The sequence below is a fragment of the Microtus oregoni genome, unplaced genomic scaffold (genome assembly GCF_018167655.1).
Source record: "Microtus oregoni isolate MIOR12 unplaced genomic scaffold, Mior012 000052F_ref0000163, whole genome shotgun sequence".
NCBI classification, from domain to species: domain Eukaryota; kingdom Metazoa; phylum Chordata; class Mammalia; order Rodentia; family Cricetidae; genus Microtus; species Microtus oregoni.
The window spans coordinates 9018641-9090729 of NW_024543828.1; positions in this window are offsets into that span (position 1 = coordinate 9018641).

Genomic DNA, 72089 nt, shown 5'->3' on the forward strand with positions numbered 1-72089 from the left:
CCTACCCATGTAGAAGCCTGCGGTAGTTCTCCATGCACCATCCACTCACCCTTAGTACCTCTCCAGTTTTGCCCCTCATTATCAATCCTCAACAGCACCCTACACACACACACACACACCACACTACACAACACACACATACACAAGACACATCACACATACATACCACACACACTACACACCACAACGCACACATATCACACACCACACACATACACACACCACACACACATACAACACACACACACACACACAAGACTCTCAGGTTATTTTTGTTTTTAGACAGGATTATCCAGGACAAAAGCCCCCTCCTTACTTTGTCTGCATACTTGAAAGGTTAATTGACATGTTCATCTTTGAAATTTCAATCCTTCTCTTCTCTCTGGTAGTTTCATAGTATTTTCTCCAATATGTATGGTTTAATATATACATATGAGTGACCTGAGCCAGAGCAGGCCTGAGGCAGTGAACTCCATAGGGGAAAGACTGAACCGGTGACCTGGGCCAGAGTAAGTCTGAGTCAGTGATTTCCAAAAGAGCAAGACTGAGCCAGTGACCTGGGCCAGAGCAGGCCTGAGGCAGTGAACTCCATAGGGGAAAGACTGAACCAGTGACCTGGGCCAGAGCAGGCCTCAGACAGTGAACTAACTCTATGAGAACAGGAGCAAATCCCGACCAGGGTCATTTGCCGAAGCAGGACTGGGAAAGCAACCTAGGCCAGAGTAGGCCTGAGGCAATGAACTACATGGGAGCAAGACTGAACAAGCTACCTAAGCCTGAACGGGCCTGAGAAAGCTAGCTCCATGGGAGCAGAAGTGGATCCAGACCAGGGACATTTGCCGAGGCAGGACTGAGCCATCAACCTTGGACACAACAGACCTGAGATGGCGAAATCCACAGAAGCAGGTACAGGGGAGCTGAGCAAGTGGGCCAGAGACAGAGACTGCTGCGGGTTCAGATGTGAATCTGGGACCTTCAAGGGAGTAGACCTAAGCCAGGACCCCTGTAGGTCTGGGTGTGAGTCTGGGACCTCCGATGAACTAGGTTTGAGCCAGGACCTCTTCGGGTCTGGACAGGAATCTGGGACCTCTGAGGGAGTAAGAAGGAATCAGAGATCTCTGTGAGTCCAGGTGAAAAGTAGGCCTGCACCAGGACCACTTTGGTTCTCGGCACACCCAAGCCTGGGAACTCTGAGGGAATAGATTGGAGCCAGAGTCCTTTATAGGAACAACCTCAAGACAGGGACCTCTGCAGAAACAGGTCGAGACCAGGAACATTGACAGAAACAGGTCTGAGCCGACAACCTAAGCTAGATCATGCCTGAGACAGCAAACTCCAACAGAGCAGAGCAAAGCCCAGGAGTGCTGAGCGACTTCCAGGAATATGGAGTGACCAAAGGGGTAACTAGAACCATAGCACTTGAATCACTGGCACCCAGAAAATTAATCAACACAATCACAGACAGCCTCAACCACACCTATTAAAGGAAAAGATGAGTAAAAATGCTAAGAACACATGCAACACCACAAAGCAACATGGCATCAGTAAAACCTAAAGACTCAACAACAGTAAGACTGGAACAATCAAATATAGATGAAGCAGGAAAAAAAAGAACTAAAAATAAATTCAGGAGAATGTTTGAAACTCTTAAAGAGGAAATGAGAAATACCCTCAAAGAAATGGAGGAAAAGACAAACAAAAAATTGTAAGACATCAGCAAATCTCTTAGAGAAAATCTACAAGTTGACAGAATACAGACAATTCTCCTGCACCACTTCCCCCTCTTTAAAAAAAAATGAAGGAAAATATCCATAGTTGATTCTTTGGGAATGTGGGCGTAGTACCACCACACCCAACAAATGCAAAAAAGATGAAATAACTCCACGTATCTTATCAGATCATCATGGTTTAAAACTAGAATTCAATAGCAATACTAATTCCAGAAAGCCCATGAACACGTGGAAATTAAACAATGCTCACCTGAATCATCAATGGGTCAAAGAAAAATAAAGGGAGAAATTAAAGACTTCCTAAAATTCAATGAAAATTACCACACAACATACCCAAATTTATGGGACACAATGAAAGCAGTGTTAAGAAGAAAGTTAATAGCACTAAATGCCTACATAAAGAAGCTGGAAAAATCCCACACTAGGGAATTAACAGAATATTTGAAAACTTTAGAACCAAAAGAAGGAAACTCACCCAAGAGAACCACATGGCAGGAAATAATCAAATTGAGAGCTGAAATGAAGAAAAAAGAAACAAAGAAAACAATGCAAAGAATCAATGAGACAAAGAGTTGGTTCTTCGAGAAAATCAACAAAATAGACAAACCTTTATCCAAACTAATACATACATACATACATACATACATACATACATACATACATTCTCACATCCATTCATGTGCATTCCAAGAAAGGGCAGAGTTAGGCCTTTTCCATGATGTCACAAATTCCTCCAAAATATCTTTACCATGACACCTGTCAAACTTCCTTTGACAGCGTGTTTACTTGTCTACTTTCTTTGTTGCTCTAGAAGTTCTTTGAGCATCACAACTCTTTCCTACCCACATCTGACCCTCAAAGTTCAACACAAAGTTTGTCACAGGACTAAATGCATATTTATTTAAAACCACCCGAAACATGCCATTGATCAGAAAATTTCAAGACACTTGGGATAAGAAGTTGTTGGACTTCACATAATTTCTGGAAATACAGAAGTTGTAGACAAATGCCAGAACCTTGATCATTACTCTCAGAGGTAAATTACACCATATTAGTGTGGAGTTGAATAAATATAGATACAACATAAAACCAAGGATCTAAAACATGGACTGGATCTCAGTTTTCACTCAGCACCATGGCTTGGAACACTTGCGCTGTGGACAACCTATGAAAATATGTGTACATACCTTGCTTGTCGCTACTTATGAATGAATCAAAACAAATAATTAATTGGTCTAGAATTCACATGTCATCTTAATTTCTACCACTTCTTCTCAATGGTGGATCACAAGTGAAGCTGATATCAGAAAAACATGGGATGTTTCAGTTTATACATATAGGCTCTAATACACAGTTCTTGCTACCATAATTCTGAGACACTTTCCTGAAAGTGCTTTTAACCTGAAAGGAATAGAGTATGTCCTCAACAGATAGAACATATTCAGATGTGCGTATGATTTACAATATTCTACGGATGATTTTGATGACGAACTCATTATCCCATCTCTGTCCCCACATACCCTCATTTGCTTTGGAATCACTTAACCATTGCCTCAAGCAAAGATACTATTGTGAGCCATGTCCCAAGTATCTGTAGTTATATACAATCAGTTTGCACTCTTCTTTCTAAAAGACATTAGTAATGGGTAGCTTAAATATCCAAGCCAGGCCGAACACATGAATTCAAATCCAAGTAGTTACTTTGACTCAATGCTCACCCCAGATTCTAATATGAGGTGTTTAAGCAAGAACTTTTCACCCTCTGGTACCAACCTAGACTCAGGTGACTGATCTGACCCAGGGCATACTCCTGGTCCTTGGTGGCAACAGGAACTACATATGCCAACCTAAACCCTGGCCACACTACAGGACCAGGGACTCAGACATGGTCCTCAGCAGCAGCCTGCAGTGATGGTGTACCAGAAGCCAGAGGCCCTGAAACAGACCAATGACTCAATACAATGAACATTTGCTGGTAAAGCTGATAGGACAAGAGAGTTTGCTGTATGACACACTGAGGCTTTCCATGCCACCAGGATGAACAAGGAGGTGTTGGAGAGGTAGGAGAGATAAAGGAGCTAAGAGGTTTCTTGTTTTTGTTTTGTTCTTGTTTTTGTTCGCTTGCTTACTTTGTTTTGTTTTCTTTTCTGTGGGGTACTTCAGGGGTGAGGGGAGGATATGGGGGAGACTGGGAGGTGAGCAGAATTGGGGTACTGATGTGAAATTCCCAAAGAATCAATAAAGAAGCTAAATTCAAAAAAAATTAAAGAGAACTTCTCAGTGTAAATATGTTGTGAATTTTTATATCACCTTACCATATTCCATGCAATTAAAAACATAAGGGAGGCTATTACAATTCATAAATAAACCATCAATCAATATGTTCTCTTTATTGCTGAAAATCCCATAATAAAGTACCACAAACTAGGTGGCTTAGATAACAAAAATTTATTGTTTTGTGGTTTGAAAGTTGAATTGTATCTATTTAGAAATAAATACAATTAAGATTTTTTTTCAAGATTTTAGATGCTTTGAGGAGAAACTCTTTCCACTTAATCCAAGCAACATTTGTTATATATAAGGTCCTATTCATGGAAGCCAATGAGAAATAACTATTTTAGTACTTACTACATTATTTAATATTTAGGATCATTCTTCCAAGTAGCTTCAAGATGGGCAATACACAAATCAAGTAGGCAAATAAATAAAAGTATAGATGGCTTTTCACCTTCGGGGAAGACATTCTCCTTACCGAGTCCAGAGTTTCTTTTTGATATTGATGTTAAAAGCTACTCTAAAGTGGTAGGTTAGAGAAGGTTCTCTTTCCTTCTGATGAGTCTTATTATGCAGGATGACGTTTCGGCTGAATTCCTTCCCCAACCCGAGATACACATATCACAGACTTGCCCGCAGTACCTTAGAGTATGATCCTATTTGGAGAAGGAGTCTTACAGAAGTGACTGAGTCAAAGTATACAGGGTCCTAATTCAATAACACTGATATTCTTATACAAAGGAGACATTTGTCCCCAGAGACAGATTGTCATATAGGGATGGCAATGTGAAGGGACAGAGGAAGAATGAATGGACAACAGCCAAGGAGAATGATCTAGAAGAGCTTTCTCTTACTGCTCTAAGAAGGAAACCATTCTACACATACTTTGCTCTCAGACTTCTAGATTCTCAAACCACAAGACAATAATTTTTTGTTATCTAAGCCACCTAGTTTGTGGTTCTTTTTTATGGGATTTCCAGAAAACAAGTATTCCAATAAAGTGAGCATATTAATAGGTAGTTTATATAAGAATTGTAGTGACTAACACCTGAAACCAATTAAGAGCTTGGAGCGGCGTTTAGCACAGACGTGTGTGTTACTAATACTGTGGATGCTATTTTTTTTTCTGCGAAACCATTTATCCTCTTTTGTAGAGTAACCTCCTAACGGCTATCTCTGTTGGGAAGACTTGGACTCTAAAGGAGCCCCTCTCAGCTGGCAGTGGCTGTCACATTTCATTGTTCCCTGTGTAAGTTTCCATACTCTCCCTTCCAAACAGACTACTTCTCAAAGCCAGCTGAGGTTTTTCTTTAAACTTGCTATTTCTTTCATTCCTGATGTGTGAACTCCTGTAACCCTATCAAATAAGCTTCCCACAAATTCCTTACCCCAGTAGGTATTTCTTTTAAGGATGTACTCTCAAGAACACACATGCTTTCCCTTTCTACCTGCAAATAGCAAAACAATATCAGCTGGCAGAGATAATTACCCACTTGTGAAAGAGAGCGTTAGTTCCTTCTGTGGCGATGCAGTGCCATGGAAATGTCACTCTGCGGCTGCTTATGTTAAGTAGCTGTATGTCACATGATCCAGTGTGAACCAACACATGCTGTGCTTCTGGATTTCATCTGGGGTCATAAGTCAAAAGAAACACTTTTATACAGAAGTAAGTGCTAGTGACTGTACACAACAAACCTGCTATTCCCATTTTGTTCCTTTTATGTTCGTTGTTTTTGCTGTCTTAGGGTAATATGCAGGTTAAGGTTAATCGTGTAATTTAAAGCACATCTCTAAGTGTTACCTCTTCGCTGTACCAAGCACTTATGCCCCCTCTATTTCTTTGCAGCATAGGACAAGGTCCCTCTATCCCTACAGAGAGAAATTAGTATCTGGGAGTTTTGTGCTTTCATTGCCATTGACTAATATACAACTCAAGGTGAATTCCCTTCTCATTGTGGGCCTCAATTTTCCTGTGTACAGAACTGAATCGTTAAAGTAGATAATCTCTAAAGGTCATCCAGATCTAAAATGCTATGATACTCTCAAGCTCTGCCATTAAATAAAAAGAAAAAATACAGAGCTCTAAAAGGACACAAAGGAGTTCCGGGTCATAGTTTAGAAGTAGCTCACCAAAGGGCTCCTGTGTTGTAGGCTTGGTCTCAAGCTTAGTGCTGTTCAGAAGTGACTGCATCATGGGGATTGTTATTTTACTAATCCATATCCATTGATGAATTTAGAATGAACTATAGGGAGAGGGGCCGAGTTAGAGGAGGTGGGTCACTGCAGCATGCTTTTGAAGGGAATATCTTACTTTCGGTTTTTTATCTGTCTGTCTCTGTATGTCCTGTGTGCCATGGGGTGAGCTGGTTTGCTCATCCTATGTTCCTGCCATGGCATGCTGCCTCACCACGCATGGACTCAGAAGCAACGGCGTCAACTGACTACGGACTAGAATCTCGGAAAACAGAAGCCAAAGTTCCTTAAATTCTTTGCTCAGGTGTTTTCTCACAGTGACCAAAAGTGACTAATACTGTCAACTAATCTTACGTTTGTTTGGGACTCCACTCCTCACATATTACATTTTGCTTCAGCTCCCCATGAGGTTTTCCTGAAAGCATCAGAATTAGCATGTTAAAGAGCTGACGCTGGTCCAATGATTACATAATTAAACAAAACATCACCAGAATAAAGACAAGGTAAATAATGTTCACATTTTATACAGGGCTCCAGCAAGGTGCTGGTGTGAGGTCCAAAGACAAATTACAAGCAACTGATTGAGGTTTGCAGATGTGTAATGAACAATCCAGTTTTCAATTACATGTGATATAATTGCATTCCTTTTACCAGTAGGCAAAGGTACTCTCATGGATGCTGTGGGTGAATGTGAGGACTTGAAAATATTCATCTGTAAAAGACAGAAATTCCTGATGGAAGAGAGAACAAAGGAGAAGAAGAGCTTGGGGCCTTGAAAGATACTTCTGGGGTAGAAGCACGAATACTCCTTCCTGTGGCCTGTTGTCCTCACCCCACCGTCCTAAGAGGACTGGACAGATGTGTTTCCAGCACAATGAGGAGAACTTTCTAAGTCTATATTTTAAAAATAAAATACATGGAAGAATTAAACTCATCCTGGATATTCATAATAAGAGATGTAGTGTTCAAGGAACCTATCCCAATCTGTGCACAGGCCCGAGGTGTGGGATTTAGGAGAGTAACTAGTATGGCTTAGGGGGAAGGCAAGATGACTTCCCACAGTCATCAGAATAATGCCCTTTTTCTTTCTAGTAGTAAGTGATGACAGCGGGATCTCAGAAACAGGATTTATTTTTTTCAAATCTAATATTCTTATTGATTACTGAGGAATTTCACAAAATGTACCCTGATCACACTCACTTCCCAGTCTCCCCAAATCCACCTTCCACCCTTGTGATATCCCCCAAAAGAGGGAAGAGGTGGAGGAAAAGAGGAAGAGGAAGAAGAAGAGGAAAAATACATTGAGTCTAGTTCGTGATGTCCATATACACGCTGGTCCATCTTCAAACCTCCAGTGGCCAGCCACTAAAAGAAAACTGAGCCCTTCCCTCCCCCGCCCCTGCCTAATTCACAATAGATGGTACTGCAATGTCTCAAGGATCCAAATTACAAATGCAGTCATCTACATGTTAGTTGGGGCTGAGAACTGTCTGTCACCTTGCCCTGAACTCCAGTTCATTCTGTAAGTGGCTGGAGAGGCAGGATGCATAGGAACTACTAGTGAAGTGTGGCATTTAGCACAAAAGCTAGGAAACTCTCCAGAAATGCCAGTAAAGTGGAAAACCTTTGAAGTTCCTGGTTTCCAAGGAGTATGAAAAAAAACTCATTTGCATTTTATTAAGGCAGTATACCTTGCAAATCTCAAAGATTTATACACCACTATTTTCTGCTTTGCATTTTTCAAATTAATGCTGATCCTTTTGAAATCATAAAACAAAAATGCAGCTACACGAATTCGCCACATGTTTATTCATTTTATACATTTTCAGTGATCAGAGTGTGTGTCACTACCTGATGCAGCTGCACAATCCTCGTTGATCCAGCTGCACAGACCTCATTCTGGTAGTGTTTGCAGACAGTCTTTATTTATGGCTGTGGTAGCAGCGATGAAAGGGTTTGGCAGACAATGTCCTATAAGTAATTCATATCGGTTACAAGGTCCTCGACAGACTCAGAGAAGTTTAGGAATTCTAGTATAGAGAATTTCTTGAGGAACTTGTTTTTTTCTTCCAGGCTGATCAGTGTGATGATCTTACAAGACCCTGCTGTCTCCAAAGTCAGGCAGAGAAGAAAAGAAGTGAGACACAGGGTACCTTCCTGCATTGATATGCACAGCAGACCACAAACTGTAAAAAATCAAGTACCAAATAAAGGAAATCTACCCCTCTTGAGGGCAGTGAGGTACAAAGCATTAAGGTCCTGGTATTTATTCAGGCAATTGGGACACTGTGGCACAAATAATAAAAACCTAGAGAAGATATTGGGGTTCAACCTGAAGGTGAGCAAAGCAAAACAGACAGCCACTGGCAGTAACTGTCCAGGCAGCCAGCAGTTTCTGTCATTTCTCACATTTTTTGGAAGTCACTTGCTCGCACTTCCTGCTTACTCAGTTAATGTTATTTCCTTCTTGAGTCTCTGAGGGAGTTGAAGACTAAATAGTTATAGCTATAGTTTTCCTTGTTTACAAGACACAGAAAGCAAGTTATTATAGAAAGTAAAATAGGTATAAGACTTTGGACTCACCAAGATAGGATAGATATAGAATATTTTCTCTAAATTTGTCAAATGCAAATGGACTGGACTATGTTGTATTTATTATCCATATATATTGTACATAGTTATTGTATATAGTTTTTCTTAGTTATAGCCTTTTTTATGTTAGACAAAAAGAGGAAATATAGTGATATTTCATTTGCATTTTAATAAATAAAACTTGCCTAAAGATCAGAGACTAAAATAGCTGTCCTGGTCAGCCTTACAGACCAGGTAGTAGTGACACACACCTTTAATTCCAGTAGCCACACTAGCTTTCCATAGAAACTGTACAATAGTGGTATGCACCCTCATCCCCAGCACTACAGAGTAACATAAGATGAAAGGAGACAACTCTTAGTCTCATTCTGAGATTCCTGGAGGCAGGACTGCCATTTTTGACTGAGGTGGAGGTAAGAGTCAGTGGCTGACTGACTTTCTGACCCTCAGGTTGAACCCCAATATCTGTCTCTGGGTTTATATTAATCATGTTACATGGCACAGAATCTTGGACTTTCTCTCCCCTGAACATTTTGCATAGTCCATGCATTACAAAGAAATGTCTTTATGCACATATATTTATATATCAATACACATGGAATATATGAAGTCTCAGGCTGGGGAGATGGCTCAGCTAGCAAAGTGCTCGCTCCTGCATATGTGAGGACCTGAGTTCGGATCCCTAGAATTTATGTAGTAAACATCTGCAATTCCAGTGCTCCTATTGCAAGATGGAAGGTAGAGCCCAGAAAATCCTCAGAAGCACTAAGGCAAATTAGCCTGGTGTATATAGCAGAAACAAACAGAGACTTGCATCAAACAAGGCAGAAGGCAAGAAGGCAAGGATCTGTGATATCTCTCTCTCTCTCTCTGTCTCTCTCTCTCTCTCCCTCTCTCTCTCTCTCTCTCTCTCTCTCTCTCTCTCACACACACACACATACACACACACACACACACACACACACACACAATCCTTGGAACCCCTGACACTGAACCGCATTTCAAAAAGAAACACTGCCTTCTGTCCCGCTCTAATCTTAGCTGATTAGCTAAGGCATGCTCACGCAAGTTCCTAAAAGGGCAGGAGTGTACCAAATAGGCACGCTACTCCTTTCCAAAGTATTCACTAGGATGTGGTTGTGGGTAAGCTGGGAACACAGCTATAGAAGCAACAGCTAGTAATAAAACTGCTGTCTACCTAACAATAAATCACTAAAGTACCGATGGTATCAAAGTCAGATCAAGAGATAGCGGTTTTATTTTTGCAATGATTTATTTCTCATAAGATTTCATCAGTGATCAAGGAAGAAAAACTCTTTGATAATTGAAAAATGTCCGAATGGACAATGATGTAACTTGAAGAATAAGTTTATTTGAAAGGGGTATTAGAAGAAAGAAAAAGAAGATAACCTTGTCTGTCAAACTATGACTCACATCATACCAGATCAGGAATGATGGAAAACATAAGGAAGAAAAAGAACTAGAAGTTTCGAGAAATTCTTTTTGGTACTCTAATCCCCTGCAAGGGAAGGAGTACACCTTAACAGTACAACCTTTCCAGTTTCTCCAACAGTTTGGTCACTTTTGGCCATTTTTCACCACTCTCTCCACCATTATTAAATATTATTACTGCATTTGCCACAGACGCCTTGCTTTTAAGGATTTCATTTTAAAAGCGGAGGCACCCAAGTGTTTATTTTTTTTTGTAATACAGCATATTCTAATGGTGCTCTTTAGCTAATGCCACAGCCACCTCATGCCCAATCTCCATTATGAGTCATTATTTTAAGATGGGTAACTTGGCTACAGAAAATTGCTATAAAGACACCTGAACAGCAAGTTCTCCCACGAACAAGGAAATTTTAAGATGATTAAATGTTAACAAAAGGAGGAGGCTAATAAATAGTCTTTAATAGCTTAGACTACCTTCCTGAGCTCGTAAAAGTAAAAGTCGACTTGTTGAGGTTTCACTCATGTTTCTTTTTCTTTTTCTGTGATTCCCATCTCTTTTTCTTTTTGTCATTTGGAAATAAAAGACCATTTACTAGGCTTCCTTCTGTATCAGGCTTCTATCTAACTTCTTTGCTCTTATAAGTCAGGCTATAAAAAGGTGAGAATCAGCTCCAGATTTGTGGAATTTTTCTTTGGGAGAGCCATGAATCTAGCCATTTTCGTTGGTTCAAAGGGGGGAAACCTACAGGGCTGCTTTAGGTCATTAAATTAGCCATTGTTAAGGGCATTCTCATTAAGGTTCAGTTCTCAGAATTCTAGCCTTGGGCACCATGGAGTGAAAAGAGCCAGATCTTTTAAAACAGCACAATATTCAAATTCTGCCAAAGTGTGCAATTTGAGCTAAAGCCAACGGAGGTGCCAGGCTGAGTCCAGATTTTCTCAGGTCTACAGGAGACTAATAGTATTATGAGGATTAAAAGGTTTGCAAAGTCACTTCAACCCAGAGTCAGGCACAAAAACGATGGACACGATGGCTATGGGGCCTTTCCTTGTGAGTATAAAGGAAGAAAAACCGATTTCCCCTTACTCTCTTTAGTTCTGTGTTGGACTTCTGCTAATACAAAACACATATCAAAATGCATTTAATATCAGTTTTACATGACACATAAAGCTTCATAAAGCAAGGAAAATCCTGTGGCAAGGGTGAAACCCAAGTGTCATATGTAGTTTGGAAAAGAGCAGAGAAACAAGGGGAAAAACTGTGATCAAACAAAAGAACATGCTAAGTGTAGTAGCAGAATGGGGGAATGTAATCAACGCCTGCTCTGCCCGTTCCTTCTGGTGCTTGCTCTGTCATCTTGGGAGACAGGCATTTGTTTCTTCTGGGTACGTGGTAGGCACTGCTCCACTCTAGCCTGTTGCAAGGGGAGTCCTTACTGCATTTTCCACTCATTATGTTCAGTGTGCCAAGCTCCTGTGTTTTCAGGCAGCCTGCCCTAACCCTCACCATGAACCTAACAACAGGACCTGATCTGAACCAAAAGTGCGAGGCAGAATGTTTAAGTCCAGAATGTTAAGTTAACAACTGGTGGAGAAATCTACATACAGTTAAGTTTCTATCTTTCTAAGATCCAGGAAATAGTCAATGACTAAAAAGGGAGGTTTACAAATAGGAAAAAGGAGAAGTTAGACTCTCTAGTAAAACCAGTTGATTTTTTTCCAGTCTCCTATGTTAATACTCATTCAAAGTAAACTTATGCAGTGCTTACATGAAAGCCCCCAGTAAGCACCGGAAAACCTCTGGTAGCCTTAATACATTAACAGACTAGTATCTCAAAGGAAGATACAGCAATTGGGAAGGCCTTACCTTGTGAATGACACTCAAATCCCTAGAACCAGAAACAACAGGAATTTCTAAATTGTTTGACTCAGGCTTAGGCAATGGGTGAAGAGATTCTGCATAGCATTATTGTGCTGAAAGACTTTGGCACAGAGAGTAAACTAATGGTACGTTCTTGACTTAATCCAGCCACTGTCTTGGAGTTAAGTCATATTCTTGTCATCCTGTGGATATGTGTTGATCCAATTCTCTGTGTATTGCATGTACATATTTAACGCCATCCATTCCATTTAGCCAGCAACACTAAAATAATGTATTCTTGACAGTGACTGCAGTTGGTGTGTTGCATTTGCAAGCAAAACACATTCTACTTCCTCAATATTGGCTGCTTTAGTGGAGGCCCTTACAGCTGACAACACAGCAGAGAACTTCATAAAGAAAGTCTCATGATAGCTGTTATTTATTATGCAAATGCTGCCTGCCATGGCAACATTGCATCCAGGAGTTTGCTTTATTTGCACCAGGACATGGCCTGCATATTCAAATGAAGGCAGCCGTACATTATGCCTACACATTACAAAGATTTTGTTTTCCTTGACACTTACAGGAGAACAAACTGCAATTAATATAGCCTGTTTAAGCAGACAGCACCCAATTAGTTATCATCCATTTTCAGATTGGGATGCTAGACAAAAAACATGGAGCTGGGCTCCTTATTCAAAAGGAAAATACATCCAAACTACAGGTTTTCAAAGACACGTTTAACTCACAATGGCAAGGATACTCACTTAGCCTTTAATGTGAAATGGAGTGTTAATTTTTCTCTGTCACCTCTTAATTGCTTCCTTATTATACTGTTCAAGCAGTTAATTGCTAGACGGAGTGAAAGAGTGTTTTCAGGGGAAAGGAAATGCCACAGCATGAAGGAAAAAAAATAGAAGCAGCTCACTAGCGTAATGGGGTCTGATATAACATTAGCAATGGTATTCCTTTTAATGGTATCTACAAAATCAATAGGCAAAGCCAAATTGATTGTGATCGGGAAAGCAGAAAGATTAAGTCAGTCTGTATGCCTGCATGCAACTTGCATCGCTGTTGTTTATGGAGCCAGCAAGAAGACTTTTCCACGCAGTGCTAGGTTGATCTCCATGCAGACGGGGACTACACTAGACAGCGTGGAGTAAGCAGGACAGCTCCGTAAGCTATAGCTTCCTCCTGCAGACTCTGGCTCCCAATAGTCATGTGAGTGCTTGTTTGCTGCTTTTCCTGGATTCAACGGTCTCAGCACAGTAGAAGAGGAAGGGCATTTCAAAAGGCCTTATTCCTGTGTGGCTATACTTCTTGGTACCTCACTTATAATTCCATTAGATCCCTAGAGAAACTGATCTTTCATTTTGGTAACATTAAAAATGGGAATTGAAACTGTCAGAACTTGATCTTCCTTCCTCACCAAAGAAATGGATAATATGGGGCAAAAAGCAATAGCCAGGAATTACGGACATTTATGTAAACAACTAAGCATAGATCACTAATTTATTGAGGATACTTAATTCCAGTGTTAAAGAATTTATACTAAGTATTGTTTACAACATCTTCCAATTTTATTAGTATATATAGCAGTTATTAGTAAAGAAAACACTAAAATGGTGAGGTAAGCAGAAATATTCTTGTTTGTGTTGCACTTTAATTATGATCAAAAGAAAAAATTGTATCTTAAATTTAACTTTCCAATGAAAAGTAAAAAAGTATAACCCACTTTCAAATTGTGATGTTTTAGGTTGTGACTAACTCATAACTATCACTCTCTGCCCTTTCTGCTTGTCTGTTAGTCGCTGGCATCTGTTGGTTATCCAGGTTTTCCTTAAGAAAAACTTACTTATTAACTATGTCAAACTTTCAGTCGGTCTGGAGTCTAAGAAGAGTCCCCTGGAAGTGTGCCATCGAGTGGAGGCCTGGGCACTGTTGTAACTGCCATGGTTGTCTTGGGAATGGTCTTTGGTTTTACTCTATTTGTTGGGAAAATTCATTCCTTATGATTATGGGATTCCTGGGAGTTGGGTTCATCAAAATTAACAAGGGCAGCAAGACTACAGAATGAGCCTGCTTGCAAGGGAATCTTTATATAAGGACAGACTCCCACCAACCACTGTGTATTGATTGTGAGTGAATCAAATGTTCTGTCCATACTTAAGGGGAAAAGATTACAGAAGGGTAAACAACAGAAAATGACAATCTTTGAGACCACCGTGGCTGTCATAATTTTCAAATGGGTCTTTAATTTTTTAGGTTATATATTTTTAGGTTTATATATACTACTAGCTTGGTGAACAGAGACCTAGTGTATCCATGATATATGCCTAACCTAAAAAGAAATTAAACAAAAATTAGTGGTTTAAAACAACAAATTAGGCTAGTGAGATGACTCAGTGGATAAAAGCATTTACCATCAAGCCTGACAACAAACCCAGGGAGCCACAGGGTACAAGAAGAGAATTGAGTTGTCCTCTGATTTACACATTTAAATGTACACACACACAATAAACAAATTAATGTAAAAATATTGCAAAATCTATTTTCAATAAAAGGAAAATGTATATTTCAAAAATTGTAATAATAATCACATATTCATTTTTATCATTTCTGTGGGAAGAAAAGCTTGGATTCAATCTGCCATGCCTGGGGACTCAGTTGGAAGGCTCAATGCCTGGGAGCAGAGATCATCTGAAGGTTTATTCATTTGCCTGTTTCTTGATTCATGCTGATTATCAACAAGGGGTTTTGATTCCGCTCCATATGTGTTACCCCATGTAGTGTCTTTATGAGAAAAAATTTGTTTACTCGCAGCTTGGTGGCTTGCTTCCAGTGGTTTCATGATAGGTGACAAGAGAGGGGGGGGAAATGGAGACAGGGAAGGAGAGAAAGAAGAGGGCATGAAGAAAGAGAACCAGAGAAAGGCCACATCACTGTTTCTATCCAGAGTTCTTATCGTTTCAGTTTCAGTTTATTTCATTGGTAGTGCAAGTTAGAGAATCTGTATGAAGATGAAAATTGTGACTCCACTTCCTTATAGAAAAAATGATGGGGTAAATGCATACATGAAACCATCCTAGGAAACACAGTCTGGCATAACAGAACAGAAACATTGAATAAATGGCTCGAACTACAACTATTTGTTGAACCTCTTGTCTTTGCATATAACAGGAGTGTACTAGGGCAATATAGCCCAAAATTCTAGTTCAACTAAATTGTTGCTTGAAACTTGCCAAGCAAATATGTCTTTACAGTTGTCCTTAGGGACTGCAAGTGTTATTCTCATAAGGCACCTTGCCATCTAGAGATAAACACTTGTCCACTGAAGTTTCCTCTGTCCAGGCGTGATGGGAAAAATCTCATCACTTAAATGGAAATGTTTATCTTGTATCTAAGTCCCGTGCGCTTGGCAAATACTTGCTTATTTTCGGAGCTTTTCATTTCTAACTGCCACAGACCCTCCCATGTAGTAAAAGAATTCTTTCCATCTACCAGAAATTTCCCACAAAGGATACGTTTGCATTTTGTAGATACAGCAAATTAATCATATGATTCATGTACTGGTTCATTTCTTATTTACTCAGCATGTATTTATTGAATATCTACTACATGCCAGGGACTGTTGTAAGCACTTGAATTATAATTATAATGATGAATAAGGTAGACATTGTTCCAGCCCTCCCTGAGATTCAGTCAAGTGGAAGAAACTAAAGATGAAATAAGCAATTACACCACCCCGCACTGTGAAGGTGTTATGATGAGAGTGAAAGAGACGGCTGTGGATGTGCGGCAGGAAATATTCCCCAAAGGAAATTATTTACTTAGACATGTAAATTACAGAGTCTGTGAGGGAAAATCCTCTGAATAGTATAAAGCAGTTGTTTAATAGGTACCGTAAGAAGTGATGGGTATGCTGTCTCTCTGTCTGCCCTTCTTCTGGAGAGGCACCTTCTGCCTCTCCCCACCCCCCGCTTCTTCCCTTCTCCCTTCTTCCTGTCCCTTCCCCCTCCATAACCCACTAAATAAATTCTATACTCAATCTTTCTCTAAATAGCACATCTATCTGTCTCTCACCCACTGAGGTCTCCCATCCACCAAGGGGACTCTCCGAGGCCTTGGATGGCCTGCCGCTGCCCCTTGCAGGGCTGCCACCCCTCATGGCACCAGCCTCGGTCCCACTATCTTTATGCATGATAACACTTACTTCTGGCTGCTCTCTTCTATATATCTACAATAAAGCTCTTCTCCATAAGAAAAGGAGTGATGGGTAGTAGGTGGAATCTTATTACTCCTGCCTTCTAAAACCTTAAGTGGTTTACAGCTCTCTTAGGACATTCATAGTTTTTCATGACTCTAAATTGTGTTCTTTTCCCCTCAGCCCCATCCACCACCACATCTTCTAACTATCCTATTTGCTACTTCCAAAGTATGCCAAGTCTTTATATGCTGTGACAAACATTTGTTTTTGATAATATCATAGCCTGCGATATGTGTATGCTTTATCTTATTTATACCAGAAAGATTAATTAAAATAATATTTTTCTCTCTAAAACCTTTTTTAACTTAACCATATCCAAAGTGGAGTTAATTGCACCCTTCCTTTACTGTCCATGGCAGTTAGCTTATGTCACGTAGGCATTACAATTACTCCTGTGTGTAGTGATCCCTTATTATTCATTCACTTGTCAACAAGCATCATATAAGCACATTATATATTCTTTATATTATACTGCATATTGGAGATTAAATACCAAAAATTAAACAAGGCTTTATGGAATCTATCTTACTCCTTTCTCCTATCGCTGTTGGGAGGCCACTTGTTCGTTTCCTGGCTGCACAGACTCCTGAAAATAATCACACAAAAACCATGTTATCTAAATCATTGCTTGGCCATTCACTTATGCGTATTGGCCAATTATATCTTTGGTTAACCTATTTCTATTATTTTACATTTTACCACAAGGCTTGTGGCCTACGGGCAAAGTTCCAGCTGGCAGCTTGTGTCTTTCCCCTCTGATGGCTCCATCCATGAGATCTCACTGACTTCACCTTCTTTCTCCCAGCATTCAGTTTAGTTTTCCCCTGCTTAGCTCTATTCTGCCCTGCACAGGCCCCAAACAGCTTATTCATTAACCAATGATAGTCACAGCATATATAAGGGAATCCCATCATCACATCACATTTGCCCAATAGATGTTGAGTGACTGAAGGGATGAATGAATTGACACAGAGATAACTGACTTGAATTTTGGTTTTATCTGTGTCTTGGTCCATTTTATATTCCTATAAGAAAATGTTAAGACAAATAATTTTGTATTTCCTAATTCATGATTCTGATGTTTGCATCTGCTTTGTACCCACTAAGGGCCATTTTCCTGCCTCATAACGTGGCAGAGAATATCACATAACAAAACATAACAAATACTATAGATTAAATGTCTCTTTATCTTTTTATAAAGCCAGTAATACTTTTATGATGGCTCCTACTTCCATGACTTCAGCTAAACCTCATTAACTCACAAAGTCCCTACCTCCAAATTCATTAACATATGAACTTGAGGGTTAAATTTACAATACACAAACTTTGGGGAAATATATATGAGAAAGTCCATGATTTGCAACTATGTTTTAATCTGTATGTTTATAAGTTAAAACAATTGTCCAAAACTTCAATATGCACAAGATGAGTTGCTGTTAGAGGCTGCTCATTTGTTTCCCAGCCACCCAGACTCCCAAAATAATCACTCAGAAACTGTATTAATTAAATCACTGCTTGGCCCATTAGCTCTAGCTGCTCATTGGCTAGCGCTTACATCTTAAATTAGCCCATTCCTATTATTTTATACTTTACCATAAGGTTTGTGGTTTACTGGCAGGGTTCCAGCACATCTGTCTCTGGCAGAGACTACATGGCTTCTCACTGACTCTACCTTCTTTCCTCCTCTATCTGCTTACAATTCTTGCCTTGCTCTATTCTGCTAAGCCATTGGCCAAAACAGATTTATTCATTAACCAATAAAAGCAACACATAGACAGAAGAACCTCCCACACCAATGATTTATTTCACAATAGGCATACTGCCTGACATGAGCCAAAAGACTCTACTATTGACATAAATAGCTCCAGTGACAATAATGATCGACAACATATGTACCTTGTCTAGACCATAGCATGCCAGGTAAGTATCATTGTTTAGAAATGTCTTGAAAACATACTGATGCAGGATAGAGGCTGTGAATTTTCCACTGATGCTCTACCCTGAGGAAAAGTTCATGGAGTCTTCAGCCTTTTACCCATTGCACTCTCTCCACTCCTCAACATATTTCCTTAAGCTATTGCTGTGTGGGATTCATCTCTAAATGAACTATTTTCAGAGATATATTTGGAAAATCAAGAAAAATCATTTCTGGGGATGAAGAGGACAGACTGCTTTTTCAGAGGACCTGAGCTTGGATCCTAGCACCCATGAAGGGCATCTCATAAACCACCTTATGATGAACAGCTCCAGGGGTCCAGTGCCCTTTTTTGGACTCTGTGGGCACTTTCATTCACATGTACATTCTTACACACAGAGACACACACAAGCATACTATTTCAAAATAACAAAAATAAATACTTTCAAAGTACGTTTCAAGAAATTCTTTTCATTAAACTTGCTGAATGAGAATATAAACAGACACAGTACTTTTCCCAAGAATTCATCTTTATAAGTTGATACATAGTAAAAAGCCTCTCTTTGTCTTCTCTCTTTCCATGTAAGGTGGACTCAGTGCTGTGCAGTTACAGTAAAATGTGTTAAAATTGATAGGAAAGTTAATAAGCAAGTATACCCAGGGACCGCTTTCTTCAATAAGCCTCATTGCTATGCCCTACCCATCCATACAAGCACCCCTGAATTTAATATCCTGAAAAGACTACCTGTGCTCCCATTCACAAATAGTATCCTTCTAATTTTCAGATATTGAAGTCACTGTGCACTTCTGACATCAAAGGAAGTATGACAATGGCAGCTAATGGATTAGCCCATTGTGTTAGGCAAGTACGCTGCCCCAAAGCACACTGTCATTACCTATCTCTTCCAAGACTCAGCCTGACCTCTAATCAAGGTTTTTTTAATTAACAATCCTTTTAACTACTTCATTTCTGATTATCATATCTAAGCCAACCAGCTATTATGGCTTGACACTTCAGTCTTTACCAAAGGTGTCCGATGAACTGCTGTGCAAAGCTTCGATAGTTCAGTAAGTCACCCAGTCTATCACTTAGCCTTTTAGTTAGTTAGCTGATTGAGCTGTTAATAATGCTCTTTTGAAAAAGAAAATAATCAGTGATATTTATAGCATCATTAGCTGACAGGTTAGAATCTTGTGGAGCATTCTGTGGGCTCCCAAAGCTTAGAGGAGTGTCTCGATCCCAGTTAAATGTGTCCTTCAGCTTTCATAGGCTTAGTGGGCTAATATGTACCATTTCAACCTCGCTTTCATTGCTGGCTACAAAGTGGATAGCAAAACCACAAGAAAAGTCCATGATTGTGAAAGTCCTATTTGGAAAGAAACGATATAAAAAGAAAACATTGCCATACACATGAACCCACAGCAGCTGCTGTTATTTGCACAAGGCCTACATAAGATCAAGCCAGTTAATATTCCAACAGGGAGGGGTGAGAACCTCACCAGCCCTCACCTCTAGCTGAGGTGCTATGGGTAGCTGATGATTGTTGGAAAGAGAGTCAATTTCAGTTTTCCTTGAGGATGTGAACACTGGTAGGTTGCCCATGGCCCAGTGGCGGACCCCATGTCCATGGGTTTATGGACAGCATTAACTGGACACAGTAGATATGCAAAAACAAAACAAAAACAAGGAGAAAATACATGGAAGGACTGGGAGGTAAGTGTGATCAGGGCACATTATGCAAAATTTTCAAATAATCAATAAAAATATTATGTTTGAAGAAAAGGAAGACAATACAATGAGGAGAAAAATATGCCGGTGGGGTCCGAAGCAGAGTTGCAGGGATGATGGTGGTGGGATATTAAAATGTATTTTGTACATCAATGAAAACTTCAAAGAATTAACTTTTTTATTTTTTGTTTTTTGAGACAGGGTTTCTCTCTATAGCCCTGTCTGTCCTGGAACTCGCTCTGTATACTAGGTTGGCCTCAAACTCAGAGATCTGTCTGCCACTGCCTGCTGAGTCATGGGATTAAAGGCATGCACCACCACCATTGTGCTAAAGAATTAATTTATAAGAAAGAAAAATGAAAACAAATCTCTCTCTGGCTAGTAACTAAAACTTGGAATGGAAAAGGGCAAATACAAGCCCAGAGCTTCTAGTACGATTTCATTGTTTCAGAGATGGCATTTATTATGCTTCACTCCCAAATAACTCCCAACCAATCAGCAATTGTGTATCAGTATTGCTGAGAGGTATCTCAGTGTATATCCCGCTAATGGTATTAGAGGGACTAGAATAATGATCAAGTCAATCTTTAAAGGAGACCATATAACTCATATTCCATTTAGGGTGTTAGATAGCTGAAGTTCCACAAATGGAACTTAGCACTTGCCCCCCTTCTCTTGATTCCTCTGACTCAGTTGATTCTATCTTACTAATTTGAAATGTGTTGTCCTCCGCATATACTTATAACCAACTTTGAAGTTGGTTGTCTAGTGTATCCAGTATCCTGTGCTACACAGCACCTAGTATGGCAACTTTCACATGACAGCCTTTTGCCATGCTTACTACTTATGCTGGCGCTACAGATCCTTCTCTGAACGTGAACTTGGGTCATGTTTGCTTATGCTAAGCACTGGTGCTGAGACATATACATTCTCTTTTGATGAACCCTCCGCTTATTACGGCTTCAAGTCAGGTATGTAATCTGTCATCAGGAGAAATATCTTGTCACTGGCATTTAATTGAAAATGTAACTCTCATATTCTGAAAGGATTCAAACCTAGAACCCCAATTGGGTTCCCACTTAGGAAGGGTATGAAGTAGTAACTCATTCTCTAGGAAACTGATAAAGGCAAGTAGGAATGGTTTCTTAAAACGTAGCACTGAGAGTTTTTTTTTTAAAAAACAATATATATCTATTGTCTTTTCTTATCATCACTTCTGAAAACTGACTGTTTCTTTTAATCTGTTGTCACCATCTCTTTTGTTTCTTCAAATTAGAGCTCTGATAAGTTTATAAATGATCCTCTTCTGCCAGCATCAGCTTAAGAATTTGAATAGCAGAGGCTTGATGTGCTTATGTTGAACTCCCAAACAAGTACATATACTCTGATGGACACTGACTTTGCTCTTAATGTAATGTGTATGCTGTGGATTTTTTCCTATGTGTTATTCTGTGTTAGAATCTCTCCTGCTGTCTCACACTAGAAATAAAGAATAGCATTTTATATAGCGGTGCTATTTGAGAACCAAAAGCTACCAAGGATGGTCGGCAATTAAACTGAACAATCTGATATGTGACTTTTACATAAATCCATTTATATTAACTAGCATATCTATTCCCAGATCTCTGCATTACGTTCTTTACCTAAATCTCTCCTCTTTTTTGTTAAGTTCCACGTCTCTTTTGTCTCAGTATACAATGTCCTATATAGCCTTGAAATCAATTTAGCAGACAGTCCTTTTGTACAATTTTATAATCTACATTTGCATTTCTATACCTCCCTTTAATTCACAAAGAACAGCACATCTCCTCCAGAAAAGACTGGGGGAAAAATGAAGCTGTAGAAATATTAAAATCTTTCGTAATTTAGAAAAATGATTTAAAACATCCATTTGTAAAAAACAGAAATGATCCCTTTTTGTTGGTAGCGTTTAAAGCCTTCATTTTAAAAATATGTAGAAGGTCCTCATTATACTATAAAAGAGTCGAGGGAGACAATTTTCCTTGCCAACCCATGAATTTATGCACTTTCCCATAGAGTTGGAAATTGCCTCTGTCTCTGTATACTTTATTTGATGTCTGCTGTCACCAATTCAAATCGAAGTTGTAGAAATCAAGATTAAGAGCACAGACAGATCATCTGAAAGTGGGACTCCCTGACTGCTTCCCCTCCATGAAGCCTGCTCCTTTTTCTACATAAAAAATAGAACAGATGCAACCAGAAACATTACAAAAAGTTACTTCTAAAATGATTTCTTTACTAATGTTTAATAAGATATTAGAGGAAAAATTATGTACAATGCATATTACTTGTAATGATAAAGATATACATAAGGCCAAACAAAGGGCAGTGGTGAAGATGAGTAACTTAGACCGGTAATATCTTTGTGAAATTTATAAGGAGACTGATAAATTAATATTTTAATTATTTCTTTTATTTTTGATATTATAATACATCCTTTCCCCCTTTACTTTACTTACTCCAACCCTGCCCACATACTCTTCCTGTTCTTTTTTAAATTCATAGCCTCTATTTTCATTAATTGTTGCTAAATACATATATGCATACAACTTTGCTAAAGCATCATAATTCTTAAACACATCCTAAATATTTGTTCCTACACCAAATACAAGTGGAATTCTTGCCCCAATAAAGGAAACTGTTCTTTGCAACAGATGGAGACAATTACAGAAAACCACAACCAATCAAAATGCATAGGTGAATCTTTTATTAATTTGTTTCTATAGTCAAGCTTAGTACTCACAATGTACATTTTATAGATGTGAATAACTCCTGGCTCTGTCCTCAAGAAAACCAAGTATGGTGGACACACACACAGAAAGAAACCAGTATAACCAGTGTCATAAAGAGGTAGTGTGGCCAGGGCACACAAATTAAAACTACCTTTAGAGTCCACATTATACCACGCCAAGTGGCTATCATCAAGAAAATCTAAGACAATTAATGTCAGTAAAGATGTGGGGAAATAGGAACCCTATGTACTTCTGGCAGGAATGCAAACTTGCGTAGCCACTAAGAAAATTAGTATAAAGAGTCATCTAAAAAACAAAATAGAACTACCATATGATTCAACAGCACACTTCAGAGATACTTGCTCGACCATGTCTGTTGTAGCAGCACTCACAATAGCCAACTTGCAGAATCACTTACAAAGTGTGAAGCTGACATTTGGGACTGCAGCAACAAACAAGGTGCTATTGTCCATGCCCTCATGTAGCTTCCAGTCAACAGATCAAATACCTTGTCCAAAGTCCTAAGTATTGCAACCAGCACAGCCTGGTTCTAAAAACATAACTAGGGACGGCGAGGAAATGGAGAAGACGACAAACACTACAGAAACAACAGAGACACAGACACAGAAAAGCTGAAGTCGAGAGTCAAGTGTGCATTCCAATACAGAGACACCAACTACTACACAAGCAGGAAGATTGGTGGACTCTGTTTATTACGGACAGCACCGAAGTAGGACTTAGCTAGTCTGGGTAGTAAGTATTCATAAGTGAACAGTCTCCGGCTGTAAATATTGGTGAGAAGGAAGTTGCTATAGCTAGGTTTTGCTCACAGTGGTTAATCCTTTGCAAACACTCAGCTTGGACCAGAGGAAGGCTTTGCCTTTCTGTGATTGACCCATGGGGAAGGTTTTGCCAATTTCAAATGAGTTTGAGGCCTTGGTCCTTGTTACGGCTGGCTCATGTCAAGCAATACGTATTTACTCAGAACATTATCCTTTCCCTTCACGTTCACTCTGGCTTTCTCAGCTCCCTGCACATAAAGGTAGAATGTAGCAGAACTGGGGCCAGAGAGGAAATGAGTAAGTCATACCGACCATATTACACTCCTTCTCAAAGAGTCTGCCAAGCAACTATTGGACATTCTCTGAAACCTTTATCCCAGGGAAAGATATCACTCAGTACGTGTGTTCTGCCATTCGAGAAACCAATCTCCTCCCTATTGGTTAGATCCCAGTGTGGCAGGCCATAGCATCTTCATAGACATAAGGCATAACTGAACAAACACTAGAGCTACTGAAATTATTTAAAAACCAGCGGACTACATGGCATTAAATGCTGAAAGTGATTTAATTAATTTGAAAACAAGATACATGAAAACTTTTACTGCCTCCTTTTTAGAGTTCTTGTAGGCCTGATACTTGAACTGAGAAAGAAAGATTCCCACAAGTAAAACATACAAGTGTGTTTAATCTATATTTCGAATAACATGGGAGCCTTCATTTGGAAATGAAGGTCTGAAGAAACAATTCAACCCAAATGTTTTAAACATAGTTTGGGTGAAGAGTAGAAAATTCTGGCAATACCTGATTAGGAAAAAGGTAAAAGTTAATGGTGATCGGTGGTGGCAGGGAAAGGGGGTCTTGTGTAGGGATAACGGCGTAAACGAATGCAGACAGATTGTAAAATTATAGACAGCTTTAATGGAGAAATAGACTTACAGAACTACCCTTTTGCAGAGACCAGGAAAGCAGAAGCAGTGGCTGGGAGCACACTCGCCAAATTTATAGGCAAACATTAGCCCGAGGCGAACACGCCCCCTAAGGGGCAGGACTTATTTATACAGTCTTGGCAAGACTTGTTCCCTTCAGCTGCATCAAGTGTCCTTCCAACATAATAGACGCCTTTCTTTTTGTCACAGTAAGGGCATGCCTCACATGGGACTGTCGCAACAAAATGCAGAGGAGAAAAGAAAGGGGTCTTTTTTAGCTGTGACTTCTCAAAATTTTTCAAGCAAATTTTTCCAATGCACCAAGGCACCAAATCACAGTATATACTGTGTACTATAGTATGCCCTGAACTTCATCTACGGCATTTGAACCAAATAGATAATATGGACCTATATTTGTTCTTTAAAGGTAAACAAAATCAAAGAACTAGGGAGAACACTTTAACTTCTGCATAATAAAGCATCAGGGTTAGAATTTGGTAGATATACTACTTTATAAGTTGGCTAGCAATATTCTGGAATTTGATCTTAATAAAGTAGTATGGGTTGAAAATAATGGGAGTTACATGACACAAAAATCAATCATTCTCCCTACTGTTTCATCCATCTAAATCCAGACCCTTTCTTTCCCTCTCTCTTTAAAGCACCATCAGACATCTAAAAAAAAATACGAGAAGAAAAGAAAACTGAGTCATACGGCCTCTTTCTTCCTAGCCCACCCAGCTTCCATCCAGAACCCTCCCCACTTCGGCCCCACCGCCTCTTTTGGCACATAACATCACCCAGCCCAGCCTGGCTGGGCACTGGGTCCGAATCCTCGGGGCACCCAAGCAGGCGGGAGTCCCTTTGTTTCTATGGCCTGCCTGCACCAAGCAGGGTAGGCGCTTGTTTGCGACCTGCCCACCAGCACGGAGGCCTGATCTCTCGGCGCCAGGAGAGACAGCGTTGGGGTGAGTTTCTGGCCCCGCTGCGCCAGCCTGGGAAGGGGAGCTCAGAGGTTCCTTGGCCCCCTTTCCTTCTTGAGCTCTCTGCAGGGCCTCCCTCCCTGAATACCGCCTCTTTCTTCCTAGCCCACCCAACTTCCATGCAGAACCCTCCCCACTTCGGCCCCACCGCCCTCTTTCGGCACATAACATCACCCAGCCCAGCCTATCTGGGCACTGGGTCCGAATCGTCGGGGTACCCAAGCGGGCGGGAGTTCCTTTGTTTCTATGGCCTGCCTGCACCAAGCAGGGTAGGCACTTTGTTTGCAAGCTGCCCAACCAGCACGGAGACCTGATCTCTCGGCACCAGGAGAGACAACGTTGGGGAGAGCCAGCGTTGGGTAGGCAAGGAGACCTGATCCGGTAAAGAAGATCCATAAGGGAGCATTTGGAAGAAGAGATGGGCAGACGCCAAGGCAAGAATTCGCCCAACAAGCTGAAAAGCAACATGAAGCCACTAGAAACCAGCGACCTCACAACGAGAGGACATGAACACCTTAATCAAGAAGAAGTAGAAAAGACTGACTTCATGAAAGTGATTGACGCCCTTAAACAGCATGGAAAAAATGCCCTTATAGAAATGGATGAGAAATATAAAAGAAAGTTTGAAGAATTGAATAAATCAGTGAATGATACCCTAGAAAACCAAGGAAAAACAATCAAACAGATAATGGAAACAGTGCAAGACTTGAAAACTGAAATGGAGGCAAAGAAGAAAACTCAAACAGAGGGCCGGCTGGACATGGAAAATTTAAGTAAACAAACAGAGTCTACAGAAACAAGCATAACCAACAGAATACAAGAATTAGAAGAAAGAATCTCAGATTCTGAAGATACCATAGAGAAAATAAACACACTGATCAAAGAAAACAGCAAGTCCAACAAACTCTCATCACAAAATATTCAGGAAATATGGGACACAATAAAAAGACCAAACCTAAGAATAATAGGAGTAGAAGAAGGAGAAGTGCTGCTCAATGGTCCAGAAAATATATTTAATAAAATTATAGAAGAAAACTTTCCCAACCTAAAGAAAGATATACCTATGAATGTTCAAGAAGCATACAGAACACCGAATAGGCTGGATCAAAAAAAAAATCCCCTCGCCATATAATTATCAAAACACAAAGCATACAGAATAAGGAAAGAATATTAAGAGCTGCAAAGGAAAAAGGCCAAATTACTTATAAAGGTAAACCTATCAGACTTACACCTGACTTCTCCATGGAAATCATGAAACCCAGAAGGTCCTGGATAGATGTACTGCAGAAACTGAGAGACCATGGATGCAAGCCCAGATTACTATACCCAGCCAAGCTTTCGTTCACTATAAATGGAGAAAATAAAATTTTCCAGGATAAAAACAAATTTAAACAATACGCAGCCACAAATCCAGCCTTACAGAAAGTAATAGAAAGAAAATCACTAACCAAGAAGTCCAACAATGACCACAATAACTCAGACATCTAGAGACCCTTCACCAACACAAATCAAAGAAGGGAAACACACAAACTCTATGACTAAAAAAATGAACGGAGTTAACAACCACTGGTAATTTATATCACTTAATGTCAATGGACTCAACTCACCTATTAAAAGGCACAGGCTAAGAGATTGGATACGAAAACAGGATCCAACATTCTGTTGTTTACAAGAAATACACCTCAACCACAAAGACAGGCACCTACTCAGAGTAAAGGGCTGGGAAAAGGCTTATCAAGCAAATGGACCTAAGAAACAAGCAGGTGTGGCCATACTAATCTCTAACAAAGTAGACTTCAAACTTAAATCAATCAGAAGAGATGGAGAGGGACATTTTATACTCATAACAGGAACAGTTCATCAGGATGAAGTCTCAATCCTGAACATCTATACCCCTAATATAAAAGCACCCACGTACATAAAAGAAACATTGCTAAAACTCAAGGCAGCCATCAAACCGCACACACTAATAGTAGGAGACTTCAACACTCCTCTCTCACCAATGGACAGGTCAATCAGACAGAAACCTAACAGAGAAATAAGAGAATTAATGGAGGTAATGAATCAAATGGACTTAACAGACATCCATAGAACATTCCACCCGAATAGGAAAGAATATACATTCTTCTCTGCAGCTTATGGAACCTTCTCAAAAATCGACCACATAGTCAGTAACAAAGCAAACATCCACAGTTACAAAAAAATATTAGTAACCACCTGTGTCTTACCAGATCACCACGGATTTAAGTCAGAATTCAACAACATGCTACCCTCAGAAAGCCTACAAATTCATGGAAACTGAACAGTCAACTACTGAACCATACCTGGATTAAGGAAGAAATTAAGAAAGAAATTAAAGTCTTCCTGGAATTCAATTAAAATAAAGAAACAACATACTTAAACTTATGGGAGACTATGAAAGCAGTCCTGAGAGGAAAGTTCATAGCACTAAGTGCCCACTTAAAGAAAACAGAGAAAGCTCACATTGGAGACTTAACAGCCAACCTGAAAGCTCTAGAAAAAAAAGAAGCAGACTTACCTAGGAGGAGTAGAAGACTGGAAATAATCAAACTGAGGGCTGAAATCAACAAAATAGAAAAACAGAAAACAATCCAAAGAATCAATGAAACAAAAAGCTGGTTCCTGGATAAAAACAACAAAAATGACAAACCCCTATCCAAACTAATCAAACGTCAGAGAGAGAATTTGCAAATTAATAAGATCAGAAATGAAAAGGGGGACATAACCACAGACACAGAGGAAATTCAGAGAATCATTAGATCTTACTACAAAAGCCTATATGCCACAAAACTGGAAAATGTAAAGGAAATGGACACTTTTTTAGATAAGTACCATATACCAAAGCTAAACCAGGACCAGGTGAACAATCTAAATAGACCTGTTAGTCACGAAGAATTAGAAGAGGTTATCAAAAACCTCCCTACCAAAAAAAGCCCAGGACCAGATGGTTTCAATGCAGAATTCTACCAGAACTTCCAAGAAGACCTAATACCTATACTCCTTAATGTATTCCACAATATAGAAACAGAAGGGTCATTACCAAATTCCTTTTATGAAGCCACAATTACTCTGATACCAAAACCACTCAAAGACTCAACCAGGAAAGAGAACTACAGGCCAATCTCACTCATGAATATCGACGCAAAAATCCTCAACAAAATACTGGCAAATCGAATCCAAGAACACATTCGAAAAATTATCCATTATGATCAAGTAGGCTTCATTCCTGAGATGCAGGGCTGGTTCAACATACGAAAATCTATCAATGTAATCCAGCATATAAATAAACTGAAAGAAAAAAACCATATGATCATTTCATTAGATGCTGAAAAAGCATTTGACAAAATTCAACATCCATTTATGTTAAAAGTCTTGGAGAGATTAGGGATACAAGGGTCATACCTAAATATAATAAAAGCTATATACAGCAAGCCGACAGCAAACATCAAATTAAACGGAGAGAAACTCAAAGCCATCCCACTTAACTCAGGAACACGGCAAGGCTGTCCACTCTCACCATACCTCTTCAATATAGTGCTTGAAGTTCTAGCAATAGCAATAAGACAACATAATGGAATCAAGGGGATTCGAATTGGAAAGGAAGAAGTTAAACTTTTGTTATTTGCAGATGATATGATAGTGTACATAAGCGACCCCCAAAACTCCAGCAAAGAACTTTTACAGCTGATAAACAGCTTTAGTAATGTGGCAGGATACAAGCTCAACTCCAAAAAATCAGTCGCCCTGTTATACACAAAGGATATGGAAGCAGAGAGGGAAATCAGAGAAGCTTCACCTTTCATGATAGCCACAAACAGCATAAAATATCTTGGGGTAAATCTAACCAAGGAAGTGAAAGATCTATTTGACAAGAACTTTAAGGCATTGAAGAAAGAAACTGAGGAGTATAGCAGAAAATGGAAGGACCTCCCTTGCGCTTGGATTGGGAGGATCAACATAGTAAAAATGGCAATTCTACCACAGGCAATTTATAGATTCAATGCAATCCCCATCATGGTCCCATCAAAATTCTTCACAGATCTTGAGAGGACAATAATCAACTTTATATGGAAAAACAAAAAACCCAGGATAGCCAAAACAATCCTATAAAATAAAGGATCGTCTGGAGGCATTACCATCCCTGCCTTCAAACTCTATTACAGAGCTACAGTGATGAAAACAGTGTGGTACTGGCATAAAATCAGAGAAGTCGACCAATGGAATCGTATAGAAGACCCGGATTTTAACCCACAAACCTATGAACACCTCCTTTTTGATAAAGGAGCCAAAAGTATACAATGGAAGAAAGAAAGCATCTTCAACAAATGGTGCTGGCAGAACTGGATGTCAACCAGTAGAAGAATGAAAATAGACCCATATCTATCACCACGCACAAAACTCAAGTCCAAATGGATTAAAGACCTCATTTTCAGTCAGAACACATTGAACCTGATAGAAGAGAAAGTGGGAAGTACCCTACAGGAGATGGGCACAGGAGATCGCTTCCTATGTGTAACCCCAACAGCACAGACATTAAGGGCAACATTGAATAAATGGGACCACCTGAGACTGAGAAGCTTCTGTAAAGCAAAGGACACTGTCACCAAGACAAAAAGGCAACCTACTGACTGGGAGAAGATCTTCACCAACCCCGCAACAGACAAAGGTCTGATCTCCAAAATAGATAGAGAACTCAGGAAACTAGACTTTAAAATGCTGATTAACCCAATTAAAAAATGGGGCACTGAACTGAACAGAGAATTCTCAGCAGAAGAAGTTCAAATGGCCAAAAGACACTTAAGGTCATGCTCAACCTCCTTAGCGAACAGGGAAATGCAAATCAAAACAACTTTGAGATATCATTTTACACCTGTCAGAATGGCTAAAATAAAAAACTCCAATGATAGCCTTTGCTGGAGAGGCTGTGGAGGAAGGGGTACCCTCATCCATTGCTGGTGGGAATGCAATCTTGTACAACCACTTTGGAAATCGGTGTTTCGGTTTCTGAGGAAATTTGGGATCAACCTACCCCTGGACCCAGCAATACCACTCCTGGGAATATACCCAAGAGATGCCCTATCATATGACAAGAGCATTTGTTCAACTATGTTCATAGCAGTATTATTTGTAATAGCCAGATCCTGGAAACAACCTAGATGCCCTTCAATGGAAGAATGGATGAAGAAAGTTTGGAATATATACACATTAGAGTACTACGCTGCGGTAAAAAACAATGACTTCTCGAATTTTGCATGCAAATGGATGGAAATAGAAAACACTCTCCTGAGTGAGGTAATCCAGACCTGAAAAGATGAATATGGGATGTACTCACTCATAATTGGTTTCTAGCCATAAACAAGGGTCACAGAGTCTACAATTGGTGATCCCAAAGAAGCTAAGTAAGAAGGTGAACCAAAGGAAAAACATATAGTTGTCCTCTTGGCTATGGGAAGTAGACAAAATTGCCGGGGAGAAAATTGAGATCTTGGGGGTGGGGTGGGATGGGGGTAAGGGGATATGGGGAGAGAAAAGGGAGAAGGGGAGAATGGGGGGAACTTGGGGAAAAAGGAGGATTGGGATAATGGAAGGTTGGATAGGGGAGCACGGAAGCACAATTCTTAGTTAAGGGAGCCACCTTAGGGTTGGCAAGAGACTTGAACCTAGAATGGCTCCCTGATGCCCAAGCCGAGGTCCCCAGTTAATTCCTTGGGCAGCTGAGGATAGGGAACCTGAAATGACCCTATCCTAGAGCAATACTGACGAATATCTTGCATATCATCGTAGAACCTTCATCTGGTGATGGATGGAGACAGAGACAGAGACCCACACTGAAGCACTGGACTGAGCTCCCAAGGTCCCAATGAGGAGCAGAAGGAGGGAGAACATGAGCAAAGAAGTCGGCACCACGAGGGGAGCACCCACCCACTGAGACAGTGGAGCTGATCTATTGGGAGCTCACCAAGGCCAGCTGGACTGTGACTGAAAAAGCATGGGATAAAACCGGACTCTCTGAACATGGCGGTCAATGAGGGCTGATGAGAACCCAAGGACAATGGCACGGGGTTTTGAACCTACGTAATGTGCTGGCTGTGTGGGAGCCTAGCCAGTTTGGATGTTCACCTTCCTCGACCTGGACGGTGGGGGTTGGACCTAGGACTTATCACAGGGCAGGGAACCCTGACTGCTCTTTGGACTGGAGAGGGCGGGGGAGAGGAGTGGGGGAGGGGGAGAAGGGTGGGAGGAGGAGGAAACTTGTTTTTTTTCTCCTTTTCTCAATAAAAAAAAGAAAAGAAAAGAAAACTGAGATAGAACAAAACAAAGCAAACAAACATTTTTTTTAAAAAAAAAAAGCCAGCCCCCCAAAAAAAAAGCCAGTCAAAAAGCACAGGAACACATGCAGACAGTGAAACACAGAAAAGCCATAAAACAATATTGGAAACCATAATATATCAGCAAAAGATCTGCAAATTATTTTTTTAAATGTTCAGATGCCCAGACAAAACATTTTGACACAAAAGAAAAAAATCCAAACACACTATTGAGTTTGTTTTGTGCTGGCTATGGAGCCTGTTCTTGATGGTGTTTTGTACATCCAGTGAGAGTCTATTAGAGAAAATTAATTTTTCCTTTGCAAGTGTTTGCCAACTCCAGAGAGCTTCTGAGTTAGGGATGGGAGTTTCTTCCACTTCCCCTCTCAGTTCTAGGAGCCCCTTGGGCCCAGACCTGTGTAGGTCCTGTGCATGCTGCCACAGTCTCCGTGAGTTCTTACATATGTCAACCCTGCTGTGTTTAGGAGGCTTTGTTTGCTTGGTGCACTCCATCCCCTCTGGCGCTTACAATCTTTCCACTCCTTTTCCACAAGGTTCGCTGAGCCCTGAGAAGAGGGATTTGATGGAGACCGCTCATTTAGGACTGAGTGCTTTCAGGGTCCCTCCCTCTATATACATTGTCTAGTGATGGGTTTCTGTATCTTACATCACTTTCTAAAACCAGATCGTAAGTCAAACCAGAAGACACACTTCCATAGAAGCACAGAACTTGAGATTTACAAGGGACCTTAGAGACTACTCTGTACCACACATTAATTTTCCATGTGTGAAAGCTGAGGCCTGGAGAACAGTGGCTCGTCCAAGTTCATTTAACTTAGCCAGGTGACTACAACTAGGGTTTTCTGGGACTCAGAACTTTCAGGAAAGGTGGGACTTTTGGTTCTAAATCTGGGAAACCCTGTGGGAGAGCCCAAGGCTAAGAATAGCACAGAGCGTTCTGTTGGATGGTTCTTTAGAAGGATGTACACTGAGATGTCTTTTGGTGAATTTTTACTAATGTCCTACTCATTCCGCCCAGAAATATCCAGAGTCAGTAATCAATTACAAATATTTGGGAGCATAGGACAACCAAGGTTTTGCTTCTTGTCTCAGAATGAAGGAGCAAGGTGATGAAGGAGCCTCCTCTTATTCCTTCTTGAAAGATCTATTGGTAGATCATGGTGCCAAGATTGATCAAGAACTTTCCTTTTAATGGGAATAGGAGAGTTTCACCCAGCCTGCTAGGGACTAGATGGATGTGGTGTTGGAAGAAATAGGTCTTACCTCACTGAAAGTCTATTTAAATATGTGATTTTCCCCACCATACACACATAATTCAGGGACTTTTCCAGAACAGGATTCAACCTAGCTGAATCTTATATCACTAAACTTCCTGACTTTTTTTCACTAAAGATGTCACTTGCAGGTCGATAGTACTATAATTCATGGCAATAATGTCTATAATTATCACAGGTCCCATAGATAACTCCCTAGGTAGGAAAAGAACAGAAAGTTTAACAGTTCAGTTTGTTAAACACCCTTGCAGTATGCCAGACTTCTATCTTCTAATTTTATTATTGTTGCTTTGCCTTTTATCTAAAACCAAGTACAATATCTAGAAGATATTATATTAGAATTATAAAGAACATGCTGACTGTTGCTGCCTAAGAAAAATTGATGAAGTGGTATCCTCAAGTGAACTGATAGAATACCAGATTTTCAAATAAAAAAATTATCAGGGGAGAAACCAAGTAGTCATTGAACTATGCTTTGGAGGGTGCTTGAGGAAAAGTCTTACAGTATTATTTCATGAAAATTCAAAGCACAGCATGGAGTGTTGATGCTGAGTCAGAGAAATCAGTGTCAGTATAATTGCCCAAAGTTGAGAAACACTAGAAAATTCACCAAACAATCAGTAACATGTATCTAGAATCTATTATGCATTAGGTACCATGCTACATGATTCAGACACATCCAGACAGGTTAATTAAAGAGAGTTATTAACAATGAAATAATCATTTGAAGTCATATTAGCATTTTACCAGTTCAGACACAGTAGTCCTGCCCTCCTGCCCTAGATTTATGTCTTCCAGGTCCTCATTTTTAAGTACTCTTCTGTAATACGCTCCCAGTGCAAGTCATAGCTTATAATTAATCTTTTTCTTCCTCCCAACATTCCCCTGGAACTGGATTTTCAGACAGTTGTGAGCTGCCATGTGGAGACTGGGAATTGAACCTGGGGTGGGTCCCAGACTTAGAAAACAAGTTAGGTGAATTGCTCCCATTCTATCCATCCTCGTGATTTTCTATTGCTGTGATAAAACACTAAGAGCGAGGAAAGTTATAAAAGAAAGTGTTTGTTTGAGGCATCTATTTTGGAGGGCTAGAGTCCATGAGCATCTTGGCAGGGAGCATGGCAGCCAGCAGAAAGGCATGGCACTGAAACACTAGCTTCATGGGAATGGGCGGGGCAGGATTTGAAAACTCAAAGCCAACTTCCAGGGGCACACCCCCTCCAACAAAAGCACACTTCGTACTCCTTTTGAAATAGTTCCACCAAACAGAGACCAAATATACGAGGCAATGGGGGTCATCCTCACTTAAATTACCACAATATCCAAAAGCATGTTGTAATTAAATTCTATGCTGTGGTAGCCTATAGAGTACCAGTGGGTAGGATAGTGTCATGGACCAGGTACAGAATTCAGAATCAAATGTTTTCTCCCAATCTGGGTTGTCAACACACACGTGATGATCAAACCTAAGAAGCAGCTTCAGGCAGTATTGGAATATTGTGATAAACTAATCTGAACAGGCATGTCTTTATATGGGGTATTTCTAAGCAATGTAGGAATGGCTTATTTGGTAAGGTATGAAAAGCTCCGCTCAGAGAAAGGCAAGAAGCCAACACTCAGTCTCTCCAAACTATTTTAGTCATTTCCCTTTTCCTCATCTATTCCCTAGGAAGACTGATTTCCATTCCAGTTACCTTGAGAGTTGGTCCAGGTTTTGTAGCTCCATGTTTGAAAGAAAGACCAACATGCTGAAAAGCCTGAGTGGATCCAATAAAGCTGCTATTGATGTGGAATACAAGATGGAAGAACAATGCCCTTGCTTTTGTACGTTACAGTCCTGTTCACAAACCCCAGGCCCAAAGCAGTTTTTTAAACCATGGCCCTGTCTAGTTTCCATTTATTCAATATGTGATTCATAGTGATGGCTTCTCCAGCCATGCCTCAGCAGGTATTCATGTGTTTTGGATTTGGGGAGCATATGGATTGCCCAGCACTGTCCCTGTCAAACATCAAATGTCAGCTTCTCTTTGACAGACCATTTTTCTAATTGGTCAAGGTCACCTTGGATTTTGCTCTTGCTTCACGAGGAATTTTCAGGTTTTATGTCCACCCCCTCACTCTCCAGCTTTGTTGCCTAAAATTGTGTCTTTGCAGGTTTGTGGGAAGTTTCTTATTGATTTCTTTCCAGGCCCTTCAGAAAAAATTAGAACGTCCAAGAGAAATGTCTGTGGTTTCTGGTATATGTTGTCCCAGGTTCTTCCCAAAGCACTGCTTAATGCCCTTGCTGTAAGACTCATGTAATGGTATAATCCAGGCCTGATATCCCCAGCTCATTAATGGAAATTCCTTGCAGATCCTCGTAGCTTTAGTGAAGTCCAGATGTGTCCTACACTGATTGCTCCACCTTTTTATTCAAGACTTGAAACTCTGTCACAGAAGGAAATTACATAGGCTCATCACAAAGACATCGTCTTGGACTCTTTTGTGAACAAATGACTCGCTGGATTTTAATCCTATGATCTTTGTTGCATTAAATTAAAAAAATGATTCAGTATAGAAATACTATTTTAATTGCTGGAGTGAGCCAGAGATGACACAGGTTGCCTTGAAGAAGAGGTGCTAAAGATGCCATCCCTACAAGCATTAAAGGGAAATTTACATTGGTTAGGATATTGACCTGTATGTCTGGCCTCCCAGGTTTCTTTTCAGTATTAAGTTGCAGCGATTCTGCATTCTTTTATGATTTAATAATATGTTTTCTTTCATTTTAAATCGCTTTTCAATTGCTTGGTTTTAAAGGCATTTTCCAATTTCTATAGGAAGAAATTACTTTTTTCCTACATCCCATACTTCAGCTGATGTCAGTTAGGATTGTAAATGAGCAGAGGGTACTGAATGACTAAAACTGCCACCATTTATCTTTTAGCTTTGAAGCAAAGCAGAGGAAAAAGGAGTAACACTTTATTGAATTCTTCCAGATTGCGTAAATTGAATTGATAGCAGTTGACCTACAAATGCAGCTCAGAAGATGCACGGAGGCTTCAGGGGGTGCACGGAGGCTTCAGAAATGGCTAGCGATATCTTTGACCTTCCGTATAGCTCTTTCCTGGGACTTCATAAGATACTGGCTTACTGAAAGAATTTACCAGCTTTGAAAATTGATTGCTAATTAATGAGGCCTCCCAAAAGTTACCAAGTAATATGAAGATGACTATTAAAAACCTGATAAAAAGCCAAGCACAAGCAAGCTAAATGTTGTCAATGTCTAATCTCCAAATTGTATACTCAAGATAAAGTACTTCTATAATTTCTTTTCTCCTTATGATAGCCTTTGGAGAAATACAGCATTTTGTGGGACACTCACATAGCTGAACTCCCTGACTCTACTTTTACAGAGTAGGTTGTTAAGGCTCCCAACCAGCTGAGAACGTCACTAGATTTGTGAAGTAGGTGATGAGTATCAGTCTCCATTTTGACATGTGCTGGAGGACATACAGAGCTGGTCCACTGAAAAGAAATGAAACGTGGGGGAAAACGTGACTTGTGCTGCTGTTCAGCATCTACAGAGAAAGGCACCTTTGTCTTTTGGTTTGGTTTCGGTTTTCAACACAGGGGCTTCTCTGGGTAACCACTATGGCTGTCCAAGAACTCCCTCTCTTGTCTTGAACTCACAGAGGTTCCCCTGACTCTGCCTTCCAAGTGCTGGGATTAAAGGCTAAAGCTGCCTGGCAAAAAGTGTATTCCTAAGGAAGCTGCAGCTGGAGGGGCTCTGCTCCTATCGTGTGCACTGGGAAGAGCAAGATCGTATATGCGAAGACCACATCTATAGCTCCTTAGTAATGTCTCCATAATTAAAAATTCTTGGTATTTTTGACCTCAAACGCTTCATATAACTTGGCGAAAACAAGTCGTATGGATTTTAGGTCAAATCCCAAAGACACTCTTGTACCAGAATCAGATGAATATTTGGGGGAAATCTGTCCATATGTTTAGATCTCATTGTTTTTGTCTAAGAGATCCTTGAACGCACTTAGACATAAAGAATGGCTATGTACAGTAGCAGTTAACTCAAGTGACATATTACTTTCATATATCTTTTATAGAACACAGGGCAGAAGACAGTCCTGCCAACAAACTGCCAGGGATATTGAAGATTTGGTGCATCGGTTATTAAGGAATGAGTCAGTATAGAAAAGATAACACAGCAGTGTAACACAATATGCAGAGACAGCACTACCTTTTCAACTCTGTTTTGGAGGAAGGGGTTTAGAAGTAGACATCGAATTTTATTTGTATCGATTCATTGTTTTCTGAGTATTTTTGAAGAGACATTATTCTTCTGTAGTGACGTGAGTTCAGAAAGAAAAGACCCTGAAATAGATTACAAGATGAATATATCTATTGGGAAATGAAGCTGGCAAGCACACACGTGAGATAGCAAAGGAAAGCTAGCTCAAAAGTTTTGTCTTATCAACTCACTTTTCTCCATGCCCTATTAGATCTCAGCCCTTAGGGAGAATTGTGAGGAAGGGTAGAATATATAGAATATATGTAGAGAGTTATCCCAACTGAAGGACAAAGTGGCCATACTGAATACCCACTGAGTCCCAATTTACCAATTTTAGAGCAATGTTTCCATGGATTTTTAACACTGTAGTAATTCTGACTTGCACTGCCTGTAGGCTGAGCCTCCTCTATTGGCAGAAAACAGATAAAACCTTTCAAATTATACAAATGAATGTGGAGTAGCCACCCATGGTACTCTGACACTGAATCTAGGAACCTTGGGGTTTAAATTAGAGTATCTAGCTTGCTGCTGCTTTCTCGGTGTATTAAATGATGTGGTTAGGTGGACTATAGATATCATGTAGTAAATCATTAGACATTTATATGCAGTTAACCCACATTGAATCTATGCTAGATCATAGACCTAATAATTCTCTGGCTAACAGCAGTGTCTATATACTGATTCAGTTTTCCTAAAACATTACATTCTTCCTAGACAGTGACTATCATCCCCAAATCATTTTCCCATAAATGCTCTCTTAATCTCTCAGCTAGTGACCTTTTGTGTGTACAACTTCTTTTTCTGCAATTATATCTGCATTTTTTAAAAATTTTAAGCAAGATGTGGTGGCATATATCTTTAATCCCAGCACTCAGGAGGCAGAGGAAGGTTTCTGAGTTCAGGACCAGCCTGGTTTGCAGAGAAGGTTCCAGAACAGTCAGAGCTACACATTGAAACCGTGTCTTGACAGAACAAAACAAAAAATTCTTTAGTCCAACCTAAGATGCTAGTTGCAGATCATCTTTTATATCTGAACCTAGGCCAGGCTCATTTAACTCACCCCCATCACTGATTTTAAGGTACTACCCACTTTCACCTGTCCTCTGCCAGAAGAAAACACTATAAATCTAGTCCTTCAGCCCCTTTGAAGTATTTTTCTTGTGACCTCTACAAACAAACTAGCACACACATATTGAGCATCCACCACTGAAGTATGGTTTAAAAGTACCTGTATGTATTTATTCATTTGAACTTTATCATAAAGGCATAATCCAGTACCAGCTCATTTTACTGATGAGCAACTGAGGCACATCCAAGTTAATCAACCAGTCTAAGACGGAGCTGAAACCTGAAGCTGCACATTCTGCATCCAGAATATGTGTGTTCATGTGTAATCTATTGGAGAAGCTCTTTCATTTATAGTCTCCATATTGATATTGATTTATCTTCAAACATAAACTCCATCATCTCTGAAAGCAGGAGCTCAGGTGCAAGCTCACATCTAAAGTGTCTGCCTAGCATTTTTGGTGCCCTGGGTTCAATCTTCAGCAAAACAAGTTCAGTAGCTCTATAAAGGGCTTGACTTCATATGACAACATTGTTTTGTTCTATTTCATAAAGGTTTAGTTATTTTAATTATAAAATATAAAACTAGCCAATAAGTAGAAATCGCTAGTAGATCTACCTTAAAAACAGGTAAGAATCATTATACCACTTCATTAAGATGTCTGTATCTATGGGTGTAGTTTGAGTGTGTATGGTTTCTGTAGACGCATGTGTTTGAATGCTTGGCCCATAGGGAGTGGCATATAGGAGGTGTGGCCTTGTTGAAGTAGGTGCCGTCTTGTCGGAGGAAGTATGTCAAAGTGACTGGTTTGAGGTTCCAGAATCTCAAGCAAGATCTCAGATATTTTTTTGATGCTGCCTGTAGATCAAGATATAGAACGTTCAGTTCCTTCTCAAGCACCATGTTTGCCTGCACGCTGTCATTCTTTCGGCCATGACAACAAGGGACTAAACCTCTGAACTATTAGGCAACCCCAATTAAATGTTTTCCTTTATAAGTATTTCCATGGTCCTGGTGTTTCATCACAGCAATAGCAACTCTAAGATAGAAGTTGTTACCAGGGACTTAGGTGTTTCTGTGATAGGTCTGACCATGCTTTTCTTTGGAGAAATGTGGACTGCAGGACTTTGGATTAGAAAAGCAACTGAATGTGTTAAGTGGGGCTTGATGGGCCATCCTTGTGGGGACATGAAGACAATGATGCCGAGGGTGATTTTATCTGTTGGGGCCTGGTTTGAGAGGTTTCAGAGGAGAAGAAGGTTGGTATGTGGCCTGGAGACTATTGGTAATATATTGGTGAACAATGTGGCTGCTTTTTGTCCTTGCCCAGCTGAGGCTAAGTTGGAGAATTCTGGACTGATTGCACGGGCAGAAGAAATCTGTTTTGTGCTCACGGTGTCACTGATACATAGATCTATAATAAAAAAGAGCAAGTTGGGTGAGGGAAAATATCAAATGCAGAATTAGAGGAGAAAAGGGCTACCAGGAAGTAAAATGGAGCTAAGTCCTGGATTCAAGGAGCTAAACGAATTAAAGAAACGCCTGACATCAAATGGGATAAAGGGAAGGGTGGACTCAGGTCAAGATCTAACCCAGAGAAGCTTCCAACTTGTGCTCAAGATCCCACCCAGAGAAACTGCCAACCTGTGAAAAGGAATTAAAGAAAAGCTTAGGTACAGGTACGGTGACGCATGCCTTTAATCCCAGCACTCAGAAGGCAGAGATTTGTGGTTTTATAGATTCAAGGCCAGCCTGGTCTACAGAGTGGGTCCCAGGACAGTCAAGCTTAGGCAGTGGAGGAAAGCGTCAAAAACAGAGAGTTAGTGAAGATGTAATTGAACAAGGAGGGCACATTCCAGCCTCAGCAAGCAGCAGAACTTGGCAGCCTTGTCTGTGTGGATCTGGAGTTAAGGGCAGAAGAAAGCGACTATGGGATTTGCCTCTGGGACCAAGGAAAGCCACTGAGGCAAGGCATGTGGCAGGGGGGTTCCCAGCATGGGGCCTAGAGAGGTCATTTTGTGAAGCTGTGAAGGTAAAGCCTGAATTCGGAGGCCCCAGTATGTTGGAGGTGCCAGAGCCATGGGATACCTGCTGAGGAAAACTGCAGAAACTGCTAACAGGGAGTGAAACCAGCCCAAAAGAAAGAAGTATGTTGCTGTCAACAAAGCTGGACCAGTTGAAGATCTGTAGAGTACTTTGATATCAGACATTTGGAGTTTGCCCAGCGGGTTTTTGGTCTTGCTGTGGTCCAGTATTTCCTCACTATGCTCCCTTCCCTACCTTCCTACATTTTGGAACACCAATGTATATCCTGTGCCATTATATGTCGGAAGTATGTGAGCTGCTTTTTTATTTTCATTTTACAGGGGATTATAGTTAAAGAGATTTCATGACTCTCAAAAGAAACTTTCAACATTGGACTTGGAAACATTGTCGAGACTGTGATAGACTATGGGGACTTTTGAAGTTGAACGAAATGCATTTTGCATTATGTTATGACTTTAAGCCTGGGGGGCAGGAAATTCGAATAAGCATGGCCACAATAGACTCCTGTGTTTGAATGCTTAGCAGTATTAGAGATGTGTCCACATTGGAACAGGTGTGGTCCTCTCGGAGGAGGTGTGTCACCGGGGGCTGGATTTGAGGTTTCAGAAGTTCAAGTTAGGCCTAATGTATCAGTTTTTTTTTTCCTGCTGCCTGTGGATCAAGATGTAGAACTCTCAGCTCCTTCTTTGGCACCATTTCTACCTGCACAGTTACATGTTTCTTGCCATGAAGATAGTGGACTAAACCTCCAAAACTGTAGGCTAGCCCCAATTAAATGCTTTTCCTTCTAAGAGTTGCCATGGACATGTTGTCTCTTCACAGCAATAGAAACTCTAACTGATACAGTGAAGGTTATGTACCCAAGGATTGGCATAAGATGGCTAATTGTATGGCAATAAAAAAGTTATCATGATGTGCCAACCTCAGAATTTTTCTTGTTTATGCATTTATGAATTTTTCTTGTTTCTCTTTTTCAGTTATTTTACCCTGGAGGTCTCCAGACCAGCTGGGCATGAACTAGCAGTCTCGCTGACCAATCGGAACAGGGAGTAAAGGGTTAAATTGAACGCTGAACTCAATTCTCTTCTCTATCCATTCTATTGAGAAGGACTTTGGAAATAAACAGAAATGGGTTCAAATCCTCACCTCACTACTTATTGAATCCCAGTCTATTTTTTAATCTTTGTGATGAGGATAATAAGACCAGCCTCACAGGGCTGTTGTGAGGATAAAGTGACCTATTGTGTATGAAGTATTCAAAGCAGGGCCTGGCACGGTCCCAGGATGTGGAGATGTTTAATAGCTGTCATTATGTAACCCTGCTGGAGAGATTAAATGTTCAACCTCTGAAATCAGGCAGTCGAGGATGCGTTTGTGAATCTACCCCTTCCATGCTGTGTTAGACAACTTACTTAACCTCACTGAGCCTTGATGTTCGCATCTGAAAGAAAATAAGTCAATTTTAGTGGAGTTTTTTTTTTAATTTTGTCTCTTCCTATCACCTCAGCATGACAATATCCTCTAGATGCTTATTCTCATACTGTACACTCAAAATTTAATAAAAGGAATAGAGATTTCTGGAGCATTAGGAGGAGTAATTTAGAAATATTTTTGTCATACAAATGTCTTGTACCCATGAACATAGTCCAAATTTTACCAAGGCTAGGCAATTTGTTTATTTTTTTAAAAAAGCCAAGGATTCACATTGCCTAGCTTTGCTAGCTCTGTCACTATATAACAAATTATAAATCTCTCTCTCTCTCTCTCTCTCTCTCTCTCTCTCCCTCCCTCCCTCTCTCTCTCTCTCTCTCTCTCTCTCTCTCTCTCTGTGTGTGTGTGTGTTTCTGTCTCACACTTTCTTTCTCCCTCCCTCCTGTTCTCTTAACTCTAAAATGAAACTCCAAAGCAATACGTACCTCATCATGAGCCAACAACTGTGAAGTGCTTACTACAATACTCCATGTATTGTAACTGTTACTCATTCAGAAATGACTAGGACCCTTGGTTGGCTCTTAGACTGACTCACCAATTCACAGCCTGGAATATTTCATAACTGACATAGGAATAGCATCCTTTTTGAGGTAGTCTGTGACCAAAGCAGACATGCATCAGTCCTGCAGAATCACAAACGAAGATAAAAATGAGATAAAATAGTGCTGGGGAAAGAGATGCGAACTTTGCATCCAAAGATCCCAATTTAGGCCAGTGAGATCATTCAGCCGGTCCAGGTGCTTGTTGCTCTATACCTGATCACTTGACTTTGATCCTTGGAACACACGTGATGGAAGGGGAGAATCAGCTCCTACGAGTTGTCATCTGACCTCCACACCCGACCTGACTCATAAATACACACATTCTGTAGCACACATGCACAGACACACATACACATGCATAAATTCACACTTGTGCTAGCGCAGGTGTGCACATATTCTAATATATGTATATAACCAAATTAGAGTGCTGCTTCTAAATGTTAGCAGAGGTGTTATATTAATGTTTGTAGGCTTTGTTTTAAATTTTAGCAGCTTTTCTTCCCCTTATCTCACCAGGATCATGTCCTATATCTATCTTCAATCACTTAATAAGGCAGGCTGTCTTGTGAAATTCACATACCCTTACTGAGAATTAATACATCTGAAAATTGAGCACAATAAACCCTTTTGGAAATACCAGAACAGAATGGGAACACCAAGAAAAAAGTGTGTCAAATCACTATGCGCCAATAACAAAATGCTTCTTGGTCATCACAGGTGCTGTTAGATTTTTAACAAATCTATGCCCCTATCCAGCTTAGATGAAAAATGGGCTTTTACCTTGGGGATTTCTAGAATCATCTGCTTAAGATCTGGACCTGGTCAGAACAGATAGAAACTCCCAGGTCCTTAATTGAACTTGGTGCCAGGGTCCAAACAGACACACTCACACTTAAACTTGGGTGCCTGTTAAAATAGGTGGCGTTACTAATCAACCCGGTGGTGGCTACCCGCTGCCCAGAACAGGGATAATTAAGTTCAAGGGCCATTTTTCTCCAGAGGGTTTGCTATTTCATAGCCAATTACCAGGGCAGCTTCACCCCACTTTGAACTTTGTGGAAAGTAAGGGCAGCATATGCATCTGCGGCCTCAATAGCTTCCCTGTAGTTCCTGCCATCAACTCTATTCATCTGTTTCTAAAGGAGCGTCAGCATCCACCTGCCTTTTTCGTATTTAACTCCTTCATTTAGAAAGAAGCAGCAGGAAATTTGAACCAAGAGCTATTTTTATCTTTATAATGGCAAAAGCAATTTTAACACTATATCCCCTCTGTAATCTGCATTTTTTACAATCTGCTATATTTTAAAATATCAAACTCAGGAATGAATTGCCCCTCTCAAGCGCTAACATGCTTCCTAATGCATTTTTTTTCTAATTAGAATGGTGCTCAGTTAAGAGCGAGACAGTTAATGTTCTTGGTCCCTAAACCGAATACAAATTCTACCAAAGAGAGGTCAGTTTTCCTAAAGGAAGTGCAATTTTATTATGGCATGAGTTTGTTTGAAAGGGGATGATTACTAAATTGTCCCAACCATACTGCTAGAATTAAGTGGTGCAAGGATAAGCCTGTACTTCTCCGTCCAGTGGCATACAGAGCAGGCTGTCCCAGGCCTACCATCTCAGAGAGTGATCGCACAAGGACAGTGGGAAGAAAAGCTGGGAGATCAGTGTCTAAGTGACAGATTCCACTCTTCATTCCTATTGTGGACTCGGAATCTCTGTTCACACTCAAACACATACGTACACCTTCTCTCTCCTCTCTTCTTTCCCCTGTCACTCTTCAGCTGCCTGAAATACTTCCCAGAATCATTCCCTAGATTTCAAACCAAGAGAACATCTCTTTATCTTCAGAACATCTTTTCAAAGCCTTTTGAAGACTAGAAATGACTTCCACAAAAGAAAAACCAGCTTGGAGATGATAGGGAGACTCATATAATGCTATCTTCAGAATGCAGCTTCAGGCATTTCCTCCTTCATATGCCTCCCGTTTGCTGCTCAGTACAAGAGCTTATGGAACTTGACCTTATGTGCAATTTAGCTCGGGAACCAATTGAAATGCAAGCCATCATTCAGTAGGCCTGAGCTGGATGCCTTCATTTCTGTTTCTTACTGGGATCCCAGTTGAAAAGATTGCTGTAGATGCATGAACCATATTTTTAAGACCAGCATGATATTATGGTTGATCCTAATCTTCTCTGTCTCCCCATATAAGCTGTCTATTCTCCAAGGCCAGAGATACCATCTCATAATTCTACAGAGCCTCAACATGTTGAGATCATAATTGGAATACCTTAAATGCTTCTGGATTAACTGATGAATTCTCATAAAAAGGCTGTTTGAAACTACAGAAGCCAGCATGGCGTCCGAATGGTACCCCTTAGAGGCTGTGGAATGTGGAATAAGCTATTCATCGTCTCTAAACCTCCATTTCCTCTTCTGTAACACAGTAAGTCATCTCTGAAGACCATAGAAAGTAACTCTGGAACGCAGCTTGCAAGGCTCTTGACACAAAGTAGAGTCTCCATAAAGAAAACTTCTGCATTGCCTTACATTTCCCAGGATAAGGATTGAAAGTGGTCTGCTAAAACTTCTGAAAATGACTGCATGGATGTTTCACTCCTTTCCTAGAATTTTCTGGAAATTTCTGAAAGTCACATATTTATGTTTCCTTCTTATATTGAATAAAGAAAATTTAGCATGGTGAAAAGGTCCCTAGAACTTCTAATCATATACCCCACATCCACAGTTTTGTTAGCATTCCTAATGCCTGGAGTCCCTCTCCTATTATCTATATTGTAGAGATATAAAATAAAACAAAGAAGATAAATATCATTTATTATACTTACCCAGAAAGTTTCAGGTATCCTTGTGAAAAAAATCTTTATTTTTTTCTATTAGAAAATAGAAACAAGTTGGGTTTTCCATGACAGCAAATTTTAAAAGACTGACTGAATACAGGTATCATCAAATACTTGTTTTACCTTCCATGAAAAAAAAAGAAAGCATTTTTGGGGAAGCCCAATTCTAACATAGATACTGGGACTAGGGGCTAAAATTTATCACCATGTGAGTTGCCTGTCCATTTCTAGTTTCCTTTTCTATAGAATCACATGTTATTCTCACAGAAGTAGATTTCTGGGTATTGTAATGATTCCTGACAGCATTTCAACCAGAACTCTCCACTGAATTAGATATCGACCAGAATCTAGTCTAGGTGCTGATGCTTGCCTGTATCACTTCCTTATTTCCTTCGTTCCTTTGTTCCTTCATTCCTTCGTTCCTTCCTTCCTTTCTTCCTGCCTTTCTCCCTTCCTTTAGGTGTTCTGAAAGGAAACAAATCATTTCAAAACAGCAAATAAGAGAGTATTGCAAAACGTATCCTTATCACATTGTAATTTTACTGTTTCCTCAGTAACTATAGTTTTATTCAAAAATTTAAATAACATTGTGTATTTGTACAGATGATAATATTTTTAGTCCTTTTAATTCCACAATAGGCAAGCATTCTCTGATCCTAAGTTGAAGTTTTAAATTAGTGCAGATTGAAACATATGTACCCTTTTTATGTTTGCTTTTTCAATTTCAAATCCCCAAATCATAGAATATTTGACAAGAGTGCACATTTCTATAACTTGTTCCTACTAGAGACTTTAAACGGAATCCATAGTTTCCCATATTAAGACAGATATGTGAGGTGCAATATCTGATTCTAGTTTTAGTGGCAAGGAAGAAAGTGATAAGGTTGCCTTGGGTTTTGGACAGCCTAGTTTTGGGCACTATAGCTTTTTTCTGTTGTCATCCTTCATGGAGAATGAGTTCAGCTCCTCATGTTCTAGTGTACATCCAACACATTTCAGGTTGCTGTGATAGTTAGTGCTTTCCCCATGCACTCCTGTCTTGATCCAGGTTGCCTGGGAAACAAACTCTGAAGATAAAGTTAACCTCTAGTCGGATTACTGGGGGTGAGGTAGCATGCTCTCAATAAGATTGCTCCTGAGGGACTTATAATGGCATATGAGTTCATAAAAGGAAAAGGCCTTGTTTACAGTTTGGAAAAGATCTAGCAACTGAGAGTTCACAGCTTCTTTCCCTATCACATTTACTTTTTAAGAAAAGAAACAAAGTCAGATAGTATGCACATGTAGACTTTGCTGAAAACAGATAACCGTGGGAGTCTGGTTTTGGGGATGTGTTGCTCCTGGCACCGCCTAAGCTTCAGTATCTTCTCTTTTTCAACAGAGGATCCCCTGTGGAAATCCTAATATCTTGAACCTACTAATATAGGACTACCTTTAAAGGAGGGAAATGGGACTGGGAATACAAAAAGTATGTGTGTTTTCAGTAGAGATTTCAGGCCATCAGAAAGAAGCTAAGCTGGCCATTTAGGATATTCTGAACAAGGCAAGGAGTGGGGAATCTGGCTTTTGAAAAACTGTATCAAGCAGTTATTTAATACAGCCTTGTCTAAGAAGGGGAAAAATTTATGCATCTTTTGATAAAATGGAAATCCCTAGAAGTCAAATAATTTATACTTTTTCACACTTATATACATAAATGCCTTATTTATTATATTAGGCATAAAACACTAGGCTTATACACAAAGTCCAATCATGGTAAATTACCTACTTGTACAAAGCAAATTAACATAAAACGTAGTGTCTTAAAACAATGATGATTTGTTGTCCATCAGAAATTGTGTGTATTATGACGTAGAAACAACATAGTAGGGTCGGACGCCAAAACTCAGATTCAAAGATTGGTTGTTAAAAATCATCAGAAGATTCACTCAAGCCTTTGTCTTTAGTTTTGCTACCTGATACTGTTGGCCAATGGGGCAGACTATTTATTTGACCAAACTCTAGTTAGTCCCTATGAAGTCTCTTCTCAGGTAGACTTCTGTGTTTTGGGAGCTTCTGTGTTTACCTCTACACCATCCAATTAGAGTGAGAATCCTGATGGGTCAAGTTGGATAACAACCCTTCACTTTTGCCAGCTCATCAAATTCATTTCCCATATTTAGATCTGATAACCCTTGCTAATCTTCAGGAAAAAAAAACTGTTAAGTCAGTTTGGCAAAGAATTGTCCTATCTATTTCTTAGCAAATTTTCACACCCACCTTGCTTTTTATCTATACATATCTAGCTCTTTCTTGGAGCTGAGCCTTACTCTCTTTAAAATGCATAAAGAATAATATTTCTCTTCAACTCCAGAACATCTCCATGGACCTCCTCTAAGTAATTCAGGTTTGATCAGAGTATGGTGTCTGTGTTCCATTGACAAGTGGGGGGGGGAGGTGGCGATAGAGTGACAGAGAGATAAAAAATGGAAAGAAGTGGAGGAGAGGTAAAATAATACAGGAAAGAAGAGAAAAGGAGTGGAGAGAGGAAGGAAGAAAAGAGAACTGAAGGAACAATTAAAATCTATCCTCCAAAGTTTATCCAATGCTTCATAACCATCCATTGAGGCAGTTAAATAGGGATGAAACCCTCCCATTACTCAGTGTGAAAAAAACAAGTGTGTAGGGTAGGACAGTTATATGTTTGAGCATCTTTAGAATACATAACCAGCCAGTCATGAAAGGGGCACATAGATTGAGCAGCTGAGCAGCTGTTCATTATTCTACTGCTTGTGCTCACTCAAATTCACTAACTTTGCATATTGGAAACAGTTTGACTAGGTGTGATGACTAATCTTGGTTATCCACTGGACTGTATCTGGAATCAACTAAAAGCTAATCTCAAAATCATAGCTAATACTCATTAATGTTTCTTCTCATCTACTCCTTGTTATTTTATGCATCCTTACCTGGCACATTTAGTATCTGAAGTAATTGAGTTGGTGGAATGACCCAGGCTCTCATGTTCTGATGATCTAGCCCCTCATCAAATATGCATTTACCAGAATATATCGATGCTTAATCCATTCATCATCCATGAATTGAGGGAAACAACCTCAATCTAGTGTCATTTGGTCATATGTTGGTTTATCTTAACTGTCACCTAATTGGACTTAGAATCACTGAGAAGATGCTCATGCCTGTAAGGGTGTTTCCAGAAAGGATTAATTCAAGAAAGAAGACACACCCTGATGGGAACAACAGCATCCCAAGTGTTGGTAACCTAAACTGAATAAAGGGGGAGAAAAAGAAGTTAGATAAGCACTACCATTTCTCTTTCTCTGCATCCTCATGCACTTAAATTTAAGCTGACCCTGCTGAGAGAGACATGAGTGAGCTGGTCCCATCTCTCATCTGCCATGTGGTGCTATGAGCAAGGGGGAGATGTCTTCCCTTCCTCATGAGGCCCTTACCACCTGTGTCAAATGGGAGAGTTGGATGTGAGGTCATGAGAACCAGTGAGCTGTAGCACTTGGGAGAACAGGCCCTACGCCTTACTTGAGCAACCCAGTAAAAGTGACCTTGCTTATGATGGTGTGGGTAAGCCAACCCCAAGAACATAAGCTTGGGTGAGCTAGCCCCACTTCCTATCTGTCATGCAGCAAGCGGGGGAGCTGCTCCCTTGTCCCTTGCCCCTTACTGTCTACAGCACTCAGGAGAGTAGGCCCAACACCTCACTTGGGCACAACAGTAGTGCTAACCCTGCTGGTGGGGACCCAGTTGAGCCTTCCCTAAGGTCATGAGAGTGGGAGAGTGGGCCTTCTCTCCCTTGTTTGCCATGTGGTGGTGAAGGAAAGATAAAGATACCCTCCTCCCGCCCTTTGCCACCTGCAGCAGGCAAGAGAGATGATCCTGCCCCTCAACAGATGCATCAATAGGGAGAGTGGGCCCTGCACCTCACCTGGGCAACATGGTATAGCTGACTCTGTTGATGGATGCATGGGTGAACCAGCCCCAAGAACACGGGCTTGAGTCACAGAGTCCTGCCCCTCATATACTGTATGGTGGCATGGGCAGGGATAGAAGCCCCCCATGTCCTTCCAGGTCTGAGGCAGGTGAAAGAGCTGCCCCTGAGGACACTAGAGCAGGAGAGCTCGCCCTGCCTCTCACCAGCTATAGCACTGGGCAGAGTGGCCCCAACACCTCACCTTCGTGGTGTAGGTGTGAACAAGCTGACCCCCAAGGACATGAGAACAGAAGATGTGGCCCTACCCATTGATGCTTACTACATAGGGTAAGCTAGCCAGAGCAGTACTGGAGAGCCAGAGAGCTGACCAACCAAGCAATCACCCAGAGCCAGAACCAGTGCTATGAATTGGCCCATTACATCATCCACTCTATCTATGATCTGCTAGAGGGCATGAAGGGTCCAGTCCTGCAAATTTAAAGTTTTAGGATCTCTATGACAAAGGACAATAACAGGATATCCAAGAGAAGGCCCAGTGAGGGCCCAGTATTGAAGATGGAGCAAAAACTAGAAATCTCAAACCAGATAAATGATTCATGTGAGGAATAAAGAGTACACCATGTGACTCACTGTGTCACACGACAGCTTCCACAATGAGATTTTTCCTTTTTCTTTTAAATTTTATCTTGTTTAATTTTGGGGGTAGGGGTTGCCAGAGTAGAAGGTAGATGGGAACAGACAGAGAAGAGTGGGATCAAGATACGTGACATAAAATCCACAAAGAATCAATAAAAAGTTAAACTTGGAAAAAAAAGAAATATTAACTCAGTACAAAATTGGGTCATAGGGATGTTAGTAACAGCCTTTGGCCTGCTGGAGAAGTAAAGATATTTTTGATCAGCAGTGAAGTTCAAATACCTTTTGTCATGTGGCATACTCCACTGACATAGAGGAAATACCCACTTTGAAATAGAAGCATATCCACATCCATGCTATGCTTCACCTGCGCTTTCTTCCCCAAAGGTTCATATACTGGGAGCTAAATGCTCAGTGTGATGGTGTAGAGGTGATAGAGGAGCCTATGGAAAGTGATAGGTTGTCCATTATCATGAATATATTATGGTCCTCAGATGAGGGGTCGGCACCCCATGACTGGATTGGTTCTCATGAAGGCAAGTCTTTACAAAGCAATTGTTTACCTCGTATGCTTGGATATGTCAGCCATGAGACTTGTCCCCCTTTTTCAGCATATCGTGAGAGCTAAAGAATCTCTGCAAATGTACCAGTGCTATACTTCCTAGAGACTCCAGTCAACAGAATAATGAGCCAAATTAACTTCAGATATATATATATATACAATATCCAGTATCCAGTATTTTGTTATAGCAATACAAAATGATCTAAGACAATGTCTAATACTGATTAGATATTATTATAATTTTTTATCATTAATCCTATGTTTAACAGTACTCATGCAGCAGTAATTTATTCACTCACTTAATGGTGTCAATGGCATATCTATTATATGTCAGGAACTAGGTGGCATTTCCAAGTATACATAATCTTCAAGAAAAATACATTCTAAAAAATGTATGTGATTCTCAAAAAATAAACATTTTATTTAAAATAATAATAAAATGAATTTTCCAAAAAAGAAAAGTTCACTCTAGGAAAGATTTGGAGAGATAACATGTACAGAATAAGAAATTTTCAAGAGCTGTAAGTGATGGCACATTAACAAAATACTAACAAGTACGTAGCTAAGTGTAAAGTGAAGAGACTTTGGAGGAAGAAGTTCATTGGAGCTGAGAGCACAGTACAGTGAGGAAATAAGCCAGGAGGAGGTGGGGGGGTCAGTGGGTAGCAAACTTCAAATACCCCCGAAGAACAACTAGCATGAAGCCCCTGAGCTAAGTGTGAGCTTGGCATGATCAACAATCAAGAAGGCAGGTAATTCAGACAGGTTAACACTGGAGACTATGTGTATTGAAGATTACATTGTCCTGGAAGCCAGTCTTCACTTAGTCAGAATTGCTCCTGGGGCTTACACTCTGGCACACACGAAGGCGCCTCATCTCTTTTTGTCAAACCCACTTGGTAGCTTCTGAAGTAATTTAATGGATGTTACAGTGCTTCAATAGAAAGCTGGGCATGAGGCTGTTGAACTCCTGGCACGACTACACAGGAAAGACAAGTGCACATAACCCTAGCTGCATGTGGCTGGAAGCCCTGCATGCATAGCCTGGGCTGCATGTGGCTGGAAGCCCTGCATGCATAGCCTGGGCTGCATGTGGCTGGAAGCCCTGCGTGCATAGCCCGGGCTGCATGTGGCTGGAAGCCCTGCATGCATAGCCCGGGCTGCATGTGGCTGGAAGCCCTGCGTGCATAGCCTGAACTACATGTGGCTGGACACCCTGCCCTGTGCTGCTCCTTTTGCATTAAACAGGTGGGAGGTCATTCTAAAAGCAAAGCCATCCCACAGGCCCTGGCCTGAAACACAACTGATTCCCTTTGTGGAACCAGCCACAGAGAAAACCTTCCTGTGTGTTCCCGGATTCAGTGTCAAGGGCTTATCAAGTGCTAACACGCAGCGGAGAAGGTACTGCTGGAGCTTTTGGGAATTCCAAAGCACCAACTGATGGGACAAAGTGTCGAGAAGCCAGAGGTTAAGTAAAGGAAGAGCTTTTCTCACAGTGAAAAGAAAATTATACGATTAATTTTTTTTACTTTATCTGTTTAATCTTTTATTTATTCTTGGAAATGTTTATGCATATATAATGTGTTTTGATCATGTATGTGCCCCATTTTCTTCATCTAACTCCCTTGTGCCCCCTTCCAACTTTATTCAGCTTTCTTTTACCTCCCACTTAGTCCGGTTAGTCCACGGCTTCACCCTTAAAGGGAAATGGTTCCCTTCCTTCAGCAGCCATGAACTACATGCAGCTCCTTAGGTAGGAAAAAGGTTTATTGGACTTCTCTATCCTATCCATGCTCACGTTTTGTCTGTCTTAAATTTGTGCAAGCCTTATGATAGTAACCATAGTTACGGTGAACTCATGAGTACAATGTTTATATTGTGTCCATTAAGATATTTTCCAGCACTCTTTCCCATCCTCTGAGTCTGACATTCTTTCTTCCCCTTCTCCTGCTTCTGCCCCCAAGTCCTTGACGCTCCCTGGATTCTCTCTCTCTCTCCCTCCCTCACCCCCTCTCTGGGTGTGGGTGGGTATGGGACCTGTGGGGGATATGTGTGTATGTGGGATATGTGGTGGGATTTGTATGTGTAGGGGGATGTGTGTGTGTGTGTGTGTGTGTGTATCCTATACAGCTGAACACTCACAGTCACATATTCATGTCTTCCCAGAAGTCTGACCAGTCATGAGTCTGTGTATTAACCATTGCCCATTGCAAAAAGAAGCTTCACAGATGAGGTTTATAACAGTATGGATCCATGGGTATAGACATCTATTTAGAGAGTAATTTGGTAAAATGACTACTTAGGAAAATCAAAATAGCAGATACAGTATTTTATAGTGCCAGGCATGAATTTCCACCTATGAAGCATGCCGCAAATCGAACCAGAAAGCCACTGCCCCCATCCATTACAACTATGGCCTATATAAAGGCCAGTAGTGACCTCACATACACAGTGCTGAAGAAGACCATTGTTGTCTTTCCATATATATTTCACGTGTGTGTGTGTGTTGTATTACTCTACAGAACCCTGGAGAAAGATATATTAAAGAATGGGTGAGCTGGGCAATGGTGGCTCACGTCTTTAATCCCAGCACTCGGGAGGGAGATGCAGGTGGAGATCTGTGAGTTCGAGACCAGCCTGGTCTACAAAAGCTAGTTCCAGAACAGGCTCCAAAGCTACAGAGAAACCTTGTCTCGCCAAAAACAAAAAAACAAACAAACAAACAAAAAAAGAATGGGTGGTAGTAAAAAAATGAATAAAACAGAAGTAGAGAGAGTGTTAATAGGGGCAGAAGGTTAAATAAGAGAGAGGACAAATGAAAGCAACAAGGAAATAAAATGAATAAATCAAATGAAATGTGTATAAAAACATATAGAAACCTATCTTTCAACCAAATTAAAATATATAATTGAATGTGATAGGAAAGAATTAAGGAAACACTGGGTCTTAAAGGTTTAAGTGGGGATACAGTTGGGTAGAAAAGGGTTGAGAAGTCATGGGTTATTCATTAAAAATCTCAGTGCCAGGCATAGGATAGCTCCCTGATGAGTTATTGGTCACGGAGGACCCAGTGGTCTCCAAAACAACACAGGCTATTGGCATTTCTCTAGCTTATCCACTACGACTAGATGGTGAGACCATGGTGCAGAAGGCATCATACACTTCAATTGCAACATGTAGAGAAATAAAATTCAAACTGGAGTCAAATATCTTTCCTGGGTAGATTACACGGTGCTACTGTCGAACCTTTTGTGTCATTCTCTGTTGAAATTTTCTTTTTCAACGGGTCTGTGTCCCAGACCTGTTTTGCTCATTATCAGCAGACAGACTGCCACCTGGACCACCTGGATAGGGCCACAAAAGGATTATGGACTCAGGAACAAACAGAGTCTGCCAGCTAAGCCGTATTGTCAATAATTGCGTCAGTAACACAACTTACAGTGTCAAGTCCTTTTTTTGTGTGTTTCATCCCTATCCCTGACAGTCGGACTGCAGTTTTACACTATGAGTGGAGCATGCGCATCAGCAGAAGTGATAGCAACCAGAAGAAGGAGGCTAGTCAACTGCTTCAAATAGTTGCTTTGATTGCTAGTTTTTCTACTCAGTCAACTAATCCTGTGTGTGTGTGTGTGTGTGTGTGTGTGTGTGTGTGTGTTTCCACATGCACATGTGTGGGGTGCGGGCACATATGTGCACCTACTTATGAAGGTCAGAGGTCAACACTAAGAGTCCTCCTCTATCACTCTCCCTTATAGTTTTTGTGACACGGTTTCTCTCTGAGTCTGGAACTCATTGATTAAGGTAGACAGTCTGGTCATTGAGCTCTGGGTGTCTTGCCTATCCCCACCCAACCAGTCCTATGGTTACAGACAATTACATTTTACACAATTTTGTACAATTGCCTTTTTATTCATGGATGTTAAAGATTTAAATTCAGGTCCTTTGCCTGCATGGCAAGAATTTTACCCAGCGAACAATCTCCCCATCTCTGCTCAATCGCCTTGCCTTACTTTTCTAAATTGCAAACAAAATAAGAAAAAAAAAGCACACTATGTTTGAAAGACACAATTGCATGCATCTCTCTCCTGAGCTCTGGCCATCAACCTGAAAGCTGAGAATCTAAACAGTGATGTTGAAGGGTGTCTCTCCAGACACTTTTTTTAGACAGCCCCAGAGTGGGGGTGAAAAGCTTAACCAATTGTTTGAGGTCATGAATTCAAAATACCCAACTGATTGGCTCAGTTCTTCACTACTTATACAATCAAAACTCATGTACAATCAGCATCTGTTGTCTCCATAAGGTACCAGGCTCTTTGTCCCCTTGCAAATGCCCCTTTCAAAAGATTATAAACATTCCACACCTTGAGTCAACCCTCTTTGTAGATTTTCTCACAGAAACTTCCCCAGTCACTCTCTACATGCCCCCCGCCTCAGCAGCTGTGTGCCCCCAAAGATTTTCCTTCTAATCAAGACTGAAATCTATTTTGGATTTTCACATAGACAAACATGGGACTGCGTAGATCAGCAAGCACTATTTTTTTCAGTCACTCCTGGTTAGATGATGCATTGAAGGTTTCTACGGGCTTCCCAAAGTACCAACTGTTTAAGCTAAACAAGGACACCTAATAAAATCATACATCAAACATGGACATATCAGGAGAAGGCACAGGATGTGGCGTAGGAGAGGCTGAATCTCCAGATTTTACAAGCCAGAGACAGCACAAAGAAAAATGGGAGAAAGCACAGAGGGACCTAATCTAACACCGACAGAAAAGAACTTCCCGTTGCAGCCAGATTTGTTATTCTTTCTAATCATCAGTGTATGTAAAGCAGCCACTGTGGCACTCTCCTGCCTGGCATGTAATCTTCAGTATACAAACGTGGAGTTTTAAATTTTCTTTTAACAAATCAATGAAATGCATAATCGTTCTATGTCTAATAGCATAATTCAATGAGTTAAAAGTCTAATAGCTGTGCTCCTGGGTAGCATAACCATAAGTGAGCTACTCAGTCTTTCTCGATGAGTGGGGGAAAAAAAGAGAGACTGGTTTTATACCAGCCACTTCTCCTTCCTATTATAATACAATTCTGCCCGTCACCAGCAGCCTGAAATTATAAAGAGCAAAACATTTAATGAATGTGTTCTCATTAAACGATGCATATCCACGAACGCTGGGGGAAAGAAAGCCAAGACTCACGGTTTGAATGGTGCTAGGACAACCTTAACAGCAGCTTGTTAGCAGTCAGACAGAGGAGTATTAACTGTTTCAGCAATTTGGAAGCAATTTATTTTATTTATTCTCGTCACTGCACTTTTTGGACCCATAATATATTCCTTCCATCAGAAAGCTTTATCTCAGCTGGAAAATAGGAATTCTTATTTGGGTTTCTAAAACTTCAATTCTTTACTCAATTCTAAGTGCCTTTAAAAACTGAAATGCTCACGGTTGGCATTTATTCTTTTAGGTAAAATGCATAGTTACATTCATATTTCAGAAGCATGTGTATTTAAATTCATACCCAGAAAAATAAATACATGATAACAAAATAAAATGAAACTCACACCCTGTCAAGAGCGTAATTGAAAATGAGAACTTTCCTCTATTCCTTTGCTTTCAACTTGAACACCAACTTTCTTGCTTACTGTCTATCAGTAACACTGGCGCCATTCTATCAGAATAATCCAGTTTGGAGTTCTCATTTCAGGCTAAGAGCAATAAGGATACTTGCTCTTGAACGTCTCCTGATGGAAGAAATTTAAACAAAAGCATAGTGGAAAGGTCATCAGGTGATCTAGTTCGGACTGAATGGGTGTATATTTGTTTCCTTTTATTTTTGAAAGTGTAACTGTGACAATACAAAGCAATTTGAAAATAAGCCCTTTAACAAGTGTTTACATAGCAACTAGATGCTATATGGCATTGTAGATTAGACCAAACTGCAACATCCTCCTTTGATACATCTATCTAACCATTACAGAAATACACGTTTGGGGTTACATGTTCATACATAACCTAGTGACTGAGGAATAACAAGTAGAGAGCGTTCTATTCTGTTTGATTATTCTGTAATTGTTTTTGCACACAATTTGCATGGATTCCCGTCAATGAAAAATGTAACCTGAGCTGAGTGGTGGTGGCGCACGCCTTTAATCCCAGCACTCGGGAGGCAGAGACAGGTGGGTCTCTGAGTTCGAGGTCAGCCTGGTCTACAGAGTGAATTCTAGGACTGCCAGGGCTACACAGGGAAACCCTGTCTCACAAAAAAAAATGCACATACTCATAATTAGCCTGGAAAATAATATTCCCCAAGGCTAAGGCCCCTAATTGGTTATCCAAAACCAAGTGTTTAGCCCTAAAAGTATACACATATAAGCAATGCTACATGGACTCAGAAGTGTGTGTGCGTGTGTGTGTGTTGCTTAAAAAAAAAAGAGGCCAAGCATTTCAAAGAGAACAAGGGAGGAAATGTGAGGAGCTGGAGAGGAGAAATGATATAAATGCAGTGCTCATATATAAAAATTTTAAAATTAAGAAGGAAAAATAAGGCCTGCAATTTTTTAAAAAAATATTTTGTCTTCTGATAGAAACTGTCCAAGCTATGCATTAATAAATATACGTTGTTTTTGTTTCAACTATATAACCTCTGTCTATATTGATACTGCTCAGATAACCTCCTATAGAACACACACATGTGCTTGAAACCCAGAAGCAGAATTTGGTATTTACAGGTAGCAGTCAAGTTTTCAGAGTGGCAAGCTATGGAGTAATGTTTATTGAACCACAACAATAAGTAAGTTGTTGTGTTTGTGTGCGCACACGCATGTGTGTGTTATATATGGTCATAGAAAAGTAGATTAATGATAAATAAATGCATATATACGTATATTAAAATGTTAGATGATAGATAGATGGATAGATAGATAGATAGATAGATAGATAGATAGATAGATGAAATAAGCAGACACAATACAGTGCCGGGGACTAGATAGGCAAGCTGGATTGGATTCAGATTTTCAAAGACAATCTATCAAAGACCGGAGCCTGGGTCTGAATATACAAGCTTACCAAACTGACTATCTTCACCAACCTGGCGAGTTATTTTAATGAAAGAGCCACTTAACTCCCTGCCAGCCCCATTTGACCAAAACCTCCTGCTAAGGAACTTATGCAAAGTCTTATTTTCCTGATCTCTGCAAACCCTGTTTTCCTCTCTGCTGCACTACTCTCCTGCCTCCTCCACGCAGCCCTTTACTGGTTCAATTGTTTTCGCAATTGTGATTGGAGTTAAGGAATAACCATTTGTTCCCCAGGACACACATTTTCCGGGGATTGAGTGAGTTACAGTAATCAACTGAGTTGATGGATGCCCTGGGCAGAAGCATTGGAAGGCCCCTGAGGAGCAGGTTAAACTCCCGAGCATCTCAAGAAATCTTCCACAATCTAAAACTCCATGAGCTGCTAGTTTGGCATTCGTTCCACCACTTCATAGCCAACACTCTGCTTCTGAGCTAGTGATCTGAAATACTCATTCAGCTATAATTTCTCTTGAGGCTAGCCAATAAATGGAAGTGGGTCAAGCCAACCCGCAATTCTGTAAGAAACGGCTACCCAGTGGCAGTACACTGCTCATCTTCCTCTCCAAGCAAAATGCCTTGGTTTTGAAATGTGTGACGAGGAGTACAATTGTGTAATTTTTAATTGAGATGTACTCATTTCCATTTTAATTGTTAATACAGTTCTCTATAGGAAACAACACATCCGTGGGAAGGGGGAGGGGAACCCAAGAGAACCTGCCTAGAAGACTCACTTGCTTTCTTTAGGCATGAGATACCCACCATCTTCCACAAGATGGCAGGCAGTTTTCATTTTACTAGTGGTGATCAAGAGGAAATTGTTCTACTCTCAAATGACAACAATCCCAGGTAGCTAGGGTGACATTTGCTTTACATTATGATACACACTAATTAATCATTAGTGATCCCAGAAGTAAGTCTGCTCAAAATCCTTTGCAATGGCTTTTCCCAGCAGGGGCTTTCAATATTGATACTATTACATGCACATATGTTCAGCCCAATATATGTTCTAGCCATGGCTTTAAGCTTTTAGGGTATTTTAATTAATATTGCCTCGATTAATATTTACGTCTCATCCATAAGGGGAAACAGCAAGGCTAGTAAGATCAAAACAGGAAGGAAAAGCAATAAACAGGGCTTTGCAGAGCTGAAGGCAGCTGCCGCGCTTTCCCCGCGAGGCAAGTATGTCTTCTGGCATCTGCTATCTTCACATTCATCTCAGGCCTACCTTAAGTTACTGAAACAAACATCTGCTTAAAAAAATAAAATAAAACAAATCCCTTAGCAGGTATGACTGGAACTGTACACTTAGCTTGTATTCTCTGAAATCAAAGTACATAACTTAAAAAAACAAACAAGCAAAGCCCAGGCTGTCATTGATCCCACATTGCTCTTGAATTCCATATGTAGCTGAGGCTAACTTTACACTCCTGATCCTCCTACCTCTACTCTTGCTAGGGCTTGGATGGCACACATACACCAACATGCCCAGTCGTGTGCAGTACGCAAGAACCTCATGTGTGAGAGGTTAGTACTTACTCAACCAACTGAGCTACTGTCCTCTGTCCCTTCCACTGACAGGCAATGCTTCGACTGCTTTCTCACAGGAACCCAATTCCTTTGTGAACATCTCCAGTGTGCTAAGCAGCTGCTCCAGGCCTTGGCAATGCTCAAAGCTGTAGAAGAGGAGCTGAGGTTCTTCTCATTACAAGGTGTCATCCAGAAAAGGGTCATCAAGGATTTGAGCAGCTACAGCCAGCCTAGTTTCTGCCAGCACCTGAGGCTGGACCACAGCGGAAACAATCTGCCTTTGCCTGCTCTACTGGCTGTGGAAATCAGGGATTTTAGACCTGCACCTTGTTTCCAATTATAACTGACTACTTCTTCGCTCAGTCCATCTACACCAACTCCCCAGTTCATGCTAGTGTATCTCTTGAATTTTTTTTTACTCTTTCATTGCAATTTACCTTTCTTTTGATTTACCTCCTTCACAACCACTTCACCCATGTTGGAGAATTGCAATGTGTATGTGTGTTGTCTGGAGATCTTGCTAGAATTCAGATGACAGTTAAGCAGGACAGCAGTGGGACCCGAGGGTGTGCCTTTCTGATGGACTCCCAGGTGATCTTGGAGGGTGTGAGTTCACTGGCCAGACTGAACTTTATAAATTCCTTGGAATTTCTTTGTCTACACTCCATATGCTAAAGCAGAGGAGCCGGGCAGGAACTCCTAATCCCATATTGACTGTCTGGGGTCCTTCACACCAAGAACTCCTCTTTTGAAGCCATCCTCATTCAATTGACAAACTAAACTGTCTTCACAGTCATTACTAGATCCACATCTCAGGAATTCCATTGCATTCCAGAAGGTTCTGGGACTCAGAATGTCATTTTCTTTCCACCATATCTTCTTAAAGCTTAACTTTCATGTGACTAATGCATTTAAGGCACTAACTTTCATCTGTCTTATTTAAATAACCTTCATCTATGTGCCGATCAGCTTTACCAGTCAGCTCAGCAGCTACACTAAGAACTTTTTAATCCCCTAACACCAATCTTAACACTAAAATCTTTTTTTAACCCCACTAACACTAAAATCTTAATCCTTAAAACACACCTGTCTTATCTCAGCATCCAAGGGGAGCCTTCTGACTCTGCACTCGCTTACTCCAGGGAAACACAGTATCCTATGCTCCACTGGGCTCTTCACTGCTCAGTCACCCTCCATATTCTTATATCTGCAGCACCTGTTCTCACCTCCATTTCTAGCAGTCTGGAGATGGAGATTGTACTGAATTAGTTTGACTCTGTAATAAAAAAAAAGATCTGTTTTCATTTAGTTTATCTTTTTCAGATACTACTGTGCTAAATGCAATTGTAAATGACACACACTTATTACTTCACTCATCCCCATCTAAAAAGATCATAGTGAGCTCTCAGTCAAGTCTTCCTACAGAGTGAGCCCCACTGTATAGCCATATCGCTCAAGTAGAAACATTGCTGCCATCCTAACTTGTTTCCTCTTCTGTCTCCTGCCCTTCTCCTTGAGTTCTCAAACTTCAAGCTATAAAGTGCGGCTTTCCTTGGTTTCCATACATTCTACCTCAGTCTTTCAATTGTCTTTGCTTAATTTCTTTTTTGTCTATTCTTTTGTATTGTATTTATCTTCCAAAATCCATCTCAATGAATTTTAGCATTCCAATATATTCCTTCTTAGTTTTTTCTGTATATTCTTTTTTTTTGAGTTTTTGAATCTACCTTGATGTGTATCATGTATTCCAGCTATGATGGTATACTTCCCCATTGGGTTTTTACTCCTGCTTAGTATTCCTTCTCACATTTCCCTCAGTAAGCATGATCTCTCTTAACCCAAAATAGTCTCAAGAAACTTACTTCTTGCTCATTCATGGAATAACAACAACCTACCTTTTATTACTAAACATTCCTCATAAGCCTAAGAATGGAACCCACGGAACACATGCTAAGACACGCTCTCTACCACCACCACTGACTCACACCACAGCCTTATAAGCTTTAAAAAGCGACACCTTCCTTGGTTTTGTAAATATCCACTCTCTTTTTAATTCCCTATAAATTTGTGCCATCACAAAAATCAATGTCAACCTTTCAGTATCTCTGTCTTTATCCTTTCAACAATGGCCTTTTAATTTTCAGTTTCAATGACCTCAACTCTGTCATCTTTACTTTAACCTGGCAACATTGATACTACTCTCACTCTGTAAAGAAAACATTTCCTGTTCCTCACCCTCGCTCTCTCATTCGATTTTATTTTTATCTCCTATGATGATTACTCATTTCATTAAACTTTTAATGTCAGTGTCTCAAAGACTGTGCCCTTAGGCCTTTTCTTCATGCTTTGCATTTTCTATGTTATCCCTTTCCCCCTCTGGGCTATCAGAAACATCCTTTTGTTGTTGTTGTTGTTTTGTTTTGTTACTGGTTTTTCACTTTTGTTTGCTTGTTTTGTTTTTCATGACAGGGTTCAGGGCTGTCCCAGAACTAGCTGTGTAGATCAGGCTAGCCTCAAACTCACAGAGTTTTGCCTGCTTCTGCCTCCTAAGTGCTGGAATTAAAGGTATGTGCCACCACTATTGGGCAACAAAAATTCTTATAAATGTAAAACAAAATAATAATATTTCATTTTGATGTTTTAGACAGAGTCTTTCTATGTATCCTTGGCTGGCCTGGAACTCACTGTGTAGACCAGGATGGCTTCCAACTCAGAGATCTACCTGCCTCTGCCTCCTGAGTGCTGAGATTACAGTTGTTCCCCACCATGCTCATTTGAAAATAATGCTTTTTAAGTAAAGATGATTCTCTTGATTTCAATGTTTGTCATATAATACACGTTCTAGCTTTTGATACAGCCATTTTTCATATATTCTTTGGTATCTACCTCCATGTCTCTACCTTAACACTGCTGACTGCCAGGTCCTTGGACACCGATTACTCTGTCTCTTCATTAATGCTTACAAAGCACTTGGAACACAATAAAAACTCAACACATTTTAAAATAAGTAAACCATCCCCTATAAAGCAAGCAATGCCATATCCAGAAGTCGGAGCCATTTTTTCTCTTGAATATTTGCCTATTCACAGTTGTAGAACCAGCGCATCAAGCGTAACGTGACTCTAACCAAAATCATTATCTCCCCCTGCACCATATTGCTCTCCCTGCCGTGGTTGCAATAGCAGATCATAGCAGGGCACACCTACAAAGTTTGAAGTCATCTGGTTCATTTATCCTTTCTCACCCTGCAGAGCCAATCAACCATTAACTCCTACGGACTCTAACATCTGCAATAGCTCGCAGGGCCGTGATCTCTCGATTTTCCTCTTCCCAAATACAGACACAGGCCAGTTTCTGCTCTTGCCTGCAGTCCTAAAACTACCTGCTAAAATTATTATCCCGCTGTCACTGCTTGCCCACACCATCTAGCCCATACAATTGTGTCTGACCTTAAAACATCAGCTCTCTTCTGGCAAGTCTACAAGGGCTGTTCATTTTCTATAGGCTTAAGGTTGAATTCCTCAGCCTGACTTTAAAGCTCCTCTATCATCTGCCTTCTGAATTCCCTTTCAGCTTCATTGCCATTGTATTTGTCCCCATCTCTATCTTGAGATATGTCTAATCTAAATGTTCATCTGACCTATGATAGAGAAAAAAATTCTAAGAGAACAGATAAGAAAAATGGTGAGCTACTTAAAGAAAATATGACAAGATTCAAGAGACAAAGTGGTGTGGTTTAACAGTAACCTCTGCTGCGAAACAGAAATCTGAGAAAGACTTGAGACTAGATTTGGATAAAGTCACTCCAATTCTTAGGGTTGTGGGTCTAAAGGGTTCCTGAGTAAGATCTGCTGCAGTGGGTTGTGGGATCGTCATTGGCAACAGGTTTCCTGGGAGACCCACGTGCACTCAATCCTGCAAACAGGCAGCTCTGGAAGTCATAGCTTATCCCTTGCTTCTTGAAGGGAGTGAGAAACAGTGCCTGTTCCCCAGTGCACACAGGTAACAGGAAAGCCACTTGATTGGTTTTCCATTTCCCTATGTGCCTCAGTAATCCACTCACTACACTGTGCATCTGCAATTATAGGAGTTACCATTCCTAGAAGCTGTGTCTCATCATCTTGTATCCTGAAGTGGCATGCCACCGTACTGAATTTCATGCCATCACCCTGACCTGTGAGTTAGGAAATGACTGAGAAAGTGACTCAAACATTACAGTGGCAGTCACCCTTACATAAAAGGTCAAGCCCTGTCCTTCTCTTGTTACTCAGCCTGCCCAAATATATGTATGTATGTGTGTGTGTGTGTGTGTGTGTGTGCGCGCGCGCATGTGTATATGTATACATAACTTAACACTGGCTTACACTAGTATTCATTTAGTTATTTTACTTCACATCTGTCTTTCTCCACTGAACTATAAACTAAATGACAGTAAGAAGCATTGGGACTACTGTATAATAAAGTGTACCTATATAAATCTCCTCCTTCCTTCAGGTATCTCCCCATGTTACTCTCTCTCTCTCTCTCTCTCTCTCTCTCTCTCTCCACTTTCATTCTCTTGTATACTTCCTTTACACCTTGCCCCATATATATATGGGATAAGTTAGGTGGGTTGGTAATAGAAAACAAACTGTGTCCTTTTATTGTTTGCTGTTTGTTTGAATGAATCTTCAAGTAAGGAAAATCCTCTCCATTAGCTATCATCTAATAGGAATGGCAAAACATCTTTCTCTCAGCTAAGAATTTCTGCTTTCTCAGGCCACCAGCCGCCAAATCATAACACAGAGACTTATTATTAATTATGAATGCTTGCCCTTTTCTTATGTCTGTCCCGCTAGCTCTTATAACTTAAATTAACCTGTTTCTCTTCATCCATGCTTGCCTCAAGCCTTTTTCCTTTTCTTTTATTCTGAATGTCCTACTCTGTGTCTGGCTGGCTGGCAGCTGCCTGGCCCTGGGCATCTTTCTCTCTTTCTCCCTCATTCTCTCTTCTCATTCCCTTCTTGAGCCTAGATTCCTTCTCCTACTTATTCTCTCCGCCGCCAGCCCTGTCTATTCCTCTACTGCGCACCTATTGATCATTCACCTTTTTATTTGACCAATCAGGTGCCTTAGGCAGGCAAAGCAATACATCTTTACATCATTAAGCAAATGCAGCATAAACAAATGAAGCACATCTTTACACAGCTAAAGTAATATTCTGCAACATCCTACAAAGTAGAAGATACCGTCTTCTTGGCTAGTGGGCTTACTGGTAATACTAACAGAGGAGACTTTGAGTTTCTACCTGAAGAAATAAATATCGGTGGTAGACCTATTTCCTATGTCCCTCAGTGCAGTCATAGAAGCCGCTGCCATCTCAAACATGAACAAACAAGATGGAAGCATCCACAAAACTATTTGACCTAATTTAGTGTGGAAAGACCATGCTGCCATTTAACCAGAGGGAGTATTTTCAGGGATTCTGAAAACCTGTGCAAGACAGTAGAAGAATCTCAAGGCCTATCAAGGTGGTTTGTGAATATGTATGTATTGAAGAGACATACAAACATAGTTCTTATGGAAGGCTGCACCATTTCACACAAATACTGCCTGGCATAGGAGTAACATAACTCTTACAAATTTTATTCCAAACTGTAGTAGAGCCAAAGGAAGGGAAACAACCTCCAAAGGACAGATTTATATTTTCATTTAAAGTGAATTAAACACTCTCCTTTCCTCTCTTTGTTGGACCCCAAGAAAACGTCAGGACTTTCAAGATTGAGCCAAGCTATATTTCAAGGTTATTGGAATCAATGATCACTTTGGTTTCTTGGGGTTCCAGGAGATGTTCTTTTTTAGTGCCTAGCGGCAAGCAATTGACTCCAAAGAAAAGATTGTGGTCAGTTTCCACCCGTCAGTTGAGGAGTTAGCTTGTGATCCTTTGATTAACCTCCATTTGGCGATAAGTAGTGGACTCAGACACTAAATGGTGATAAAGGAAAATTTCTAATTCTCTATTTTCAAAGATGGATGGGGAAAGTTGGATGCTAGGAGTCTTAGATTTTGTGGTCCTCACCTGACAGATGACGAGCCTGAGACTCAGAGACACATACACCTATTTCTTTCCCCCAAAGAACTGTTACATCAACTTTAGAGGCAATTCATTATGGATTATAATCTGTCTTGTTGAGGTACTTCCAGCAATGTGCTTCCCTTTTTATAAATTTCCTAAATGGTAATGAAAAAGGCTTTAAAACGTGGATATGTGGTGTCTCTATGGAATGGAAAGCCTATAACTATTCACGGATTCAGAAAGAGGCAGGTCTATAGACTACTGGGATGGCCTCTTCAGACCGATTATCACATGAGCACACTCCAAGTATTTCCATCCCTGAACTCTGTTGTAAACGCTGTACAAGGAGAAAATAAGATAGCACCTCTCCAATCAGGATTTTATGTGCTCAACACTAGGCAGCTAGCAGTACTGAGTACTAAAGCAAGTCTCTCTCTCTCTCTCCTTCTCTCTCTCTCTCTCTCTCTCTCTCACACACACACACACACACACACACGTTTCTAGACTCTTTCAATCTCTATATTCTCTAACTTTTTAACTTTCTATTTGTAAAAATATGAAACTTTCTTGAAACTTCCATTGAAAGATAACTAATTGTAAGCCTTTCCGTGTGAAAGTTTCACATTTTAATCAGACTCGAGCTATTTCTTCTTCTACAGAAACTTATAGCATTTCACAACCTGCTATCAGAAAACTGTTAAATAGATATGAATTCCTCTGTGAGATTGTAAACATTTGAAAGTCGGGGGCTTGATATTGTCTCTGTAAAACTCCAGCATCCAATACAGCGCATGTTAGTGCTTCACTAAATACCAAGAGCCCATCAAATCACATTGGACTGATTAATCAAAAACTAAAAGCCATTCTTTCTAGACCAGAACTCCTGAATTTCTAGCCCCAACCTGGACACTCTAGATTATAGTGGAAAAATATCTTTGTGTGATCAGATCAGAAGGTGTTCTGATCCAGAACTGTAACTTCCCAGATGGGTAAGCTCAGACAAATCATTTCCCTTTGAGAGCCTCTGCTTTGCTTGCCTGTAAAATGTGTGTATGATGTCTAGTTTTAATTGTCACCTTGACACAATCTAGAATCACCTGGGAAAAGACTCTCGATGAAGGACTGTTTAGATTAGGTTGGCCTTTGGTCATGTCTGTGGGAGATTATTTTGATGGATGGGAACACCTACCTACTTTGGGTGGCACCATTCCCTAGCAGGGGATACTTGAAGTGGAAAAGATAAACCAAGTAGTAGCATGCATTCATCAGATGATTGCCCTCTGCTCTTGACTGTAGTTGTGATCTGCCTAGATCTGCTTAAAGTTCCAGCCACCTTGACTTTTGCAACAATGGACAAAAAGCCAGAATTGTGAACCAAATAATCCCTTTATCACTTAATGTACTTTTGCTGGGGAATTTCATCATGTCAACAGGAAAGGAAATGAAAACAAGGTGTAACTATTGCCATGAAATTTTTGGAAGGGATAAAAATAAACATATGCCATGAAGCAAACTTTAGATACTGTCCCCTTTGATGGTAGGCAAAGACCCACTATAGGGGAAGTAGTTGTTACCCTCTACTTTCTAGTAGGCAGCCGGTAAGTAAGCGAATGAGTTTAGTTGGCCTCTAGTTTTTCCTAGATCTATGCTAAATTGGGCATGGAAAATGAAAGATGAGAAGCAGCAACTTCTGTCTTCAAGTATAGAAGAATCTATTGGCAGAGAAAAAAAACATTAGAGACCAGGTGTGGTAGCGCATGCCTTTAATCCCAGCACTCAGGAGTCAGAGGTGGACAGATCTCTGTGCATTTGAGACAAGCCTGGTCTATATAGTGAGTTCCAGGACATCCAGAACTACATAATAGAGAGAATGTGTCTCAAAAAGAAGGAGGAGGAGGAGAAGAAGGAGAAAGAGAGAAAGAAACAAAGATAAAAGAAAAAAGACAAAAATAAAATAAAAACATCAGAGGTGTGTGCACAGATTCTCAGAGGCCACGTGTTAGTGGCCATAGTGTTCAGAAAAGAAAAATGTTTAAATTGTGCCAGCACACTTCAGGAGAACTTAAAAATCATCTTAAAAATTCTTTGGGACATAGTAAAAGTCAGAAGACAAAGAAGCCATTGCAGTCAGAAGCAATGGCATGTGTGCAAACATAGGACTGGACTTTATTCAGCTGGTCACTAAATCTGGATTCCTCTGAATAGGCAATAGGGTAGAAAATTGAGGGAGAGAACAGTTTGGATGTTGGAAGTGCCATTTACTAGATTTAAAGTAACATTGTTAGTTTTTGTCAAAGAGGTACCCATGGAGTCTCTCAACTGGAAAACTGATTTCTAATTTAGAGTGTGTTTTTACTGAGGCCACTCTTTAAATATGCATAAAATATCCACTATTCAGTAGTGGCCAGGACCACTGAGCTGCAGGAGTGACGTAGAGACTTTCATGATTTTTCACCAGCTTTCAAATGTAGGGACTCCAGACTTCCTGTGTATAATAGCTACCTTTCCCGAATAGAAGTTGCGCTCAGTGCAAGGTGGAGACTGACTCCTTTAGAAAGATAACAGAGTTGCCCCAGACAACCTCACAAAGGTGAACATAACCAAATAGCTCCTCTTTCATCCCACGCCCAAAGCCAGGCTTCTTGTCTCACCTTGGACCCACAGAACTACAGCCTACCAAGGTCATCACCGGAATGGTCCTCTGTTCTTGGACCCACAGAACTAGAGCCCACCATGGTCACCCCAGGATGGTGAGCTGTTCTTGGTTCCAAGATGCCTGTGCCTTCATGTGCCTAGTGTGGGGGAAGAAATCCTACTGATTGGTCTCCAGCTGGCTTTGTTGTGCTCTAATAATAATAAAAAAAAGACAGGGCTCTAAACCCATGAGGTCATGGATTGAAGAGGAGAGGCACAAGCCCTGCATCTCACACCACCACCACCTGCTGAGTGGCAAAGTTTTCTTTGGCAGGCAAGAGGGATGGTGAATGGGGAAAGGCCAGGTGGTGGGGTGGTTTGCTCCTGGAGAGTGGCTGGGAAGAAGACAGTATTGTGAGCCCCTGACTCTGTGTGGGCTAGCGACAAAGTGTGAAGACCCCTTATCAGGTGAGCTCAAGTGCCAATCAGCTCACCCCATCATCTGCTGCCTCTCCTCCCCTAAATGTTTATGCATGCACATGTCTCTGGGCTGTTTATTTTCTGGTAGAAAAGGGAGATCTGTATGTCAGCTCATTTGCATTCTTTGGTTCCAAACAAAACCATATTAAAGTGCTTAGAAGAGTCCAGCTAACTAGGGAGGCTATTTGCGGTGGGGGTGGGGGTCTTTACACTGAAAGGGAATCAATGTAGTAATTCTATTTTCATGCCAAGTACAATGCTTGCATTGGAGAGGGGAAAAAAACATAACAAAACAAAAAAAAAATTCTTTCCTATTCATTCTGACCAGCAAGTCTGAATGGGATGGCTAAGAACTTCGCATCTTTTTCAGCGGCCTTTAGATATCTTAGTTGGTGTTTTTCTTCATTTTTACCAACTCGTTTGGAGACTTGTGAATGCAGCGGGATGAAAGAAAGGGAAGGAGCGAGCAGCAGCTTCAGCAGTGACCTGGTGTCTGTCCCTCCAGAAGTGTGGATGCAGTCCCTTGTCTTTCTTGGGAAACAGATGGTGTTTTATGCTTAACATAATCAGCACCGCCTCTCTATCTGTGCCCCTAACCTTCTCCACCTGTGTGAAACCTAATCAGTGCCTAATGAACATGCTTGGAGCTGTCTGGATAAAATTAGTCCCAGTAGGAGCTGGCCTTCAGGTACCCAGCAGTCTCTTAGAGCCATGTAGCTGCAAAAGACAAGAAATCTTTACATCAGGGTAATTAAATAAATGTCTCCCTCAGCTAAATACATGTCTGCTCTTAGAAGTAGGCAACGTTCAAACTATTATTTTGCTCAGTAAATGCAGACTCCCCCCCTCCTTACTGCAACAATGTGCAAATGTTTTTGTTTGAATTTCATCTAAAGACATGAGACAGCAAGTGGCTGTTCGGTTGTTCCTATGCTGGATGTGGGCTGCTTTCTTTGTGCCAATGTACACATGATAATGACCACAACATTTAGCCTGTGCGTGCCAAAGGGCTGCTTACTCCCCTGCCCTTTGACAAAGCTATGGTGTGGTCCCAAGAGAACGAAGAGATGAATTGGTGTACAGTGGCAGCCTACACTAAGGCACACATCACACACAATGGTAACATTACGTAATTATTACTAGCACATTTAAAAACTGTATGAGAAACTGCAAGAAGCTAGAGGTTTCTGGGTAATGTGTCAATCACTATGAATGAACTCATCTTTTTCTGGTCAGAAGCTGTTCCTTTTGATGACGTAACAAGGTCAATGGGTCGTAGTAGTTCCATTACTTCACCTTGAGTTGAACTCTGCTGATGACATACGAAAATATAAATCATCATGGATTAAGCAGGTTGCCTCTCTGCTCACCCTACCCCATGCCACGTCTTTAACATTTGTAAGCAATGGGAACCCACAGATTCTGTTCCTACCCTCTGTCTCCCTGCGAATGTCACTGAGGGGTCACATTAGTGCCCCTCAATTTTTCCGTATGGCATCCACAGGAGCCTGATTTCTGATCCTGATGCATGGAGTTACAGGCAATATGAATCCCACCTTTGCTTAGCTCAAGATCCTAAGGTCATCTCCTTGTTTGAGCCTGGACTTCCATCAACCTCCAACACAGAATTTAGTAGACTATAGCCCATGCCCCAAACCTTGCCAGCCATCTGTTTGGGTGAATAAAGTTTTATATATCCTTGTTCATCTGTTTATGGAGCCCAAAGCTGCTTTCTCACTGCAAAAGTGGAACTGAATGGTTGTGACAGAAATATAATGCTATACAAACCTTAGGAATACTTAAATTCAGAGTCCTTCACAGGAAAGAAATCTTTGTTAATCTCTATGTTTCAAAGTTACTAGTTGTGTCAAAAGATTCTCTCTTTAGTCTTCATGTTTCTCATGTATGGAGGGAAGATGTGTGATCCTTTTCCTCAAGGACACATCATAAGTGTCACAGCCAACACTCCTATAATAATAGGCAGCTAGACAGGAAGAAAATAACACATCCATCTAACCAAGGTTTCACATGACACAGGAGCCTTCAGAAATGAGGGTAACAGGAAAACTGTCTCCTTTTATGCCTAAGCAACATACCTAAGTTTGACGACATGGGCAGCTATACATCTAGATGACAAGACAAAGAGAAGAATCTAACGACAGTGGCCTAATGAAGGAAGCCACTGATGTCTAGCTGGTCACCGCCTGCTTAGCCTCCCTGTTTGTGCATCTTCCTCCAGGATACTGGGCACACCCCTTATAGAACAAGGATCTAAGACTGAAGACCAGACAAGATATGCTAGAGAATCTCTGCTTTGGAAGGGTATTGGTGAAGTGGATTTTCACCCTGGAACCCATACTGACCCGTAACTCATTGTAATTCCGAACTCCCAGCAATCCTGCTGCCTCAGCACCCAAGTGCTAGAATTACAAATGTGAGCGATCACACCTAGCCTACAGAATTTCTTTACGGATGGTTCCTGCCTTGAAAAGGTAGGTAGAAATTAAATTTCCAGACTCTATGGCTGTGTTTTGGGAGAGAAATGTTACAGTTTTTATGGTTTGCTTCAGGGAAGAGAAATTATCTATGAAACTTCAAGAAAGAAGTGTGGGGAGAGTACAGGAGGACACCAGGCCAGTGAGCTTCTACCTCACTGGTAGATTGGTAGATCCTCTGAGGATCTACCACTGTCTTTCAGTTTAAAGGATTCAGCATGCCATGTTACTATACCTTAGGGGACTTTTTCTGGAGCCCCAACGTCTGCCTCTAACTAAGCCTGCCTCAGTGCCTATTTGTTCCTGGAATTGTTTGATCAGAGTTTGGGTTCTAGCAGTCCTAACAAGCTAGGCACAGCTGCCCATCCTCAATCAGCCAATTAAAGAGACACATGATAGTGAAGAACAGAGAAAGGAGAATCATTCAGTGTGACCACATTGTGAATAGAAACAAAGAAAGGGGCCTGGTGACCACCACCCTACACATCCATCATGGGGGTACTGACATGAGATTTAGGTTTAAAGAGAAGGCAAATCTGGGCAGGGTGGCACACACCTCACCTTTCTTTGATTCCACCACTTGGGAGGCAGACACAGGTGGAGCTCTGAGTTCCAGGTCAACTGGGGCTACTTAGTGAGACCTGTCTAATAACTAAATAGAAGATGAGAGGTTTGGATAACTAGGCTATCCTAGTCAAACTATTGTCATGCACACCATTGACCCATAAATGTCTTGACTCCACTCTCTCCTGCGAATAGCCAGAGTTGTGTGAAATCTCTTTAAGGAGACAAGGTTCTGCCCTGCCTAACTCCAGAGCCTCCACCCTTTCTCTTCTTCCACCACAAGATTCCTGGGGAAATTCCAATTTCTTAGGGTGTATTGTGTCAATCTGATACCCAAAGGAAGGGGTGTAAGTGTCCCCCCTAAAGCATCTACCCTCCTGCCAGGAGAGTTGCAAGTCTACAATCAATTCACAAAGGTAGACATTTCAGAAGAACACAGTGACCTTATTGGAGAATCCTGCGGTGACTGAAGCTCGGGTATTGTGCCCATTATCAGCCTGTCCTTGTCTGGGAGAAATTGAAATAGGAGAATCAAAACTCTCTTGCAGATCTAAGAACCACCCCCTCAAAAAAGTCCTGAATCACTTCCAGGCAAAAGTGTAGGAGAAGAAGATGCTTCAGAGCTCACAAAATAAATAACAACAGTAGCAGTCTCCTGAGAGAATTCAGTTCCAAACGTCAGCATTTAGTCTCGGGGCCCTGAACCATCTTAAGCAGCATTGGTATTCCTTTCTTGTCAC